At 38.9% G+C, this 72,089-nt stretch overlaps 2 protein-coding genes and 2 non-coding genes across 7 annotated transcripts; 1 reads left to right on the top strand and 3 right to left on the bottom strand.

The window, feature by feature from the left end:
- The first annotated feature begins 20,811 nt into the window (after positions 1-20,811).
- On the top strand, positions 20,812-20,918 carry LOC118488512. Its single transcript, XR_004885054.1, has one exon. It is a non-coding gene; the product is annotated as a small nucleolar RNA R71 (small nucleolar RNA).
- Positions 20,919-51,106: 30,188 nt separating this feature from the next.
- TRNAE-UUC lies at positions 51,107-51,178 on the bottom strand. The gene has a single exon. It is a non-coding gene; the product is annotated as a tRNA-Glu (tRNA).
- An 851-nt stretch (positions 51,179-52,029) lies between these two features.
- Positions 52,030-58,508, bottom strand: LOC110917173 (cyclase-associated protein 1). Of its 4 annotated transcripts, none has more exons than XR_004884275.1 (11): positions 58,159-58,508; positions 57,498-57,666; positions 57,341-57,405; positions 55,152-55,455; positions 54,143-54,293; positions 53,932-54,041; positions 53,034-53,089; positions 52,856-52,912; positions 52,630-52,773; positions 52,364-52,502; positions 52,030-52,300 (listed from the first exon to the last, which is right to left on the bottom strand). XR_004884275.1 is itself a non-coding variant. In XM_022161770.2 (11 exons), the coding sequence occupies exons 1-10, from the start codon at positions 58,435-58,437 to the stop codon at positions 52,416-52,418; spliced, it is 1,422 nt and encodes a 473-aa protein (XP_022017462.1). In that variant the 5' UTR covers positions 58,438-58,508; the 3' UTR covers positions 52,030-52,300; positions 52,378-52,415. The 4 variants fall into 4 exon arrangements, 3 of the variants coding, with proteins under 3 accessions (XP_022017462.1, XP_022017461.1, XP_022017460.1); XM_022161770.2 differs by having other exon boundaries at positions 52,378-52,502; XM_022161769.2 differs by having other exon boundaries at positions 52,030-52,313; positions 52,412-52,502.
- Positions 58,509-61,462: 2,954 nt separating this feature from the next.
- LOC110915261 (probable receptor-like serine/threonine-protein kinase At4g34500) lies at positions 61,463-68,439 on the bottom strand. Its single transcript, XM_022159929.2, has 7 exons — positions 67,638-68,439; positions 65,430-65,534; positions 64,662-64,784; positions 63,926-64,096; positions 63,716-63,845; positions 62,576-62,785; positions 61,463-61,767 (listed from the first exon to the last, which is right to left on the bottom strand). Exons 1-7 carry the CDS (start codon positions 68,228-68,230, stop codon positions 61,699-61,701), a joined length of 1,401 nt encoding a protein of 466 aa, XP_022015621.1. The 5' UTR covers positions 68,231-68,439; the 3' UTR covers positions 61,463-61,698.
- Between the last annotated feature and the right edge of the window lie 3,650 nt (positions 68,440-72,089).

The raw sequence follows: 72,089 nt of genomic DNA, 5'->3' as shown, positions 1-72,089 counted from the left end.
TGCACTTTTAAGAACTTCATGGACTGTCGTCCAAGTACTTTCAGCGGCACAGAGGGGGCAGTGGGACTCCTCCACTGGTTTGAGAAGCTAGAGTCAGTTTTCGAAATGTGTGAATGCCCTGAGGCTCGCAGGGTGAAATACGCCACTGGCACGCTAGAAGGAATAGCACTAACTTGGTGGAACGCCCAAGTTTAGATCTTAGGGTTGGCAGCTGCTAACGCCACCCCCTGGAACGAATTCAAGGAACTTATCAAGCGTGAGTACTGCACAAGGGATGATATCCACAAGCTGGAGAATGAGTTTTATCACTTGAAGATGACGGGGTCAGAGATAGAAGCTTACACGAAGCGATCGAACGAACTAGCTATTTTTTGTCCTACCATGGTAGACCCTCCGATCAAGCGCATCGAGTTGTACCTCAAGGGTCTAGCCTCAGAAATTCAGAGCCATGTTACATCGGCTAACCTCGACAATATCCAAGACATCTAGCGTCTTGCTCACCGCCTCACGGATCAGGCGGTGGAACAGAACAAGTTGCCCAAACGCATCAGTGCTACCACTTCAGCCACTACTCCCACTACACCCAGTGACAACAAAAGAAAGTGGGATGGGGATTCTAGCAAAGGTTCAGCAACAGTTCAATCTCAAGCTCAGCAGCAGAAGACTGACCACTACCAGAGTCCTAGTCAGCAAACCTCTGGTGGTCATAGACAGAGAAGGTATCAAGGGTTTCACCCCAAGTGTCACAACTGCAACAGACATCACAGCGGCCAGTGCAACAAGGGTCGTTGTCAAAGATGTCTCAAGATGGGTCACGAGGCCAAAGACTGTAGAAGCCCACGGCCTGCAAATCAGAACCAGCAACCGCAACAACCAGCTCCACAGAACCCGCAGCAGCAGCAGCCACAACGTGGAAACCGGGGGTGTTTCCAGTGTGGGGCTGAAGGTCATTTCAAACGCGATTGCCCTTAGTTGAACCAGCACCAGAACCGCAACAACAATAACCAGGGCAACGGGAACAACAACAACGGGGGAAACAACAACAACAATGGCAACGAGGCAAGGGGTCGAGCTTTCGTGTTAGGACGAGGAGATGCAATGAACGATCCCAATGTGGTTATGGGTAAGTTTCTCCTTGACGATATTTATGTTACTGTCTTATTTGATTCGGGTGCGGATACAAGTTATATTTCTGTGAAAGCCAGTAAATTGTTAAAACGTACATCAACACCCCTAAACACCAAACACGTCGTAGAACTAGCTAATGGTAAGAGTTTAGAAGCCACGCAGATAGTCAGGGGTTGTAGTATCGTCTTAGCTGGTCAAGTTTTCTCCATCGACCTTATTCCCATAGTTTTGGGAAGTTTCGATATCGTCATAGGGATGGATTGGTTATCCCAACATCAGGCAGAGATCTTATGCAGTGAGACGATCATTCGTATTCCACGTTCTGGTCAAGAACCTCTTGAAGTTCAAGGTGACAAGAGTGGTGCAGTGGTAGGCATCATCTCTTTCTTGAAGGCTCAGAAGTGTCTGCGGAAGGGTCACACCGCGGTCTTGGCACTCGTTTCAGATGCATCAGTGAAGGAAAAGAAACTGGAGGACATTCCAGTTGTACGCGACTACCCTCAGGTGTTTCCTGAAGACTTACCTGGCTTACCGCCTCATCGTCAGGTCGAATTTCAAATCGAGCTCGCTCCAGGAGCAGCACCAATAGCCCGCGCACCGTATCGTTTAGCTCCATCAGAACTGGAAGAACTGTCGAAACAGCTACAAGAACTCTTGGAAAAGGGCTTCATTCGCCCAAGCTCTTCGCGATGGGGAGCTCCAGTACTATTTGTGAAAAAGAAAGACGGTACGTTCAGAATGTGCATCGACTACCGTGAACTCAACAAGGTGACGGTGAAGAACCGTTATCCTCTTCCATGCATAGACGACTTATTCGACCAGTTGCAAGGGTCGTGTTATTACTCCAAGATAGACTTGAGGTCTGGTTATCATCAGCTGAGAGTCCGAGAGGAGGACGTCTCCAAAACCGCATTCAGAACTCGCTACGGCCACTACGAGTTTCTTGTCATGCCGTTCGGGTTAACGAACGCGCCTGCCGTATTTATGGACCTTATGAACAGGGTGTGCAAACCCTATCTTGACAAGTTCGTCATTGTCTTCATCGACGACATTCTGGTCTACTCCAAGAGTCAGGAGGAACACGAGCAGCACCTACGCCTTATTTTGGAACTCCTTCGGAAGGAACAGCTGTACGCTAAGTTTTCGAAATGCGACTTCTGGCTTCGTGAAGTCCACTTCTTAGCCCACGTAGTGAACAAGGATGGGATCCATGTCGATCCATCCAAGGTAGACTCGAACAGAAACTGGCCTGCACCACGTACGCCAACAGAAATACGCCAATTCTTGGGTTTGGCGGGTTACTACAGACGGTTTATTAAAGACTTTTCAAGGATTGCTCAGCCGCTTACACTACTGACACAGAAGGGTGTCACCTATCGCTGGGGAGAGCCCCAGGAGACTGCTTTTCAGCACTTAAAGGATAGACTTTGCAGTGCACCTATCCTCTCCTTGCCAGAGGGCACAGACGACTTCGTGGTTTATTGTGATGCATCCATTCAGGGTCTTGGATGTGTGTTAATGCAGCGCGACAAGGTCATTGCTTACGCTTCGCGTCAACTTAAGATTCACGAACGGAACTACACGACGCACGATTTAGAGCTGGGATGTAGGATCGGTTTTTCGACCGTTCGATTGCGTAACGAACGTTTCACGTGCGGAATCCGTGAACGAACGTGACCGAACACACGATAACGCACTACTAATGTGATTCCATTGCTAAACTTGACGTGTACGGTACAAGAATCACAAATACAATACTTTCTCTCTCTACTTTCTCTCTCTAGAAAGTCTTCTCTCCAAGTCTTCTCCAAATCTTCTATCAAAATCTCTATCAAGAACTTCTAATCTAATGACATAACAAGCCTATTTATAGCCCTTGGAAATTAATGAGGATTCTCATTAATTACCAAAACGCCACCTTGTTATTTCTAATTGATTGGACATTATAATCTTGATTTCTTCCGACTTTTCACTACGACTTTGATTTCTTCCGGCTTTTCACTATGACTTGAATTGACGAAGGCGATAGACAATAAATGCATCAACATGGGAGCTGTTGTTTTCGCGCTTAAGATATGGCGACACTACCTGTACGGTACCAGGTGCACGATTTACACCGATCACAGGAGTCTCGAGCATATTCTTAAGCAAAAGGATTTGAACATGCGTCAACGAAGATGGGTTGAACTACTTAACGATTACGAATGCGCCATCAAGTACCATCCAGGCAAAGCCAATGTTGTGGCTGACGCTCTCAGTCGGAAGGACACCTTACCTCGGCGCGTGCAAGCCCTGCAGCTCACTATTCAGTCTAGCCTTCCTACACAGATACGAGATGCTCAGGCAGAAGCATTGAAACCAGAAAACGTCAGGGCTGAAGCCCTACGCGGCTCAAGGCAACGAATGGAACAAAAGGAAGACGGTGCTTATTATGTAACGGGGCGTATTTTGGTCCCACTTTTTGGCGGTTTACGCGAGCTGGTAATGGACGAAGCTCACAAGTCCCGCTACTCGGTACATCCAGGGTCGGATAAAATGTACCACGACATCAGAACTACTTATTGGTGGCCTAGCATGAAGGCCCACATCGCTACGTACGTTGGAAAATGCTTGACCTGTGCGAGAGTCAAGGTCGAATACCAGAAACCAGCGGGCCTACTTCAACAACCCAAGATACCGCAGTGGAAATGGGAAGAAATTTCCATGGATTTCGTTACAGGCCTACCTAGATCCCAGCGTGGGAATGATACCATATGGGTGATCGTGGATCGACTCACCAAGTCTGCACACTTCCTAGCTATAAAGGAAACGGATAAGTTCTCCACTCTCGCAGACGTCTATCTTAAAGAAGTTGTTTCGAGGCACGGGGTGCCCATCTCCATCATTTCGGATCGCGATGCACGATTCACGTCAGAGCTATGGCAAGCGATGCATAAATCTTTTGGCTCACGGTTAGACATGAGCACAGCATATCATCCTCAGACGGATGGGCAGTCTGAGCGAACGATCCAAACTCTGGAAGACATGCTTCGGGCATGCGTTATTGATTTCGGCAACGGCTGGGAAAAGCACCTCCCTTTGGTGGAGTTCTCGTACAATAACAGTTATCACACCAGCATACAAGCCGCTCCATTCGAGGCATTGTACGGGCGTAAATGCCGGTCACCCCTCTGTTGGGCAGAGGTGGGGGATAGTCAGATTACGGGTCCAGAGATTGTAGTGGATGCCACAGAAAAGATCGCACAAATACGACAACGCATGGCGGCAGCACGCGACCGTCAGAAAGCCTACGCGGATAAGCGTAGAAAGCCATTGGAATTTCAGGTCGGGGACCGGGTTTTACTAAAAGTCTCACCCTGGAAGGGTATGGTTCGTTTTGGCAAACGGGGCAAACTAAATCTGCGGTACGTCGGACCGTTCGAAATTATTGAGAAAATCGGCAAAGTAGCCTACAAGCTAAACCTACCAGCTGAACTCGGTGCAGTTCATAATGTTTTCCATGTGTCGAACCTAAAGAAGTGCTTATCAGATGAAACCCTCATCATTCCTTTTAAGGAACTCACTATCGACGAGCGGTTGCAGTTCGTCGAGGAGCCTGTAGAAATCACGGACCGGGATGTTAAGGTCCTCAAACACAAGAGAATCCTTCTTGTCCGAGTTCGTTGGAACTCCAAACGTGGCCCAGAGTACACCTGGGAACGCGAAGACAAGATGACAGAAAAGTACCCCCAGTTATTCGAAACCAATGCAACCACTACTGAGGCTGAAGCTCCTACTACGGAATTTCGGGACGAAATTCCAGATCAGCGGGGGGAGGATGTGACACCCCAGGAAAATCAGTGAACGAACGATACAACTTACCTAGCTCCCTCAGTGAGTGCGTACCAAATTTCGGGACGAAATTTCTTTTAAGTTGGGGATAATGTGACAACTCGTACCTTACTGTCTTTTATACTACGTGTAACTGTCGAACTAGTTGTGATTGCGTGAACTTTAATAATTGAATGTTATGATTATGTGATATGTGTGTATTAAATGTTAGTGAACGAGCCCAAACCGCACACCATAACCCGATCGCACAAGGCTAACCGGTCGCACAAGCCCATTTGGGCCACACCTTGAAATCGGACATCATAGGCAGCCGAGTTGGGCTCGGCCCACTCCCCTTTTACGCAAACAAACACCCTCTAGGGACTTGTTTTCTCATTTGTTGCAAAACATAACACACACAAGTTACACCAAAACCCTAGAAGCTCTCTCCCTCTCTCTCTCTCGTGACTTTTGGAACCCGACGGCAAGCATCCTTCGAAGCTCGTGAACCCAAATCGATCCCCTACTTTCATCTCGGTTAGTATGATGACACTAATTGTATGCTTATATGTTTTGTTAGTTATCGGATTACATGATCGGTTAGGGTTATGCTAGTAACTCGGTTGATATGTTGTATGTATGTGTATGCATGATAAACGGATTGAAGTTTGCTATCCTTGTTATTGTTCTTGTTGTAAATCGGATTGCATGATTTGAATCGAATGGATATGTTTAATCGGCGGTGTCATATTTGGACTTGGTTAATATGTTTCGATGGTAGGGTTTAATCCGGTTGGATGATGATAAGTTGTTCATGCTATGTTTAGTCTAGGGTTCATACGAATTAAGGTTTGGAAACCCCCGTTTGATCGATATTGCGTTAACTGCTTGGGTGGAATCGTGTTAATTGATTGATGTAAACTTGGAAACCTGAATAAGTGTAACCGATCTACATGAAATCAGGAAAATTGTTACAAATTGATAGACTCAACATGGTTGCGAGTCAAGACCGTGTGATCTCGACCTGAGCATGATAACCCGAGACCGACATTTCGAGTCCTGTTGCGACTCGAGACCTCACACTGACACACAACAACACGACTCGAGACCGAGTTTGCGAGTTCCGGATTGCGACTCGAGACCGTGTAGTCTCGAGTGGACCATGACGAGCGGAGACCAGCCCTCCTGTGACTCGAGACACTCCTGTTGCGACTCGAGATCTCGACTCGAGACCATATGCACGTGCACACACAATTGGACTTATGTACTTGACTGTTTAATCTTACTGGGCCGAGATTGTATAATTGATTTGTTATGACATTGGGCTGGAGGTTATTGGACCGACTCCTAGTTTTACAAGTTGGATATGCTATGACAATTAACTTATGTTACGTGTTTGCCATGATTATTACGTGCACGCTATCTGCTAGCTTACGTGATACATATGTGCATTACTTGAGTCAAAACCTGACTTGTGTGGTAACCCTGTTAGGACGTGGTTGACCACCCTTAGTTCGAGAACCCTTTTATTGTGTATCTGCCGAGCAAACCAAGGTGAGTTCACACAGCCAAGGCATGGGATTCCCGGGTTGGGAATTGGGTTGGAATGTTTGATATGGAAGGATTACTCGTACTTACGCAATCACTAGACTATAGACCATCGTCCTCAGGATAGTCAGGACACTTACGTAAAACCTACGTAAACTAGAATCTACCATTGTCTCCCGGGTCGGGAGGACACTTACGTAAATCCTACGTAAACTAATACCTACTACTGTCTTCCGGGTCGAAAGGACACTTACATAAATCCTACGTAAACCCCACGCGTACCACTGTCCTCGGGGAAGGGCACTCACGTAAGTCCTGCGTGACCTTGTACGTATCCCTGTTCTCGGATTAAGAAGAACACATGGTTGCAAATAGTCTAGTAAGTACCATATTGAGAAGCCCCCATTAGTAAAGATAAACGTGGGAATCCCCCACTAGTAGTATATATATGAGGCATGGGAAACCCCCACCATTAGTACATACCTACATGGGAAGCCCCCAACTAGATAAACATACTCATTACTATTACGAACTTACTTCCTGTGAACTCGCTCAACTAGTTGTTGATTATCTGCTGCATGCCTTGCAGGACCTTAGGTACATTATGGAGCTTGCATAGGGAGGAGCGGGTCGTTGTGGGATACGGATCGTGAACGATATTTGAACTTATAACTTATTTTGGGTTTTCATTATTATGCTTCCGCTACTTAAACAAGTTTGGTTTGAACATCAATTGTATTGATTTGGGTTTTATAAACTACTTTAACTATTATATGCTTGTTCAATATGATTGGTGGCTTGATCCTGGTCATGTCACGCCTCCAAGCGGTGATACTCCGCAGGTGGATTTTGGGGGTGTGACAACGTTCACAACCTCCATGGCACAGTTTGGAGCTATCATAGGGCTATATAGTGAAGAGGAATCGGGAAATGAAGAGAATACTGGGGGATTACGAGACTTGGATGCAACTGAACGCCAAGCCGCATGGGCTCAAATAAGTGAAGGAATCTACAACCCGAGCAGCACCAAAAGCACCAAACTGAGGGACCCGCTTTACCGCTACATTCACAGGCTCCTCACCTACTCGCTGAACCAGCGTCATGACAGTAGTGGCGTTGTAGGGTTGAAAGATTTGGTTGTCCTTCACTGCATCCACAACCAGAAGCCTCTCGATGTTCCTTATCTCTTGCTACGGAACATGCACCTAAATCGCCTTGCTCACGTTCCTACTCCTATCTTCTTCGGGGGATGGGTGTACCGTCTTTTCAAGCATTTCACGAATATCCCAAGGTCCTTTGAAAGGAGTCCATGGTCGGGACGAGTTGACTACCACATTTGCCGAGCCATGAACTTCCTTTATGAAGCGGAAGACGGGACGGTGAGCTTTCAAAGGACGCAAGGCTATGCATGGAACCCGCAGGAGGCTCTAGTTCTTCATGCACCACCTCCCCATTTTCAGTACCCACCCCAAGGCGATCCAGGTCAATCCTCCTCTCAAGGAGGTGGTTTTCCTAACTTTCAAAGTTTACATGATCTTTTGCAGGAAAACCTTATGTGCACTAGGAACACCTACAATCTCGCCAATAACACATACCACCGGGTTGGAGCTATCGAGCGCAACATTAACGATATATAAGACGATATCGGTAGCATCCGGGAGTACATGGCAAGGCATGGGGGTGGAGGTGATGGTAGTGATGAAGACATGGAGTAGGAGGCTTGAAGGAACAAGGGGCTGGTTGGTGATAAGCCTACAGGTTTAAGTGCCCTTCTCTCTATCAAACAATTTATGGCCTGCGTGCCATTTGTCGAACAATTTACTTTCTCTAACTATTTTTATCTTTGTTTTATTTTTACTTTATGCGTGGATGGAAATTGACAATGGTAATTTAGGATGGTTTATGTTTGTTTGGTTTGGTATTGAGTGATTACACAGGTGCAATACAAGGGTTAGAGTGCTAAACATTAGCACTTGCAACCCCGAAATGGAGAAACCGGGAGACAAAAACCTGTTTTTCAGGCTCACAGACTGTCCACACGGGGACGTGTCCAGCCGACACGCCCCCGTGTTCATCTCCCAGACCTGCTGTTTGGTTACTGACCTGCAATTTTTTGCCAGACACGAGGCCGTGTTCACCCAACACGCCCCCGTGTTCATCTTCTGTAAGTTCTCAGTACTGGCAGTTCGCCACGGGGCCGTGTCCAATGGACACGGGGCCGTGTCCAGACTGCCAGTAACAAAAATCTTTGCTTTTTTTAAACCACTTTTACACATTCTAATCAACCAAAAATCTTATTTTTGGACACATTGAGGACAATGTGTAATTTAAGTGTGGGGGGGATGCTAAAACCTTGAATTTTGCAAATCCTAAACACAAGCCTTACACAAAACTCTATTGGAACCGCTTAACACCCCAAATTTTTTTCAAAAACTTTTTCAATTTTTTTATTTACTTGTCTTAGTTTAAGTTGGGAATAACAAGTTCTAAAAAGGTTATATTTTTACAAGTTTACAACCGATAGCGTCGTGATAACAAAGAACCAACATAAGAAAATTATGAAACGGCATAACAAGTCTAGTTAAAAATTCGATTATATATACTTGATCACATTAAAAACCCATTCCCACAAAAGTGAGTTTTGAGCCTTTATTGAGCATAAAAATATACATATTTAGACTAAATGCTCATTTTTCGTTTCTTGTGTGAATAGCCGCTTGGTTCTTACAAATCTAGAACTTGCCACAACAATACATTCCCGGTCCTTACCAACTTAAACCCAAGTAAGTAAATGATGGAGGCATTAGGACTAACCATTTTTCTTTCAAAACCATTATTTTTCATTTTTTTTATCACCTACCCAAAATCCCCCTAGATAGCCCCTTTGAGCCTAAACCTTTCATTTCATTACCCCAAAACCCTTTTCAACCACCAAAAACCATTTTTTATTTTTCACCCTTTATTTTAGTAACAAGCTCAGTTCTTCGTAAACTCGCCTTTTTATGTGATGAAAAAAAAATGATGAAGTCAAAAACAAACAAAAGCTATATAAAAGCTTGTTTGGAAAAATACTTCAAAATAAAAAGTCGCTAAAGACAAGGTATTTTACGAAAACCGACGCTTTTTACGATTTTCGCCCTTTTACTAACCACTAACACAAACCACCCACCTTTAACCCAAGCCTAACCCTTCACCCCAAAAGTCCTCTTGATATTTACAAAGGTAAAAAGTTAAAAAGGAGGAGGATTGATTGCTTGGCAAGCCTATGGAAGGCGTAAGTTCCATGCCGCTCTCGAGTGATTCACTAAAAATATACACCTTCGGCCGAGTGTTGAGTGATCCCTCGTGAGGTATGTGAACTTGTATATAAATGGAATTTTAATAAGGCATGCTATGCCCAAATAAGTAATTTATCTTATGAAACATTCAAAATAAATCATAACGAATAGGATTGTAAATAAATAAAAATAAAACTTACAAAGACCTTGGATTCCCGACACTCTAGGACAAGCTAAAAACTTTCTCTTCTACCTATTCCATTTGGGAGTGTAAGCCACATTTAAAGAGTTTTGCTTGAGGACAAGCAAAAGTTCAAGTGTGGGGGTATTTGATGTGTGTAAAATGCAACATATAAATCACATCAATTAAGGCATAAAACTAACCCTTTTTAAGTACTAATGTTGGAAAAAGAGTGTTTTTGTCTTCCTTTTGTATTTTCAGGATGAAATAAGCTCAAAATCACAAAAGAAGCAAAAAGACAACTAATTCTAGCATAAATACAAGAAAAGGAACAAAAGTAGACTGCCCGGACCCTCAACGGCACCTCCCAAGGCAAAGAAGAGAAAACAGAAGACTGAACACGCCCCGTGTCCAGCGGACACGGGGCCGTGCCCAGGAAGCAGCAGAAAAGACAAACCAGTAGAAGCTTCCATTGCCCACCACGGGGCCGTGTCCAGCGAACACGGGGGCGTGGTGAAAGTACAGCAGGCGCATTAATTGTAATTGCGAATTACAATTAATGAAGAGAGAGAATGTCAGACGGGCACGGGGGCGTGTCCAGCGGACACGGGGCCGTGCCCAGCCTTCTGTTCTGCCTATAAATAGGGGTGCTTGGCTTCATTCCATTTCATCCCTTGGCACACCACCTCTCTCACACTTCATCCACCACCCACCACCACCATAACACCATCATCCACCACCATCATCCATTGTCCATCGTAGAGTGTCTGAGTCGTCTCGGGATCCAAGATTGATAGTAAGAGTTCTTGACAATCAAGGCCATGTTTGCCTAAGTCTCTTACATCACTTGGTGAAGACAAGTGTTTAGTATAATACTTTTTATTTTTAATCTTTTGCACTTTTTATTTGGTTTTGTATTAATGACTTTAATAACTAGTTACTTATGTTGAAGGTGATCTTTCCTTATCGTTTGTCCGTGGTGTCTTGGCATTATTTTACTGTCTATATAAAATAAAAGATTTTCACCATTCATATCTCCACGGTCTATATGGAGGTATGTTGGCTACCTGGTCGGGGGTTAAGGGAACGGTTTGGTAAGGGTCTTGCCCTTGTTCAGCGTTTAGAGGTCCTGCTTGGGGCCTGGGTCAAATTTAGTAGGATCTCCTTCAATACCCATAGGTATTGGATGGCGGGGATCCAAACTCTTTGACCCCCTCATAAGTTAACTACTATTAATACTATAACCCGGCTATTTAGGACTGTATCCCTGCTGACTCAGACTACTTAGCCGAGGGTAACGTCACCGCCGAAAGCGGGGCCTACCACAATTTGCATTAATAACTTAATTCATTATCTTTCAATAATCCGACCCTTTAGGATTGTATCCTTGCTGACTCAAACTACTGGGTTGAGGGTAACGTCGCCTTCAAAAGAGGGGCCTACTACAATAACTAAGATAATCTCTTAAACAAGTGCAAAAGTGCGAAAATAATCAAAGGTTATACTAATACACGTGTCGGATCCAAGTGATTCATCTTGTCTATCTGTTTTTATTTTATTTTATTTTTCAGCATTTAGTTAGTTTTTATTTTTCTTAGTTTAAAACATTTTTCTCACTTTTTGATTTGGTTAGACGTTGAGGATAAACCGGTATTAAAAGCTCTTGTGTCCTTGGACGACCTCGGTATCTTACCAACACTATACTACGTCCACGATGGGTGCACTTGCCCATATGTGTGTTTAGTGTTAGTAAATATCGTGTTTTATAAATTTAAAACTTGGCTAAAAGTGTAAAAAGGGGCTTAAATATATATCAAAATTATAACACACTTCACGCACATCATGTCCCCTAGTGAATTTATCACCCCTTTGATGCTTTATTCAATCTGAAGCAGGTCGTTTTTTTCCTAGTGCACTAATTGCATATAGTGTTGACTATTTCGGTGACGGTGACATCGGCTAAAAGAAGCTTTTTATTTGAAAATTGAAATTGTTGAAGTCCTACCTAGAACCCACAATGTCCTAAGAAAGACTTAACGGATTGGCAATGAGGCTATTGAAAACGATATATTAGAAAGACTCAACGGATTGGCGATGAGAGCTTTGCTTCAAAAAACGCTAGAAGATGTTGTCTGGTATAGAGAATGAGCCGATTTGGGTTTGGAATTGTATTGAATTGTATTGAAGTTGTATTGAAGTTCATCATCTAGGGTTACAAAGAAATGGTGCTTATATAGAACACCAAGTTACATATTAGCCCCCTATACTATTTATTTTCTTCTTTCCGACACTCCCCCACAAGTTGAATAGTGGGGTTACCAATGCTCAACTTGCTCAAACAGCTATTAAACGCGTTTCCGTTGACTGCCTTTGTGAGGATATCTGCAAGTTGATCTTTTGATGCTACATACGGGAGCTCTATGATTCCTCCTTCCAACTTTTCTTTGATGAAATGTCGATCTACCTCCACGTGTTTTGTTCGATCATGTTGAACTGGGTTTTCTGAGATTTGTATTATAGCGGTATTGTCACACATAACTTTACTAGGAGCCTTTTGTGAAAAACCAATGTCTTCTAGCAGCTTCCTGATCCAAAGAACTTCGCTTAACCCTCGAGCTATACCTCTGAACTCTACTTCTGCACTTGACAGGGCAACCACCTTCTGTTTCTTACTTCTCCAGGTAACTAGGTTTCCGCCAACCAAGGAGAAGTACCCTGATGTAGACCTTCGGTTTCCCTTATCTCCTGCCCAGTCTGCGTCAGTGTAGATCTCAACAGTTAAATGCCCATTTGTTTTGAACAGCACACCATGGCCTGCGGTTCCCTTGAGATACCTTAGAATTCTCTGAGCAGCTTCCATATGGGCGACTTGTGGTTGGTGCATAAACTGACTTACCACTCCAACAGCGTAAGCTATATCAGGGCGAGTATGGGAAAGATAAATTAACTTGCCCACTAGCCTTTGGTATCTTTCTCTGTCTGCGAGCTTTCCATCGAGTTCCATGTGAAGATTGTGGTTCACCACCATTGGCGTATCAGCTGGTTTACAATCAATCAACCCAGTTTCTGCCAGGAGATCAAGAACATACTTCTTTTGGCAGATGAAAATCCCCCGTTTAGATCTGAGAACTTCAGTTCCAAGGAAATACTTGAGATTCCCAAGGTCTTTCATTTCAAACTTTGAAAACAAATTCCTTTTCAATTGTGCTATTTCTTCTACATCATCTCCGGTGATAATCATGTCGTCCAAATATATGATCAAGCAAGTTACGAGGCCGTTCCTCCTTTTGAGGAATAAGGTATGATCAGCGTTACTGGAGGTACCCGTATTCTTTCATGGCCAAGGTGAACTTTCCAAACCATGCCCGAGGAGACTGTTTTAGCCCGTATAGAGATTTCTTCAACCTACAAACTTCCCCATCTTTAAAACCCCCTGAAAAACCTGGAGGTGCTTCCATGTAAACTTCTTCAGTTAGGTCTCCATGAAGAAATGCATTTGTAACATCAAATTGATGAAGGGGCCAATCCTTATTAGCTGCAACGGAAAAAAGGACTCTGATGGTATCCATTTTTGCAACAGGAGAAAATGTCTCAGAGTAATCGATCCCATACGTCTGAGTGTACCCTTTGGCTACAAGCCGGGCTTTGTATCTTCCAATGGAACCATCTGGTTTATATTTAATCGAATACACCCACCAACATCCAACAGTTTTCTTTCCTTTGGGAAGAATGCACTTCTCCCATGTATTGTTTTTCATAAGAGCACGCATCTCCACTTCCATTGCTTCTTCCCAGTTCTTCTTACCTTGAGCTTCCTTTACGGAATTAGGTATCTGTTCAGTGTATAGAGAAGCAACAAATGCTTTTGCACTGTTAGATAAGTTCCCGTTGACCATATTAGCTACAGGATATCTTGAATTTCTGGTTTCCCTCTCTGGGGAGTACCGTTTTGGAGGAACTCCTCTATTGGCTCTAGGTGGAAGAGAGTATCTTCCGGTAGTCTCCGCTGCAACTGATTCAACATGTTCAACAACTGGTTCAACCTGTTCAACAACTGGATCAACATGTTCTGTAGTTGTCGGTTCTATATGTTCCCCTGTTGTCTCATAGTTATAAGACGTAGAACATTCAGGGTTCTCAGTATTTCTTACCTCAGGCATCATGTTGGATGGACTTTCTTCAGTGGTACTGTGCTCCGTGGATTGTGTGTCTGTGTTTGAAGGACTCGCAGTACTGTGATAGTTTTCTGTTGTGACTTCTTCAGATGAGGGAATTTGGGTTAACCAGCTCAGAGTGTCTATACTGTCATTCTCCCCCTGACCACTGAGTTGGGTATTATAAAAGTATTTTGTTTCAAGAAAGTCAACATTCTTTGTGGTGAACATTTGACGAGTTATTGGATAATAACACCGGTAACCGATTTGATCGATCCTATAGCCGACAAATACACATTTCTCAGCACATGGGCCAAGTTTGTTTCGGTTGGTTTTGGGTATATGGACAAAAGCGGTACACCCAAAGATTCGAGGTTCAAGTGTAAGAGGATGGGGAATATTGGCAGATTTAGACAGACAATCTAGGGGAGTCTTGAATTTAAGAGCTTTTGTGGGAAGCCGATTCAGCAGATACACGGAGGTTGCAACTGCCTCTGGCCAGAAAGATTTAGGGACTTGAGATTCTATCAAAAGAGCTCGAGTCATTTCAAGGATAATACGGTTTTTCCGTTCAGAAACACCATTTTGTTCTGGGGTATGGGCACAAGAGGTTTGATGAATTAATCCTTTGGTTGTAAAGAATTGTTTCATAGATGTATTGACGAATTCCCCCCCATTGTCGGATCGAAGGATTTGGATTTGAGTTTGAAATTGAGTTTGAATCATAGCATAAAACATGACAAATTTTTTCGTAAACTTCGGCTTTATTTTTTAAAAAATATACCCATGTCATGCGAGTGCAATCATCCACGAATAATATAAAGTACTGAAGACCCTGCCCCCTATCACAGGAGCAGGACCCCACACATCAGAATGGATTAATGAGAAAGGTGAAGCAACATTCGTATTGCTAGGTTTGAAGGGGTGTCGATGGCTTTTGGCGCGAAGACAGGTTTCACAATCTATTTACCCATTTGAAGGGAAGAGTTTTGGAAACAAAAGGTGCGAATAACCATGGGATGGATGTCCCAAACGTCGATGCCATAGCCAGGCCTCCCGGTTATCAGTTCCATGAGCCAACATCACAGTACCCTGGTGAGCCACTTCATCCACATAGTACAATCCTTGGCGCTCAGTACCACGTCCAATAATCACACCCGTCCTGATATCCTGTAGGAGACAGAAAGTAGGGTGCATTAGTACCGTGCAATTCAATTCTTTGGTAATATGACTGATTGACAGTAATTTGTGTGATAAGGACGGACCATAGAGGCAATTTGACAATTTCATAGTTGGTGAAATTTCAATTACTCCTCCTCCTTTCACTTGCATCGTTCCGTTGTTTGCTGTATGTATTTGAGATTTTTGAGGTTGGGTCATTGACCGTATGTCTAATGGTTCAAACGTCATGGTGTCAGTGGCACCAGAATCGAAAATCCAAGCACTGTTCTTACTATGATTGATTTCCATATTTTTTTTAACGTTGTCCCGGCACGGTTATTAAGTAACCAACCAAGCCAGCGAATTTATTAATTTCGCTGGATACTTGAACTCGCGTTCAAGATTTTCGTTTGGAATATCGTCGCTAGGTAGCTGATGTGCGTGAAGTGTGTTATATTTTTGATGTATATTTAAGCCCTTTTTTTTACACTTTTAGCCAAGTTTTAAATTTATAAAACACGATATTTACTAACACTAAACACACATATGGGCAAGTGCACCCATCGTGGACGTAGTATAGTGTTGGTAAGATACCGAGGTCGTCCAAGGACACAAGAGCTTTTAATACCGGTTTATCCTCAACGTCTAATCAAATCAAAAAGTGAGAAAAATGTTTTTTAAGCTAAGAAAATAAAAACTAACTAAATGCTGAAAAATAAAAATAAAATAAAAACAGATAGACAAGATGAATCACTTGGATCCGACACGTGTATTAGTATAACCTTTGATTATTTTCGCACTTTTGCACTTGTTTAAGAGATTATCTTAGTTATTGTAGTAGGCCCCTCTTTTGAAGGCGACGTTACCCTCAACCCAGTAGTTTGAGTCAGCAAGGATACAATCCTAAAGGGTCGGATTATTGAAAGATAATGAATTAAGTTATTAATGCAAATTGTGGTTGGCCCCGCTTTCGGCGGTGACGTTACCCTCGGCTAAGTAGTCTGAGTAAGCAGGGATACAGTCCTAAATAGCCGGGTTATAGTATTAATAGTAGTTAACTTATGAGGGGGTCAAAGAGTTTGGATCCCCGCCATCCAATACCTATGGGCATTGAAGGAGATCCTACTAAATTTGACCCAGGTCCCTTGCAGGACCTCTAAACGCTGAACAAGGGCAAGACCCTTACCAAACCGTTCCCTTAACCCCCGACCAGGTAGCCAACATACCTCCATATAGACTGTGGAGATATGAATGGTGAAAATCTTTTATTTTATATAGACAGTAAAATAATGCCAAGACACCACGGACAAACGATAAGGAAAGATCACCTTCAAGATAAGCAACTAGTTATTAAAGTCATTAATACAAAACCAAATAAAAAGTGCAAAAGACTAAAAATAAAAAGTATTATACTAAACACTTGTCTTCACCAAGTGATGTAAGAGACTTAGGCAAACATGGCCTTGATTGTCAAGAACTCTTACGATCAATCTTGGATCCCGAGACGACTCACACACTCTACGATGGACAATGGATGATGGTGGTGGATGATGGTGTTATGGTGGTGGTGGGTGGTGGATGAAGTTTGAGAGAGGTGGTGTGCCAAGGGATGAGATGGAATGAAACCAAGCACTCCTATTTATAGGCTGACCAGAAGGCTGGGCACGGCCCCGTGTCCGCTAGACACGCCCCCGTGCCCGTCTGACACTCTCTCTCCTCATTAATTGTAATTCGCAATTACAATTAATGCGCCTGCTGTACTTTCACCACGGCCCCCATGCCCGCTGGGCACGGCCCCGTGGTGGGCAATGGAAGCTTCTATAAGTTTGTCTTTTATGCTGCTTCTTGGGCACGGCCCCGTGCTGGCTGAGCACGGGGCGTGTTCAGACTTCTGCTTTCTCTTCTTTGCCTTGGAGGATGCCGTTGAGGGTCCGGGCAGTCTACTTTTATTCCTTTTCTTGTATTTATGCTAGAATTAGTTGTCTTTTTGCTTCTTTTGTGAATTTGAGCTCATTTCATCCTGAAAATACAAAAGAAAGACAAAAACACTCTTTTTCCAACATTAGTACTTAAAAAGGGTTAGTTTTATGCCTTAATTGATGTGATTTATATGTTGTATTTTACACACATCAAATACCCCCACACTTGAATTTTTGTCCTCAAGCAAAACTCTTTAAATGTGGCTTACACTCCCAAATGGAATAGGTAGAAGAGAAAGTTTTTGCCTTGTCATAGAGTGTCGGGAATCCAAGATCTTTGTAAGTTTTATTTTTATTTATTTACAATCCTATTCGTTATGATTTATTTAGAACGTTTCACAAGATAAATTACTTATTCGGGCATAGCATGCCTTATTAAAATTCCATTTATATACAAGTTCACATACCTCACGGGAGATCACTCAACACTCGGCCGAAGGTGTAATTTTTTTAGTGAATCACTCGAGAGCGGCATGGAACTTACGCCTTCCATAGGCTTGCCAAGCAATCAATCCTTCTCCTTTTTAACTTTTTACCTTTGTAAATATCAAGAGGACTTTTTTGGGTGAAGGGTTAGGCTTGGGTTAAAGGTGGGTGGTTGGGTTAGTGGTTAGTAAAAGGGCGAAAATTGTAAAAAGCGTCGGTTTTCGTGACACACCTTGTTTTTAGTGACTCTTTATTTTGAAGTATTTCTCCAAACAAGCTTTTATATAGCTTTTGTTTGTTCTTGACTTCATCAATTATTTTTTTTTTCATAAGTCACATAAAATAGCGAGCTTACGAAAAACCGAGCTTGTTACTAAAATAAAGGGTGAAAAATAAAAAAAGGGTTTTTGGTGGGTAAAAAGGGTTTTAGGGTAATGAAATGAAAGGTTTAGGCTCAAAGGGGCTAACTAGGGGGATTTTGGGTAGGTGGTAAAAAAAATGAAAAATAATGGTGTAGAAAGAAAAATATGGTTAGTCCTAATGCCTCCATCACTTACTTACTTGGGTTTAAGTTGGTAAGGACCGGGAATGTATCATCGTGGCAAGTTCTAGAGTTGTAAGAACCAAGCGGCTATTCACACAAGAAACGAAAAATGAGCATTTAGTCTAAAGATGTATATTTGTATGCTCAATAAAGGCTCAAAACTCACTTTTGTGGGAATGGGTTTTTAATGCGATCAAGTATATATAATCGAATTTTTAACTAGACTTGTTATGCCATTTCGTAATTTTCTTATGTTGGTTCTTTGTTATCACGACGCTATCGGTTGTAAATTTGTAAAAATATAACCTTTTTAGAACTTTTTATTCCCAAATTAAACCAAGACAAGTAAAAAAATGAAAAGTTTTTGAAAAAATTTGGGGTGTTTAGCGGTTCCAATAGAGTTTTGTGTAAGGCTTGTAATTAGGATTTGCAAAATTCAAGGTTTTAGCATCCCCCCCCCCCCACACTTAAATTACACATTGTCCTCAATGTGTCCCAAAAATAAGGTTTTCGGTTGATTAGAATGTGTAAAAGTGGGTTAAAAAGCAAAGATTTATGTTACTGGTATCCTGGACACGGCCCCGTGGTGACCGGGCACGGCCCCGTGGTCAGGTGCCAGTAACAGAAATTAAAGAACTAAGACAAAAGCCTGGACACGGGGGCGTGTCTGCTGAACACGGCCCGTGTCTAGTTACCTGAACTGGGCGTTTTTCTGCAGGTGGCTCAGCACGGGGCCGTGTTGGTTGGGCACGGCCCGTGTTGAGCCTTCTGTGATGGAGATTTGTGTCGGGTTGCTCTGTTCTTTATGCATGGGGCCATTTTTCTCGTTCCCTTTTTCATCCATTACCACCATGAGTGTGTTTTATTCTGCAAATTAAAACTAAAAGATTAAACTAAACTAAGGATAGTTCCGCGGAATGCCTCCGTGGTGCGCCACGTCTATAAGGGTCCTTGGCTAGACCCAATGCGAGGTTATATGTTTTCTGAGTGGGATGCCTGGCGTCCCATGTTACACCGTCGGAGAGCAGCATCCAAGCTCGAATCAATAACCTTCATGTAATTGACCGGGTCGTCGTCCTCTATTCTCTTCCCAACTCCGAACTTCACTTCATCATCCCCATACCTCAAGGTGAGTGTCCCGTCATTCATATTTACCACTGCTTGGGCGGTGGCAAGGAAGGGTCTCCCTAGTATGAGGGGGACCTCGGTGTCTTCCTCCATATCGAGTATGACAAAGTCAGCTGGATAAACGAATCTGCTTACCTTTACCAAGACATTCTCGATGACACCTTGTGGGAATTGGATGGATCGATCAGCGAGTTGTATGCTCATTTTTGTAGGGCTCGTGGTTCCTAAACCGAGTCTTTTGAACATTGATGAGGGCATGAGGTTAATGCTAGCCCCAAGGTCGGCTAAGGCATTACGAACGGGTTCCCCTATTGAGCAGGGAATCATGAAGCTTCCGGGATCGATTTTCTTTTGGGGAAGTTTATTGAGTACGAGGGCGGAGCATTCTTCGCCTAAATTGACTAATTGCAAACTTTCAATTTTCTTTTTATGTGTAAGGAAGTCCCTCATGAATTTAGAGTACTTGGGCATTTGGGTTAGGACTTCGATAAAAGGAATATTGACATGCAATTGTTTTAACAGACTTTCGAACTTTGCGAATTGCTCATTGGTCTTTTGACGAATTAACCTACCGGGGTATGGAACTCGAGGAGCCTTGATAGGCTCTGGTGACGGAGGGGAGTTCTTTTCCTGCAGAGGTGTGGGTACTGTTTCTTCCGTTGGTGGTGGCACTTCTGCAGGCCCTACGGTGCGGTTCCGTAGTGTGATGAGGTGAACTTGCGCTTTTGGGTTTGTTTCGGTATTGCTAGGTAATGCGCCTTGCGGTCTCTCGGCAAAATTTTGAGCTATTTGATTTAATTGTTTTTCTATGTTTTGAATACTAGCTTGTTGATTACTAAAATTTGATTCTAATTGTAGAAATCTTTCCGAGTTTTTCTTATCAGTGTCGGAGACGAGGCGAGATACAGTATCTTTGAGCCTTTCTCGTCCACTTTGTTGTTGAGTGAAATTTTGTGACTCATTTCTTGGTTGCTGAAAGTTTGTTCCTTGGATTTGTTGGTTACTACTATTGTCGGGTTCCCTCCAACCAAGGTTTGGGTGGTTTCGCCATCCTTGGTTGTAAGTTCCCGTTGGGGGACCCGACGGCCTAGGTCTATTATCAATGTAGTTTACCATTTCTTGTTGATCGTCTGTTTCTTTCATGCAACTCCAATTTTCATGTGACCCACCACACCCTTCACAAGCCATAACCGAGACTGTTTTTGTTATTTCCAATTTTTTTATCTTTGAAGAAAGGGCCTCGATTTGGGCTTGTAAAGAAGTGCTTTCATCGACCTTATGGGCGCCCGGGGCGATAGACTTATTTCCCCGGGGGGTGTGCCATTGAAAATTGGTTTGAGCAATTTCCTCAATTTGATTATATATTTCGTGTGGGCGTCGATTACCTAAAAGTCCCCCGGAGCTAGAATCAAGTGTCTGCCTAGTGTGTGGCAACAATCCATTATAGAAAGTGGATACTTGTTGCCATATTGCGAGGCCGTGATGGGGACACTTGCGTAATAACTCCTTGAACCTTTCCCAAGTTTCATATAAGGATTCCCCGTCCTCTTGTGAATATGTATTAATTTCAGTCATTAACTTAGCAGTTTTAGCGGGAGGGAAATACTTATGTAGAAATTTTTGGGCTAGTTCATCCCAGGTGTTTACCGATCCAGCTGGGAGGGCGTTGAGCCAAGCTTTCGCTCGGTCTTTTAGTGAGAAGGGAAACATACGGAGGCGGATGGCGTCGTTTGATGCTCCATTGATCCGAAAGGTATCACATATTTCCAAGAAATTAGTTATATGTAGATGGGGATCCTCGTCCGCAAGCCCATGGAAGGTTGCGGAGTTTTGGAGCATTTGTATCAAATGCGGCCGAAGTTCGAAGTTATTAGCTTCGACATTCGGAGCATTGATAGCGGCGCCTAGATTACCTACGGTGGGTCGTAGGTAATCCATAAGGGTACGTTGGTCCGCCATTGGAGGTGGGTCACCCGAAACCTTCTCTTGGTTTTTGGCTTTTAACCTTTTTCTGAGAAAGCGTTCGGGTTCTTCTAGTGGTTCTTTTATGTCTTTATTGGAACTGGAGCTCATACACTACGTGAGGTTGGCGTCGGGTTCCAAGTCCTGCAATAAAAACATAAAAGAATGTTGGTCAGAAGGTTCCCCACGGCCCCGTGTTTAGCGAACACGGCCCGTGGTCGGAGTTTTAGTGATTGTTTTCCAGATCCCAGTTACTGGAAGTTGGACACGGCCCCGTGTTGCACCGGCACGGCCCCGTGGTCAGCCTTCTGTAACTTGGAAAACAAAAACTGCCAGTAACGATGCTGGGCACGGCCCGTGTCCGACCAGGCACGGCCCGTGCTGAGCCCTGCAGAAGCTGAAAAACTAAGAAAAATCCTAAAAATTAAAAAGAAAAATAAAAATATGATTAGGCCGTTGATTCCTAACTTTCTTAAAATCCTTGTGTCCCCGGCAACGGCGCCAAAAACTTGATGTGCGTGAAGTGTGTTATATTTTTTATGTATATTTAAGCCCTTTTTTTACACTTTTAGCCAAGTTTTAAATTTATAAAACACGATATTTACTAACACTAAACACACATATGGGCAAGTGCACCCATCGTGGACGTAGTATAGTGTTGGTAAGATACCGAGGTCGTCCAAGGACACAAGAGCTTTTAATACCGGTTTATCCTCAATGTCTAATCAAATCAAAAAGTGAGAAAAATGTTTTTTAAGCTAAGAAAATAAAAACTAACTAAATGCTGAAAAATAAAAATAAAATAAAAACAGATAGACAAGATGAATCACTTGGATCTGACACGTGTATTAGTATAACCTTTGATTATTTTCGCACTTTTGCACTTGTTTAAGAGATTATCTTAGTTATTGTAGTAGGCCCCTCTTTTGAAGGCGACGTTACCCTCAACCCAGTAGTTTGAGTCAGCAAGGATACAATCCTAAAGGGTCGGATTATTGAAAGATAATGAATTAAGTTATTAATGCAAATTGTGGTAGGCCCCGCTTTCGGCGGTGACGTTACCCTCGGCTAAGTAGTCTGAGTAAGCAGGGATACAGTCCTAAATAGTCGGGTTATAGTATTAATAGTAGTTAACTTATGAGGGGGTCAAAGAGTTTGGATCCCCGCCATCCAATACCTATGGGCATTGAAGGAGATCCTACTAAATTTGACCCAGGTCCCTTGCAGGACCTCTAAACACTGAACAAGGGCAAGACCCTTACCAAACCGTTCCCTTAACCCCCGACCAGGTAGCCAACATACCTCCATATAGACCGTGGAGATATGAATGGTGAAAATCTTTTATTTTATATAGACAGTAAAATAATGCCAAGACACCATGGACAAACGATAAGGAAAGATCACCTTCAACATAAGCAACTAGTTATTAAAGTCATTAATACAAAACCAAATAAAAAGTGCAAAAGATTAAAAATAAAAAGTATTATACTAAACATTTGTCTTCACCAAGTGATGTAAGAGACTTAGGCAAACATGGCCTTGATTGTCAAGAACTCTTACGATCAATCTTGGATCCCGAGACGACTCACACACTCTACGATAGACAATGGATGATGGTGGTGGATGATGGTGTTATGGTGGTGGTGGGTGGTGGATGAAGTGTGAGAGAGGTGGTGTGCCAAGGGATGAGATGGAATGAAACCAAGCACTCCTATTTATAGGCTGAACAGAAGGCTGGGCATGGCCCCGTGTCCGCTGGACACGCCCCCGTGCCCGTCTGACACTCTCTCTCCTCATTAATTGTAATTCGCAATTACAATTAATGCGCCTGCTGTACTTTCACCACGCCCCCGTGCCCGCTGGACACGGCCCCGTGGTGGGCAATGGAAGCTTCTATAAGTTTGTCTTTTATGCTGCTTCTTGGGCACGGCCCCGTGCTGGCTGAGCACGGGGCGTGTTCAGACTTCTGCTTTCTCTTCTTTGCCTTGGAGGATGCCGTTGAGGGTCCGGGCAGTCTACTTTTATTCCTTTTCTTGTATTTATGCTAGAATTAGTTGTCTTTTTGCTTCTTTTGTGAATTTGAGCTCATTTCATCCTGAAAATACAAAAGAAAGACAAAAACACTCTTTTTCCAACATTAGTACTTAAAAAGGGTTAGTTTTATGCCTTAATTGATGTGATTTATATGTTGTATTTTACACACATCAGTAGCGAAGGTATTTTACCGGCGAATTTATTAAATACACCGGTTACTTGAACTCGCGTTCAAGATTTGAAAGCCCACAAATTCGCTACCGACAGCGAAATTAAACCACCACTTCGCAGCGAAATTATCAAAAAAAAGGCGGAATTGTTCGAGATTGGTCGGCAGCGTATTTACTAAAAGGAAATAACGAAAATCATGGAGCACAAAAGGCAATGATTTGGTCAAAGAAGGAAGCAAAGGGAGGTGGGAAGAAACCTTCGGTGGAATCCTTTCTTCGAAAAAAAAGGAAATAAAATATTTCTTAATTGATTGGAACAATTTCAAAAAAAAAAATAATTGAACGATGTTTTGATTTGGACAATGGTTTTGCTTGTTTCGCCGGAAGTGGATGTATCAATGGAACTGGTTTTGCGGTTGAACACGACAATCAAACGAAGAAACTGATTTTGATTTGATTTGCGGTTTTGCGATTGAACACGACAAATTGAGATTGAGGATGAAATGAGTGAATCGGTTTTACGAATCGGGAACCTGCTCTGATACCATGTTGTCTGGTATAGAGAATGAGCCGATTTGGGTTTGGAATTGTATTGAATTGTATTGAAGTTGTATTGAAGTTCATCATCTAGGGTTACAAAGAAATGGTGCTTATATAGAACACCAAGTTACATATTAGCCCTCTATACTATTTATTTTCTTCTTTCCGACAGAAGAGCCTCATAATTCACTTAAGTAAATTAGATCATTTTACTACAATACTTTTGTTTATTCTTATAACAATTAGTGTAGCTTTTTTATAGATGAGTTATTGAGTTTATATAACACGGGCTCATTTTTTTTTCTATAAGCCCCGTGCCCATGAATTTTTGGGGATTCTCATTGATGGCTCTGGACATTGTGACATTTATAAAAAAAGAAAAAACAGTGAAAATGCACAACCTGGTCGTCACAGGAACCTTGGGTTGCAAGTGGTTGGTCTTCCTTATTTTCTCTTTTTCTTTCTTTTTTTTCTTAATATTTAATTCACATTTAGTTTTTATTTCTTATGACAAAATTTTAATATCTATTTAAGTTTTTTTATATCTAATCACACTCTTGTTTGTTTAGTTTTTTTTATTATAAACGTTTTTAATAAACGTAGTTTTTAAACGTTTTTTTTTAATATCACTTTCAACTTAACAAATGTTTTCTTATTTTTATAGTATTTTATATTTAAAATACTTTAGTTTTAAAATAAAATAATTGCTTCTATTTTTTATAATACATTTTATAAAATAAAATAAAGTCATAAATATGATTTGTTATAATAAAAAAAATGGTTTGGGTTGGGTTGCTAATGGGTTTGAAAGGTTGTGTTGAGTTGGGGTGTGTAGGTGGAAGAGAGAGAAAATAGTATTTTATTAAAGGTTGGGTTGAGTTAAGTTGTGAATGTGGATAGTCTGAAAAGAGGACGTATCAAAGTACAAGAAACAATGTTTGTTTACTGATCTAAATAATAATTTTTAACGCAATCTTTAATTATCTTTTTTTCTTAATCTTAGGCAAACAATGAAATTGGATGGAGTAATGAAGTACAAGAAGCAATTCAATTAAGGTTTGCACTTTGTGCAATTTGCTGATAAGGCAAAACGATAGATTAGCTATGAACATATTAGTTACTAGCTTAACATGGGTACAATGCGTTTGCCTTTAGCTCATTGCGTGTTGAGTAAATTACGTTTTTTGGTCCCTGTGGTTATGTCAGTTTTACTATATTAGCCCAAAATAAGAATTTTAACGTGTCTGCCCCCATGGTCCCTATATCTAACCATTTTGGCCCCTAATTCTAACCAAACCCCAACTCTGGTTAACTTCTTGGTCACATGGGTAGCACATGATGGGTAAAATTGTAATTTCACCTCCCCTTTTAATGACTTTGTAAAAAAATCCCATATCTTCAACCAAACATCATCATCTTCATCTCTTTCCTTCCCCTCCACTTTCTCAAAACACTAACCCCAACTTCCCATTTTTTTTCTACAACATTCACACCTTATCTTCATTTTCACCCCACATAACACACACTTGCGTGTGTAGTTGCCAGAGAGATCAAGAGAGAGAGATGAAACTAGTGGATTTCTAGCCACCCATGGCAGCCGCAAGTGGCGGCGCACGGTGGTGCACCGCGGTGGCCCCACATTAACTCAGGGAATGATGATGATGGTTATGTATTTGAAGATCTGGGTTTGATGATGATATTTTCTTGAAGATCTAGGTAAGAAGACGAAGATGTTCTTGAAGATCTGGGTTTGAAAGTGGTTTGAAGATGTTCTTGAAGATCTGGGTAACAAGATCATCATCTTCAACCATCATCATCATCCCCGGATAAATAACATCCAAACACCCCCCTAAATTCCTAACACAAAATTTGTCACACCCTGGCTTTGCGGAAGCGTGGTTAATTTGGTGTGACTTCTTAATACCATAGCTTAACCATAACAAAGTTATATGAATAAAAACCGAGCCTGTTCTCCCTAGTCTCACTAGCTATCTACCTCGATCTCTTAGATCGAGCCTCGGCCTCCAAGACCGAGCCTCAGCCTCCAAGACTGAGCCTACTCTTCCTAGTCCAACTAGCCATCTACCTCGATCTCCTAGATCGAGCCTCGGCCTCCAAGACCGAGCCTCAGCCTCCAAGACTGAGCCTAAAAATAATAAACATCTACCTCGATCTCTAAGATCGAGCCTCGGCCTCCAAGACCGAGCCTCAGTCTTCAGGACTGAGCCTAATAATGAATAAATGAAATGTGCTCAACATTTGTTTGTAAAAACGTTTTGGATCTGGACTTAAGTGGTATGCAGTAAAAATGTTTTCGTGAGAGCCCTAGTGATCATAGTCTAGACTCGAGAAGGAATCCTAGTTCGCTATGATCAGAGCTCTGATACCAAGCTGTCACACCCTGGCTTTGCGGAAGCGTGGTTAATTTGGTGTGACTTCTTAATACCATAGCTTAACCATAACAAAGCTATATGAATAAAAACCATGCAAGATCATCCATTCATTTAAGTTTTAAAACCAAATACAATAACATTGTATCAACGGAAACACACCCTAACGACATAAACATTGTTCAGCAAACATAAACATATACACAGTTTAAGGACTGTGACTTGTCCAGGAAAGAGTCACATTCCCTAAACCCGGATGACCTCGTACTAGTGCAGCGGGAAAACGTGCCATACCGTGCCAGATCCTTTAATTCCCTGAAATACATGTAAGTCGAAAAATCAACAATAATGTTGAGCGAGTTCATGTGTAGTGAGTAAGTAAAACCTTTGTAAAATGTCTGTATGTATGAAAATTCCTGGTATGTAGCAATAAGGAAAAAGAGATCAATTAATGTGTAGCTAATACATTAATAAGTGAAATGGCCTAGGAAGCACTCAAACCTGTAACGCGAATTTCATACCGGTCCTTCCGGCGGAACGACATAGTCACCACATGCAGCCACACGCTGGCTCATGCGTGGGGCTCGCAACACCCGATAGATCTATCACTCATGCTTCTCGGTCCTTATACAAGGATTAATGGTCTTACGATAATAACCTACCCATTCACATGATCTAGGTAATAACCTTCCTTACGTTATCCATACCATGTAAAAAGTACTTGTAATCATAGTAACATGTATTTCACCCCCGCAGTTTAGAAAACTGAAAACAGTTAAGAGAAAAGGGGGACATGAACTCACAGTCAGTGCGTCGCTATACCAAGTACTCCGAATGTCAAGCAGTTGTGCAACGACCTATATGTGCTAATTCAATTAGACAGATGGCCGTGCCTTAGCTTTATAGTTTAAGTTTTGGGAAACGGTTAGACAACCGTTCCTTGTATATACTTGGTAATTAATTTCCTTCCCAAGGGTGGGGGATTTAATACATGTGTATTTGTATCATCTCATTAAGTCCCACTTAATATATTTTTACTTCTCATTCCAAAATATAAATATTTTTCTCAAAAATATCATATTTTCTCTTCTCATAATACTTTCCAAAATAATACGTTGACAAAATACGCGTTCATGAATATTTCCGTAATAAGCGTAAGTTACGTTTTAACGACTAAGTGGTAATAGTAATTACCGTTGTAACTTATATGTTGGTCGTGTAAGCGTTTGTATTATTTTGGGTTCGTCAACGTTTGTAAATATTATTTTTACTCTAAAAATAATATTTATATATTTTCACAAAATAATCATAAACAGTGTGGTGAAAAATATATTTATCGAATAAATATTTATCACGTTTGGTTTTGTGAAAATCCCACCTCCGATTATTTAGTAAATAAAGTCATGGCGAATTATTTTTGAAAATATGTCAAAAGTAGTCTAACACTTGTAAATAATTCTAAGTGTTAGATTTTAGAAAAATTTCGCCAGAGTTTTCCCTGTAACTGGAGGTGGCCACGCTTTCAAGCGTATCATTTTCTTTTACAAAATCACTTCAACACTTCTTTAAATCAATCAATCAATTTCCAACACATCAACTAGTTTTCAACTAGTCGACAAGTATGTAAAATCGCATTATTACATGAACTTGTAGTTTTTCTGAAAACTATTGTGTAGATCTCCTTATATTTAGTGAATCTATGTATAAAATAGTTTAGTCTTGTAAAACCCCGTTTTTAGAACAAATCATCCTTTACAACTTCCCGTCATCTTTCTCAAAGATTGATATTTTGTCGAATACTTCTTATTTCACAAGTGTTTATACACTTGTGGTTTGTAAAATCACCTTTGTTAGTATGTCACCCGACTTTTATAAAACATGATTTTCTCGTCACTTGGTTCTACGAAAATACCACTTGCAGATACGTAGATCCGCTAGTTTTAAACACCATTTTACTAGTAATAATACTTTTACACAAGTTCATGTTTCTCGTGTGGTGGAGTTTCACCTTTTAACCCTCGTACCGACAGAAACAAGCTTATGTCAAGATCTATGATCTTAACAAAGTCGGGTTAAACGATGATAAGAGCCACCACAACGTAGATCGGGCCTCAACAATCAACATATTCAATTACTACAACTTTTACACATGTTATGAGCTTTTAACCAACAAAATTCAAGTTTTAGTAGACTTTAGAGATTCAAAACGCATGATTCCGACTTTTAATCGCTATAACTCATATTAACCACTTTAGATACGTTCGAGAGTGAGTTTTAAACATTATACCTCTAGCTCGGGGCTAGGGAAGAATCTAGTCGAAAATGTGGTGGATAAAAGCTAAGAAACGAGGTCCTTCCACTTCCGCTTGCTTCAAGGCTCCTAATACGTGACCCGTAAGGCTTGTAGATACTTGGAATGGATGAACAAGAGCTCGACAATGGATGTGTGGGTGGATGAGAGTTCGGCCGAGAGTGGGAGGGGCAAGGGAGAGAGTGGTGTTGGTGATTTGTAATGTGTGTAATCCCTTGTGTTATGCTCTTGTATTTATAGGCAAAAATAAGATTATCGTCCAACGGATCTCGTGTCCCCTAGATATTAAACATATAGCATTATAATAATCAAAGTTGTACTCCCTTGTCTCTTCTAGTTTGGCCGATCCCATTAGGGGGGGTATCCGGTTCGTTTTCAATCGTTCAGTTAGTGTTTAGTTTAGTTAAGTAGGTTAACTTTAGGGATTAACCCCGTTAGTTGCATGATGTGTTATAAAGCGGGTGTTAGGGTAATCAGGGACCTTAACTGGCTCAGAAAAAGACTAATAATATTTCTGGCAATATTTTTATGTTCCGGGTATAGTCCGGTTGTTCGGTTGGATAGTAATCCGTTAAAGTGCTTAAGTAATCTTTTAAGCGTCGTAAGTAATATTTTTAGCGACACAATTTATTTTGCAAAGTGTCAGGAATATTTTCTCATGTTTTGGCACTTTATTAGTTAGCTAGAAGCTAGTATGCTGATAAAAGTGCTGTGTTTCGTGCTTAGAGTACGTTTTAGGCACATCCAATCATTACATCTTATTCCTAGAGACGCAGTTTAACAACCCTTGTATCCCTACACACACTATGGGTGTAGTAAAATATTTCTGGCTCATACAGGCCCTTAGAGGCAGTGTTTGCCTGATGCTGGCTATATCAGCATGTTCCATAGGTTATCCGTTCAAATGCTACTGTGCTTTTGTGCATCATGTTTGTCACTAGAGTTCAGTTGGTAAATAATGTAGTGACGGAAATCAAAGTATGATGCGGATATGTACAAGTATCAACAGTCAAGTAGCAGTTCGTCAGCAATCTCAGTTAAGCACAGTAATTAAGCAAAAATTAATAGTTAATTAAGTCGTACGGATACCTGGTTTAGTGAGGGTTGTCACATTCTCCCCCCGTTAGAAAAATTTCGTCCCGAAATTTTAAGTTCTGCTTGTAGAAGCAGGGTTCTCAGGAAATAAGTGGGGGTATTTCTCTTTCATTCGGTCCTCACGCTCCCAGGTGAATTCAGGACCATGTCTAGCATTCCAACGAACTTTGACGAGCTTGACACTGCTCCGGCGGGTCTTGTTTACTTTCCAATCCATGACCTCAACAGGTTCTTCGACGAAGTGGAGCGTGTCATCAACATGAATTTCGTCGGTAGGAATGGCAATGTTATCTTGAGTTGGACTCCTCTTCAGATTGGATACATGAAATGTATCGTGAACACCATTTAGTTCGGCAGGTAGGTCCAACTTGTATGCTACTAACCCGATTCTCTCCAAGATCTTGAACGGTCCAATGTACCTCGGGTTCAACTTTCCACGTTTCCCAAAGCGTGCCACACCCTTCCAGGGTGGTACCTTCAACAAAACCATCTCACCAACCTCAAACTCTTGAGGTTTCCTGCCTCGATCTGCGTAGGCTTTCTGCCTGTCTCGAGCCGTGCTGATACGGTCTCCGATTTGCGCGATCTTATCTGTGGTTTCCTGTACCATTTCAGGACCAACCAATTGTCTATCACCTGCGTCAGCCCAACAAAGCGGCGATCTGCACTTGCGCCCATATAAGGCTTCAAACGGCGCGGCACCAATACTGGTGTGGTAGCTGTTGTTGTATGAAAACTCAACCAAAGGCAAATGCTTATCCCAGCTACCGCCCAAATCCACCACACATGCTCTCAGCATGTCTTCTAACGTCTGAATCGTCCGCTCGCTTTAACCGTCGGTCTGCGGGTGAAAAGCTGTGCTCAGATTCAACTTGGAGCCAAAAGCTTCTTGGAAGGATTGCCATATCCTTGACACGAACCTTCCGTCTCTATCAGAGATAATCGAGAGAGGTACTCCATGGCGTGTAACAATCTCTCTCATGTAAATTTCGGCCAGTTTGCTCGTATTATCCTTCTCTCGGATAGGTAGGAAGTGTGCTGACTTCGTTAAACGGTCCACTATTACCCAAATAGTGTCATGGCCTCTTGGCGTTCTTGGCAACTTTGTAATAAAATCCATAGAGATTTGTTCCCACTTCCACTTGGGAATCTCTGGTTGTTGCAGAAGTCCCGAAGGCTTCTGGTATTCCGCCTTAACCTTGGCGCATGTTAAACATTTGCTCACATAAACAGCAACATCGCCTTTCATCCTAGGCCACCCATAGTAATCTTTAAGATCCTGGTACATCTTATCCGCTCCCGGGTGGATAGAGTACCGCGATTTGTGAGCTTCTTCGAAAATAACCTTTCTTAAACCACCAAACAAAGGAACCCAAATCCTGTTCTCAAAACACAACGTTCCTTCCCTGTTTGGTACCAATAACTTCTCCATCCCACGGAGATACTCTTCTTCAAGGTTTCTTTCCTTGAGAGCTTCTTTCTGCGCGGCACGAATGCGCAAAGAAAGATCGGTCTGAATAATCATCTCCAAAGCTCTAACCCTTATGGGTTTGATCCTCTCTTTTCGACTTAGGGCATCGGCGACCACATTCGCCTTCCCTTGGTGATACTTTATCTCACAGTCGTAGTCATTCAACAGTTCTACCCATCGTCTTTGCCTCATGTTCAACTCCTTCTGGTTGAATATGTGCTGGAGGCTCTTGTGATCGGTGAAGATCGTACACCTCGTACCATAAAGGTAGTGTCTCCAGATCTTCAAAGCGAAAACCACTGCGCCAAGCTCCAAATCGTGTGTGGTATAGTTCTTTTCATGCACCTTCAGTTGGCGTGATGCGTAGGCAATAACCTTTTGTCGTTGCATCAACACACAACCCAATCCTTGACGCGAGGCGTCGCAGTATACCTACAAAATCATCAGTACCTTCTGGTAGAGCTAAGATTGGCTCGTTACAAAGCTTATCTTTCAATATCTGAAATGCTTCCTCCTGTTTGATTCCCCAATCAAACTTCTTGTCCTTCTGCGTGAGGAGTGTCAATGGTTGAGCGATATTTGAAAAGTTCTCAATGAACCTTCGATAATAGCCAGCCAAACCCAAGAATTGCCGAATCTCGGTTGGCGTCTTTGGCGTTTCCCAATCTTTGATTGCCTCGATCTTGGTGGGATCCACGTGGATTCCATCTCCGTTCACCACGTGCCCAAGGAATTGCACTTCCCTTAGCCAAAACTCGCACTTAGAGAATTTGGCGTACAACTGTTCTTTCTTTAGCAGCTCCAGAATGGCTCTAAGATGCTGCTCGTGCTCAGCCTTCGTCTTTGAATAAATCAAAATATCATCGATGAATACGATCACGAACTTATCCAAGTACGGCTTGCAAACCCGATTCATCAAATCCATGAACACTGCAGGTGCGTTTGTCAGACCAAACGGCATAACGAGAAACTCGTAGTGTCCATATCGAGTTCTGAAGGCTGTCTTTGGGATACTCTCCTCTTGTATCCGTAGCTGGTGGTATCCAGATCGAAGATCGATCTTTGAGTAAAAGCTTGAACCTTGAAGCTGGTCGAATAGATCATCGATCCTTGGCAGGGGATACCTATTCTTGATCGTTAGCTTGTTCAACTCTCTGTAGTCAATGCACATACGGAAACTACCGTCCTTCTTCTTCACAAACAAAACTGGAGCTCCCCAAGGCGAGAAGCTCGGTCGGATGAATCCCTTGTCTAACAACTCTTGAAGTTGTGTCGACAGTTCATGCATCTCAGACGGAGCTAGTCTGTACGGTGCCTTAGCCACAGGCGCGGCGCCTGGAACTAAATCGATGCGAAACTCCACTTGCCTTTGTGGCGGCAAGCCAGGCAAATCTTCTGGGAAGACTTCTGGGTACTCCCTCACGACAGGGATGTCTTCGATCTTCGGTTCTTCAGCTTTCTTATCCACAATGTGTGCCAGGAAAGCAACACATCCTTTCTGCAAACACTTTCTTGCTTTCAGGCAGCTAATAATCCTCAACGGCGTCTCACGCTTCTCTCCGTGAACAACAATGGTCTCACCATCTTCGGTCGGGATACGAACGACCTTCTCATGACAAGCTATCTCGGCCTTGTTACTCGATAACCAATCCATCCCTACTACCACGTCGAAGCTTCCCAACTGGACTGGTAGTAGATCTAGAGCGAACTCGCGCTCTCCCAATTCGATTACGCAACCTCGAATCACCTCACTAGCTTCTACTAACTTCCCATTCGCTAATTCAATCGAGTACGGAGTATCTAACTTACTAGCAGCTAAACCAAGCATATTCTTAAATTCTAGTAACACGAAGCTATGATCGGCACCAGTATCAAACAAAATAGATGCAAAAGTTTTGGTTGTTAAAGAACGTACCAGTAATCACGCCTGGATCCTGGCATGCTTCACAAACTCCGATGCTGGGTGTTCTTTCACGGTCTTGTTTCAACTTCGGGCATTCTCTCTTAAGATGTCCAATGTCCCCACAATGGAAGCATCCTAGCACTCGGCCATTTCCTTTCCTGCTTCCATCTTGAGCGTTGTTACGGTTTTCTCCTTGTCTGGGACTCTTCATCCCATAACCATCCTTGTTGTGCCCTTTTCTCCCGCACCTAGGCTTCCGACATCCACATTCATGGTGATACTTGCACCCAGCACGTCTTGATTTAGGTTCTAAGTAAATCTTATCATTGGCCTGTCTGTTGTTAGGGCAATCTTTCTTGAAATGCCCTTTGTCTCCGCAGTCAAAACAACCTCGAATAGATCTTTGTTCATCATTATTCGTTCGGGTATCTTCGGTAAGCTTCCTTTTATTCTTTCCAGACGACTCTACCTGAGTCTCCCTATCAGGGTTTGCAAGTTTTTCTAGTCTAATGGCTTCCGTAACGAGTGCCAAGCCCATCTTACTTGCAGCCATAGTTGTTGGTGGCGTAGATGCTGTCATTAAGCTCAGGACTTGAGGTGCCAATTCCCAAATGAAATGTCCTAGTTTCCTCAATTCTGGTTCCACCAAGTACGGAACTACTCGTGCCAAATCATGAAGTCTTTGCATGTATTCCAACATTTTCGGACCTTCCATTATCAGGCTCTGGAATTCACCTTCCAACCACTGTGTTTCTGTTTGGGTGCAATACTTCTTACGCATTATTCCTTTCAACTCATCCCAAGTTAACGCGTATGCTGTAGTTAGGCCCATTATTCGAACTTGAAGATTCCACCATAATCGAGCTCCATCGTGAAACAACTCAGAAACGTATGGGACTTGTTGTTCTGGCGTACAACCACTCATTCGAAAGATGGATTCCAGACTTTCAATCCATTTCACAAAAGCTATGGCACCCCCAGTGCCATCGAACTTCGGAGGCTTGTAATTGAGGAAGTGCCAGTAGGAACAACCGTTATTTTCTGAGGTGCCTCTGCTAGGTTCGGAGCGTAGGGACTCGTGCTGTGATATAGCTGCAGCAATTATCTCTTGAAGTTCCGCCTCTGAGGTGGGCATGCGCATTTCGCGTCTTGGTGGCATCTTCTAAAAGATGTTTCACGTAGGTTAGGTCGTGGCAGGTAAAATGTACGTATGTATTCAACAATATCAGCACATAACATCTCATGCTATCAATAAATTAGTCACATAACATCTCATGTCATAGAACATAAACCATAGATCAAACATCACAAGTGATGAGAATACTGCGATTGCATTGCCATAAATCGAGACTAGAATGTAAGGTTTACAGGGACCCAACTGTATCGTACAACATTAATGACTTATTAGGGGACGACCCTAGGCAAGTCGTGCAATCGCTGGACATGTTCAGGAATCTTTGGTTCGTCCATTTTCAAATTCCAGGACTCTATCTCAAGCTTCTGAATTCCAGTCTTAGAACCACATTTCTCCTCCATCATTTCCTTTAGCTCATCCCAGCTTAGTGCATAAGCAGCATCTGTGTCAAGGGCCTGAACCTGATGGTCCCACCATGAGAGTGTGCCGTCTAGAAATGACCCCGAGGTAAAGGTATCACTCTGTTGGGGCGAACAGTTAGTCTTTCTTAGAATGGAGTCATTCTCTTCGGACCAACGAACAATTTGCAAAGGCGCTTCTTGTTTCGTCGAAGTTCAAAGGCTTGCAGTTCAGGAACTGCTTATAGGTGCGGTCAGCTGGGGGGGGGGGGGTTATTTCCAGTAGTGTCGTTGTTGTGCTAAAAGCGGAGGGCTTCATGTCGTGCAATTGCCTGTGAGTTGCGTTTTTGCAGCTCGGCTTCTATCCTTGGCAACATACTGGTGTTTGTGTCATGCCTGGGTGGCATTCTCTTCTGCCGAAATGGCATGAAGTGGGTTAGACAAATTTCCAATTGTCTATGAGATACATAGCACCATAAGCCATCATGTACTCACCCAATTTTACACATAAATATACTCATTGTATGGGTGGGGAAATAAATTTTCTGAGCCTCCACATAGGCTTGCCAATTTGGCTTGTTGCTTGAAATAGAATGAACTCGAGGCTTCATCGCCTTGGTCATTCATGTTCGAGTTATTTCCTGCTACATTGGTTTTCATTAGCTTGACCCGCAGAGTCCACCAGGATTTCTGTGCACTACAAGTCGTTATTACGTGGGCCCCCGTAATAATAAATTGTCTTGCCCAGTTACCCCAAATTTCCTCTCGTCCAAGCAGATGATCAATCAAGGAGCAACAGCAGGTGTATCGGCATGAACAGGGTCATGCTCCAATGCGGTGTTAGGAGCAACACCTGGCTTAGGAGCCATGGCTGGCTCCGGATCAACAAACTCCATCTCAAAATCAGCTGGATCAACCATCACAGAGGGTTACAGGATCCTCCAAGGGCTGGCCTAAGCGTATGAACTCAAGGTCATGGTCTGGTTCAAAACCAGATGGAAGAACATGATCACCCTCAATACTGTGATCAAACTCAAAGCTATGTGCGGGAACCGGTGCAGTCGATGATGCCGTATCAGGGTCGGCGTTGTGTGAATGGTGCTGCACTCCCTGTATATGCGAAAATGCGGATGTTAGCAACTCAAATGAGTCTGGGACAGGGGAATGGGCATGAGTTTCCCCTGCAAGAGCGTCCGCAAGCAGTAGGCTAATACCAGCAGCAATAGGGCCTCGCCCTCGAATGGGTCCTCCTCTAGTAGATCGTTATCGTCGTTAGAGGCCACGTCGGGGGCATATCAAAAATAGGATAAGCGGCAAGGGGGCACAGGAACAGGGATCACCGCGAATGGCAAATTCCCAACAAGATGGCCATCAGTAGGCTCTGCTACGACATCAGGCAGCGCAAAAGGGGCTGAAAGTCGTCATCGTCTGTGCCGGTAGTATCGGAAATGTACACCTCGTGCTCCGATGGAACTATGCCGTCTGATACTATGGCCATGGGATTCGTAGTGTCCATCTTTCTAGTACATGATGAAAGCATGACGTTTGTAACACAAACACATATACGTATAATAATCAATCATATATTCATATGAACATGTAAGTCAACAATAAATAATCAAATAATTCTCCTAGTCCCACTAGCCTCCCAGTCTCTAAGACTGCTCTATCATCCACCTCGACCTCCTAGATCGAGCCTCGGCCTCCAAGACCGAGCCTGTTCTCCCTAGTCTCACTAGCTATCTACCTCGATCTCTTTGATCGAGCCTCGGCCTCCAAGACCGAGCCTCAGCCTCCAAGACTGAGCCTACTCTTCCTAGTCCAACTAGCCATCTACCTCGATCTCCTAGATCGAGCCTCGGCCTCCAAGACCGAGCCTCAGCCTCCAAGACTGAGCCTAAAAATAATAAACATCTACCTCGATCTCTAAGATCGAGCCTCGGCCTCCAAGACCGAGCCTCAGTCTTCAGGACTGAGCCTAATAATGAATAAATGAAATGTGCTCAACATTTGTTTGTAAAAACGTTTTGGATCTGGAGTTAAGTGGTATGCAGTAAAAATGTTTTCGTGAGAGCCCTAGTGATCATAGTCTAGACTCGAGAAGGAATCCTAGTTCGCTATGATCAGAGCTCTGATACCAAGCTGTCACACCCTGGCTTTGCGGAAGCGTGGTTAATTTGGTGTGACTTCTTAATACCATAGCTTAACCATAACAAAGCTATAAGAATAAAAACCAAGCAAGATCATCCATTCATTTAAGTTTTAAAACCAAATACAATAACATTGTATCAACGGAAACACACCCTAACGACATAAACATTGTTCAGCAAACATAAACATATACACAGTTTAAGGACTGTGACTTGTCCAGGAAAGAGTCACATTCCCTAAACCCGGATGACCTCGTACTAGTGCAGCGGGAAAACGTGCCATACCGTGCCAGATCCTTTAATTCCCTGAAATACATGTAAGTCGAAAAATCAACAATAATGTTGAGCGAGTTCATGTGTAGTGAGTAAGTAAAACCTTTGTAAAATGTCTGTATGTATGAAAATTCCTGGTATGTAGCAATAAGGAAAAAGAGATCAATTAATGTGTAGCTAATACATTAATAAGTGAAATGGCCTAGGAAGCACTCAAACCTGTAACGCGAATTTCATACCGGTCCTTCCGGCGGAACGACATAGTCACCACATGCAGCCACACGCTGGCTCATGCGTGGGGCTCGCAACACCCGATAGATCTATCACTCATGCCTCTCGGTCCTTATACAAGGATTAATGGTCTTACGATAATAGCCTACCCATTCACATGATCTAGGTAATAACCTTCCTTACGTTATCCATACCATGTAAATAGTACTTGTAATCATAGTAACATGTATTTCACCCCCGCAGTTTAGAAAACTGAAAACAGTTAAGAGAAAAGGGGGACATGAACTCACAGTCAGTGCGTTGCTATACCAAGTACTCCGAATGTCAAGCAGCTGTGCAACGACCTACATGTGCTAATTCTATTAGACAGATGGCCGTGCCTTAGCTTTATAGTTTAAGTTTTGGGAAACGGTTAGACAACCGTTCCTTGTATATACTTGGTAATTAATTTCCTTCCCAAGGGTGGGGGATTTAATACATGTGTATTTGTATCATCTCATTAAGTCCCACTTAATATATTTTTACTTCTCATTCCAAAACATAAATATTTTTCTCAAAAATATCATATTTTCTCTTCTCATAATACTTTCCAAAATAATACGTTGACAAAATACGCGTTCATGAATATTTCCGTAATAAGCGTAAGTTACGTTTTAACGACTAAGTGGTAATAGTAATTACCGTTGTAACTTATATGTTGGTCGTGTAAGCGTTTGTATTATTTTGGGTTCGTCAACGTTTGTTAATATTATTTTTACTCTAAAAATAATATTTATATATTTTCACAAAATAATCATAAACAGTGTGGTGAAAAATATATTTATCGAATAAATATTTATCACGTTTGGTTTTGTGAAAATCCCACCTTCGATTATTTAGTAAATAAAGTCATGGCGAATTATTTTTGAAAATATGTCAAAAGTAGTCTAACACTTGTAAATAATTCTAAGTGTTAGATTTTAGAAAAATTTCGCCAGAGTTTTCCCTGTAACTGGAGGTGGCCACGCTTTCAAGCGTATCATTTTCTTTTACAAAATCACTTCAACACTTCTTTAAATCAATCAATCAATTTCCAACACATCAACTAGTTTTCAACTAGTCGACAAGTATGTAAAATCGCATTATTACATGAACTTGTAGTTTTTCTGAAAACTATTGTGTAGATCTCCTTATATTTAGTAAATCTATGTATAAAATAGTTTAGTCTTGTAAAAACCCCGTTTTTAGAACAAATCATCCTTTACAACTTCCCGTCATCTTTCTCAAAGATTGATATTTTGTCGAATACTTCTTATTTCACAAGTGTTTATACACTTGTGGTTTGTAAAATCACCTTTGTTAGTATGTCACCCGACTTTTATAAAACATGATTTTCTCGTCACTTGGTTCTACGAAAATACCACTTGCAGATACGTAGATCCGCTAGTTTTAAACACCATTTTACCAGTAATAATACTTTTACACAAGTTCATGTTTCTCGTGTGGTGGAGTTTCACCTTTTAACCCTCGTACCGACAGAAACAAGCTTATGTCAAGATCTATGATCTTAACAAAGTCGGGTTAAACGATGATAAGAGCCACCACAACGTAGATCGGGCCTCAACAATCAACATATTCAATTACTACAACTTTTACACATGTTATGAGCTTTTAACCAACAAAATTCAAGTTTTAGTAGACTTTAGAGATTCAAAACGCATGATTCCGACTTTTAATCGCTATAACTCATATTAACCACTTTAGATACGTTCGAGAGTGAGTTTTAAACATTATACCTCTAGCTCGGGGCTAGGGAAGAATCTAGTCGAAAATGTGGTGGATAAAAGCTAAGAAACGAGGTCCTTCCACTTCCGCTTGCTTCAAGGCTCCTAATACGTGACCCGTAAGGCTTGTAGATACTTGGAATGGATGAACAAGAGCTCGACAATGGATGTGTGGGTGGATGAGAGTTCGGCCGAGAGTGGGAGGGGCAAGGGAGAGAGTGGTGTTGGTGATTTGTAATGTGTGTAATCCCTTGTGTTATGCTCTTGTATTTATAGGCAAAAATAAGATTATCGTCCAACGGATCTCGTGTCCCCTAGATATTAAACATATAGCATTATAATAATCAAAGTTGTACTCCCTTGTCTCTTCTAGTTTGGCCGATCCCATTAGGGGGGGGGGTATCCGGTTCGTTTTCAATCGTTCAGTTAGTGTTTAGTTTAGTTAAGTAGGTTAACTTTAGGGATTAACCCCGTTAGTTGCATGATGTGTTATAAAGCGGGTGTTAGGGTAATCAGGGACCCTAACTGGCTCAGAAAAAGACTAATAATATTTCTGGCAATATTTTTATGTTCCGGGTATAGTCCGGTTGTTCGGTTGGATAGTAATCCGTTAAAGTGCTTAAGTAATCTTTTAAGCGTCGTAAGTAATATTTTTAGCGACACAATTTATTTTGCAAAGTGTCAGGAATATTTTCTCATGTTTTGGCACTTTATTAGTTAGCTAGAAGCTAGTATGCTGATAAAAGTGCTGTGTTTCATGCTTAGAGTACGTTTTAGGCACATCCAATCATTACATCTTATTCCTAGAGACGCAGTTTAACAACCCTTGTATCCCTACACACACTATGGGTGTAGTAAAATATTTCTGGCTCATACAGGCCCTTAGAGGCAGTGTTTGCCTGATGTTGGGTATATCAGCATGTTCCATAGGTTATCCGTTCAAATGCTACTGTGCTTTTGTGCATCATGTTTGTCACTAGAGTTCAGTAGGTAAATAATGTAGTGACGGAAATCAAAGTATGATGCGGATATGTACAAGTATCAACAGTCAAGTAGCAGTTCGTCAGCAATCTCAGTTAAGCACAGTAATTAAGCAAAAATTAATAGTTAATTAAGTCGTACGGATACCTGGTTTAGTGAGGGTTGTCACAAAATTGTCTTAGGAACCTGTACAAGTTCATCATTAACTGATACAAACTGTGGAAGATTATCTCTGGGCAGACTCTGAATATCTGCACCCGTCATTTTCTTGGTTTCCGCTAAGAACCCATCTCTTGCATCCAAACACGCGATTTCACCAGCAGACAGTAAAAGACGAGTAGTGATAAAATTTTCTTTTTCAGGAACAAGATCCAGAATTTGAGTCTGAATATGCAAAAGAGCTTCTTGAGCAGGAAACAGATCGTCATCAGGTCCCAAACATTACATTTCCCACAATTATGGTAAGCACCTTAAGAGACAAAATTGGGGAAATCAACAGTAAACATATTCTTGGCAGAATGGGTAACATTTAGTGTGGGTCAAAATGGGGTGGGGTGTTTTATGTTTAAAAAAATTAGACACCATCTCACTTGAGATTGATTGATTGCTTGTTCTGATTGAAGATGATGATGGTTGAAGGTGATGGGTTAGAAGATGATGATGATTGAAGAGGGTAGATGATGGAGAAGTGATGAAGAAATCTGCAAATGTGGGTTAAAAAGAAATCAGGATGAAGGGGGAGGTGAAATTACCATATTACCCATCATGTGCAACCCATGTGACCAAGAAGTTAACCAGAGTTGGGGTTTGGTTAGAATTAGGGGCCAAAATGGTTAGATATAGGGACCATGGGGGTAGATATGTTAAAAATTCTTATTTTGGGCTAATATAGTAAAACTGACATAACCACAGGGGCCAAAACGTAATTTACTCTTGCGTGTTTATACATTATGCAAGTAAGTATATTTTTGAGTAAGATGCCATTTTGGTCCCTGTGGTTTGGCCAGTTTTGCCACTTTAGTCCAACTCTCAAAGTTTTTATATCTTGGTCCCTGTGGTTTCATTTTTATTGCCATTTTGGTCCAAAAGTGAAATCATGTCATATTTCTCAAATTAAACCCTCAAGTTTTGTCCTTTTGCACAGGGGTAATTTCGTCATTTACAACCACCCTATAAAAGCTCATTTCCTTCCCTAAATCTACCCTAACTCAAACCCTAATTCACTGATCACTCTCTCCTATTCCCACTACCTCCGCTATGGACTCACACACCACCACCACCACCTCCGCCGCCGTCACCGGAGATCACACTCCGACCATCACCCGCACCCTTCACCCAACCGGCCACCGCTACTCGACCACCCCCATCACCCAGCCACTGCCTCTCATCACCTGAAACGAAAACTCTGCACACACGCACTCTCTCTCTCTCTCTCTCTCTCTCTCTCTCTCTCTCCCTCTCTAACACCCCTCTGTCTCTCTTTTCTCTCTCTCTCTAACACCTGTTTGAACCATCAGTAAAACCACCACAGCTTCACCAGTTTGTCACCCATTTCTTTCTCTCTTAAAAACTCACACCTACCAACCACCACATGACCACCGTGCCTACCGTAATCGATCATTCCACTCTCCTTGACACCATCTTCTTCCTTCTCCGCGAAGCAATCGGAACCCTCATCGTAATTGGTTCAGAGAACCTTGGAAATCGAAGCAAATGAAAAGCTTGTAGACAATGTTTATCGATATTTGTTTAATGATCGAGTTGAGAACATGGAGGCTGCTAATGGAATTGTGATTGTGATAAAATTTCTAACTCCAAACTTCTTTAATTCGATGCCAGGTTCTTTTTTATGATTTTGAATTGGCTCTGTTATGCATTTTGGGGTTTATTTATTCAATTAGTTGTATATTTTGAATTGGCTCTGTTTATGATTTTGGGGGCTCGGTTATGAATTGGCTCTTTTTGTGATTTATGTAGTGACTTTGGTTGTGGGGTTTGGCTTTTGAAGGTGGCGGTGGTGGTTTGACGGTGGTCGTGAGTTTTGAAGGTGGTGGTTTGACAATGGTCGTTTTGATGGTGGGTGGTGTTAGAGAGAGAGAGAGAAGAGAGAGAGAGAAAGAGAGAGAGGTGTTTAGAGAGAGGGGGTATGCAGATTTTTGAGTTTATTTTATTTTATTTTATAAATATATATATATATATATATAGGGGAAGATTCATCTGATATATATATATATATATATATATATATATATATATATATATATATATATATATATATAGGGGAAGATTCATTTGAGAAGAAATTTAATGTGAGAAGAAAAATAAGAAATGGCATAATGGTAAAATATTAAATAGTTTATAACTCCTCCCATTAATTATGTTATCTCTCATTAATAAAGCAAAAAAAAAAAATATTTTATCCTACACATTTCAAAATTTGTTCTACATATATCTTACACTTATCGAAATTTACCCTACGCATATCTAAATTTATTATACACATTTAAGAATTTGTCCTACACATACTAAAATATATCCTACACATACTAAAATTTATCCTACACATGTTGAAAATTGTCCCTTCACCCTAAATTATTTTATTTTGAAAGAGTATATTTAAAATGGGAGTTACAAGTTTAATAAGTTAGCTAATTAATTATAATTAGAAATTTACATATATGCCCTTATTAATAACATTAAATACAGATATTAAATGAACTAAAATGGAACATTTCTATTGGTTTAAAACTTATTCTTTTTATTCTTACAAAATTTTTCTTCTCATTTGAACCTTCCATTATATATATATATATATATATATATATATATATATATATATATATATATATATATATATATATATATATATTAATGACAAAATAACCATTTTGCCCCTGAAGAAAAGGACAAAATAGCAGGATTTAATTTGAAAAATATGACATGATTTCACTTTGAACCAAAATGACAATAAAAATGAAATCACAAGGACCCAGATACAAAAACTTTGAGATTTGGACTAAAGTGGCAAAACTGGCCAAACCACAGGGACCAAAATGGCAGTTTACTCTATACTTTTTTAAGAGTTAAATGCATGGTTGGTCCCTATGGTTTGCAAATATTTCAGACTTGGTCTTAATGGTTTAATAATTATACATTTGATTCTGATGGTTGTAATTTTTGCACTCGAGTGATTCTTATCAGTAACCTATGTTAAGTTTCTCTGTTAAGTGTGTGCGAAATGACTAGAATGCCCCTGACCAATTAAAAAAAAGTGAAAAAAAATATAAAGATGAGTTAGGCCCACCCTCATCTTCTTCATCCTTGATATCTCTCTCTCTTAAAAACTTTACAAAATCAACAAAATTCAGACCTCCACCACAATTTCAAAATATTCAACTAGCAAGTAACAATCAAACACCAAAAGAAACATATATAAACATCCGTAATGGAAGATGAAGCTGAAGCTTTCATCTTGAACCCTAAAGACGACTCACTACAAGCTGAAGCTTTTTCCTCCCATTATATATATATAATAGGGGAAGATTCATTTGAGAAGAAATTTAATGTGAGAAGAAAAAGAAGAAAGGGCATAATGGTAAAATATTAAATAGTTTATAACTCCTCCCATTAATTATGTTATCTCTCATTAATAAAGCAAAAAAAAAATATTTTATCCTACACATTTCAAAATTTGTTCTACATATATCTTACACTTACCGAAATTTACCCTAAGCATATCTAAATTTATTATACACATTTAAGAATTTATCCTACACATACTAAAATATATCCTACACATACTAAAATTTATCCTACACATGTTGAAAATTGTCCCCTCACCCTAAATTATTTTATTTTGAAAGAGTATATTTAAAATGGGAGTTACAAGTTTAATAAGTTAGCTAATTAATTATAATTAGAAATTTACATATATGCCCTTATTAATAACATTAAATACACATATTAAATGAACTAAAATGGAGCATTTCTATTGGTTTAAAACTTATTCTTTTTATTCTTACAAAATTTTTCTTCTCATTTGAACCTTCCATATATATATATATATATATATATATATATTAATGACAAAATGACCATTTTGCCCCTGAAGAAAAGGACAAAATAGCAGGATTTAATTTGAGAAATATGACATGATTTCACTTTGAACCAAAATGGCAATAAAAATGAAATCACAAGGACCCAGATACAAAAACTTTGAGATTTGAACTAAAGTGGCAAAACTGGCCAAACCACAGGGACCAAAATGGCAGGTTTACTATATACTTTTTTAAGAGTTAAATGCATGGTTGGTCCCTATGGTTTGCAAATATTTCAGACTTGGTCTTAATGGTTTAATAATTATACATTTGATTCTGATGGTTGTAATTTTTGCACTCGAGTGATTCTTATCAGTAACCTATGTTAAGTTTCTCTGTTAAGTGTATGCGAAATGACTAGAATGCTCCTGACCAATTAAAAAAAAAGTGAAAAAAAATATAAAGATGAGTGAGGCCCACCCTCATCTTCTTCATGCTTCATATCTCTCTCTCTTAAAAACTTTACAAAATCAACAAAATTCAGACCTCCACCACAATTTCAAAATATTCAACTAGCAAGTAACAATCAAACACCAAAAGAAACATATATAAACATCCGTCATGGAAGATGAAGCTGAAGCTTTCATCTTGAACCCTAAAGACGACTCACTACAAGCTGAACTTTTTCCTACCTTATTTCGTTTTTCCGGCAGGTTCGAGTGGTGGTGGTTGGGGTGGTGTTGGCGGTAGATGTTGGGGTGGTGGGCTGAAGGTGATGGTGGGAGTCGTGGTGGTGGAGGTTGTGGTGGTGGGTTGAAGGTGACGGTGGAGGTGGTGGTTGTGGGTTGGAACCGGATGTGGAGGTGGGTTTAAAGTGCAGGTGGCGGTAGAGGTGTACAAAAAAACCGGTTTTAGAACCGAAACCGGTTTTTTTTAACCGGTTTTTTATAACTGGTTTTTTTAGAACCGAACTAAACCGCCGCTTGTAGACAGGTTAGGGATATTTATCTTCGAAACCGGTTATAAAAAAACGGTTTAAACCGGTAAAAACCGGTTCTTTTGGAATAAACTGGTTAAAAACCGGTCGTAACCGGTTATTGTTTTGAGTAAAAAAACCGGTTAGTAACCGAAATAGGTTTTCCTTTTTGATGAAAAAATCGGTTCGGTTAATAACCGGAACCAGTTTTTGAAAAAAAAAACCGATTTGTACACCTCTAGGGGTGTTTTGTGTTGTGTTTTCAAAATAGATTATGCGTTTTCAAAATAAATTTTACGTTAAAAGCTTGTAGGTACATGCTTATCCAAAACTGCGTTTTGGAAGCAGATAATCACTTTTCCATCCAAACACTTTTTAGATTATTTATGTTTTACAAACGCAATAATCAAATAATCACTTCAAAACGTAATCCCAAACACCCTCTAGGTGGCGGTGGATTAGAGAGAGAGGGAGAAAGGAAGAAGATAAGGAGGGGCACTCATCTTTATATCTTTTTTTTATTTTTTTTAAACTGGTTAGGGGTAATTTAGTCATTTCACACACACATTTAACTAAGAAATTTAACACAGGTTACTGATAAGGATCACCCAAGTGCAAAAATTACAACCACTGGGATCAAGTGTGTAATTATTAAACTACTAGGGCTAATTCTGCAATATTTGCAAACCACAGGTTCCACCAAAAATTTAACCCTTTTTTTAAAGGTAGGGTACTAGTTGGTTAAGTTCTGACTCGTTTAATCTAAGATAGGTAGATTCGGGTTACATTTGTCAAATGGGTTCAAACTTCAAAGTGTTGGGTGTCGAATCCAGCAAATAAAATAATAAGAAAACTACTAGTATGAGTGGAAGTAGAGTTTGTGTCCACAGGGATACAGGATTAACTAATTATGCCAAAATGTTTTGAACACAGATACGATTGTTTGAAAGGGGGGTTTTAAGTTTAAACTAGAATGTAAATAAAAACCATTTTTAATTTTTGGTTTAAAAAGAGAAGCTAATTAAAGTGATTGAAAATTTCAGATGTTAAAAAACTAATTTCAACACCAGGGCAATTTCTTGATTCGGTTCAACTTACGATCATTAACGGTCATGGTGCAATGATCCTTTTTAAATAATAGTTTGTATCGACACTAGACATCACGCGGTTCGGGCATCCACTCTATCTAATGTCTAACCAAACGTCGTTCGTTGATTAGAGCCAACCCGCTACTCTAAACTCATGCCGTTCGGATTTTAGCGTGCGGGTTGCGGGATAGAAGTATCAATTACAATCAAACACTCACGCCGTTCGGAATGTTTAGTTATATTATATAATTCTATAATAATTTGGGTTCATAGACAAACTCAAATTATTATTTTGTTCCTAGTATCAAAAAGAGAAAAATGCCCGGATAGTCCTTGTAGTTTCGCATTTTTTCACCTATAGTCTCCAACTTTCTAAAATTACCTGAATAGTCCCCAACTTTTCATTTTTTGTTCCCGAATAGTCCCTGGGTCTAACTTCAGTTTGTTTTCTCTGTTAAGTGGGTGTGAAATGACCAATTTACCCTTTCCTTTAAAAGGCCAAACCACAGGGACTATCCGGGCATCTTCTACATTTTCAGAGAAAAACGCCACCACCACACTTCATCTTCAACCTCCACCCACCATCACCCTCCTCCACCTTCCACCATCACCTTCTTCTCCGGATTCATGCTAATCTACAGATTCATGCCAAATATTATTTACAGATTACACCATCCAAAGATCTGCGTCCAGATTTGACTCCCAATTCACATAATACCATGAGGTGATCGACGTTTTCCGACACTACTCCACGGCTCTTGCATAACTCCAACCTTGCATTCACTTCTCTTTTTTTTGAAAGTGCTTTCATAGTTGGCAACCTGTTAATTAACGCTCACCACATAAAACAGTTTACCTTCAATGATATTCATTTATTCTATACCTGCACTTTATTGCTTTGAGTTGTGCTTATACTACCCATCTTCTTCCTTATTTGTTAAAGCTTTAGAGGTAATGACTTTTCCTCCTGTTTGAATGGTGAATAGCTGAAATTGCCCGTGCCCATAATTGTGAGCTGTTTAATTTATACCTCCACTACCATTTGGTCAATGAGTTACATTAGCCGATTGGTACTGCCCAAGCCTAGATCGTTCAAGAATCAAGATGTAGTTTTTTTCCTTTTTCTGAAAGGAAGCAGTATTGAATGGTTTAATTGGAAGAGTATGAGGGTGTGTGTTTTCTGTGTGTGAAATTAGAGGTTTGTGGTATAGTAAATATTGTATCTTTGATCAACATCTTGTGAAGACTGAAGAGCAAAGAGAACAAAATAGCTTTTGTGATTAAGCAGCGAAGGCATTTAATAGATTTCATGAAAGAAACACAGGGTTTTATGCCACAGATTAGAATAAAAAGTGGTGAAAGGCAACCAGATTACAAGAAAGAAACCAAAGGTTTAAGTAGTTATCATTTTCTCTTCATAATGGTCAAAGTCCGTAATTGTTTTAGACTTTAAAAGTTCACATTTGGTTTCTTCCTGTAGATTAGCATGAATCCGGAGAAGAAGGTGATGGTGGAGGGTGGAGGAGGGTGATGGGGGTGGAGGTTGAAGATGAAGTATGGTGGTGGGGTTTTTCTCTGAAAATGTAGAAGATGCCCGGATAGTCCCTGTGGTTTGGCCTTTTAAAGGAAAGGGTAAATTGGTCATTTCACACCCACTTAACAGAGAAAACAAACTGAAGTTAGACCCAGGGACTATCCGGGAACAAAAAATGAAAAGTTGGGGACTATTCAGGTAATTTTAGAAAGTTGGGGACTATAGGTGAAAAATGCGAAACCACAGGGACTATCCAGGCATTTTTCTCTATCAAAAATTAAAACTTTATTAGGGTTCTAAAAGTTTATTGAACTTTATTAGAAAAATTAATAAGTTGATCAGATTTATTAACAATCTAACATTTTCCGGATCGAATCCGTATAAAAACAAGAATCATATAAACAAACCACGAAAATAATCGGATCTAACGTGATCGTTTCACATAAGTTTATGAACCAAATAAAAAAAAATAAACCCTAATATTAAAACTATAAAAATCTAGTCGGACATGGTGGCTAGAACAATCAAGTTAAATATGAAACTAATCATTCAAAAACTCAAACTTACGAAAATAAAGACTGCAGAATGTTCTAGAAAAAAAAAAACAAAAAACCCAAAAAATGCCTTCTTTTCGATCTCCTCCTGAACTGAAGTCGTCCACCAATGTTCCCTCAAAAGCCAATCCCCTTTTTTTCTTCGTGATGGTTGTTTTACATGTTATCTTGTTCCCCCCTTTTTTTCTTTTGCTTGTTGGCAGCCCATATTTTTTAGCCTAACAAATTCACTCCAAATAAAAAGATTATCCCATAACAATTAGGTAGCGTTCGTTTCATGGAATGGAATGGAATGGAATTAGGAAGTTTTTCTTTGTAAAATTGATCTTGGTTGGGGGAGGGAGGAATTTGAAATCCCATGAATTTCTTTAATCAATGAAATTTGTGACTATTTCAACATTTCTTAGAAATCCTTCACTCTAATGAAGGAATGGAATGGAATGTTGAAATAGTCACAAATTTCATTGATTAAAGAAATTCATGGGATTTCAAATTCCTCCCTCCCCCAACCAAGATCAATTTTACAAAGAAAAACTTCCTAATTCCATTCCATTCCATTTCATGAAACGAACGCTACCTTAGTATTTTGGCTCAACTTCACTTCTTGTGATGTCACGTCTTTATGAACTTTAGCTTAGTCACACATTCAGCTCACTTTGTTCACTAGCTCATGAATTTGTATTTCGACTTACTCCAACTCTTTCCAATGCTTTCGTCCTTCGCAATCGCTCCTCACCTACAATATCAACCAAAAACAACCAACGTAGATTCCATTCCACAAAAACAAGCGTTTCGCAAAATAACGAGGTATGACTATGAAATAAGCATGATATGTGGTGAATTTTTAACGTTAATACGCTATAAAAATGTGCCAAAAAATGCAACTAACACAAAGTGTATTTTTAATGTTTTCAAATTGTTTAATTAAAAGATTAAGCTATTATTGAGATAATCTATACGTTATAATCGTATTGAGTATTGTACTTTTATAACATAACCGACCTGTAAAACTATGTAAAAATATTTGTTTTGGCCTCAACCCATTTTTTCTTAACCAACCTGCCTCGGGTGGTAGGGGCGTCGAGCGGGGTAACGCCGCCGGCTCTTGTTCGGTGTACGGTGATATGCATTCACGGTGCTACTCACTGATGAGAGAGGGGGGGGGGGGGGTTAATGGTGGGCCTCACTCTCTTCCAACCAATCATACATTTATTTATTTATTTTAAAGAAAAAAAAATATTTGGGTGAAGCACTCCTAGTGATTGAGTGCAAAATAAAGAGTAAAGACCATGAGGAGTAAAAACATGAATTGACATGGCATAAGATTATTAGCTAAGTAAAGAAGTTTACTGCTCCCCATAAGCACCCTTTCCAACCTAACTTTCCATTCTTCCACTTCTAATTAAATCATTTCATGACTTGCATCACTCCCATCTCTCAATGTTTTTTAGACAGATTAAGGTATTACGGGAGTAATATTATAAGCATTGGACTTTGTTTTTTTAGACGGATTAAGGTATTATTGGAGTAATATTATAAGCGTTGGACTTTAATTGTTACATGAGTATTTACAACTAAAAATCCTCAAAGAGTCAAGATTTCTTCTTTTTGTTTTAACAAATATATTATAATCAATCAATCATACCCAGTAAAATCCTACAAATAACAAAGCTATTTGTAGGGTCTAGGGAGGATGGAATGTAACACACCTAACACCTTACCTCTACTCCTAGGGATAGAGAGGTTGCTTCCATAGAGATCCTCGGCTCCAAATATATCATAATCAAGTTCCTAAATTTATAAAAACTCTACAAAGCCTATTTTGCATTTTTTTTGTCCCTAAACTTGTGTAAAAAGAATTAAATATAATATCCACTTGATAATCCTCAACATATACAAGATAGAAAACCTATAAAAAAAACTATATTGGGCCATGGAGTATGTACAACTAAATGCGATGAATGGGATAAACAAGAATTTGAGGCGGACTATATTTCCCATCCTTCATGGGATCACAAGAATAAACGATGTGAGATTTACCTAAGTGTCTTATGTTGGTTTAAGTTTGTGGTATAGCACATTAGCACTTTAGTAATTTAAATCCTTGTTTATGATTGAATTTTTCCTAAACAAACTGGTATGTGTTAAAAGTCGATGTCATTAAGATTCTTTTTTTCAATTTATTAGAGGTGCTAATTATAATTCTTTTGTTGGTATATATTCATTGTTATGATATTAACTTTTTTATGTGTGTTTGTTTGTTAAATAGCATAGTTATTATAATTTTGTATTTCATTCAAATTCATTTGTAATTGATATACAAATGGATATCACATAATGTCTACAACTTATGTGTTTACCCAATTATTTTTCTGGTTTGTAATCAATATTATTACTCTTGGGGACATTATGTGTTTAACCACATGGTATATCCACTTTAGTTATATCATGATCCACTTTAATGTCTTACTTTAGACCATAATTATAGATCACATCATAGAACATTATGTGTATTACTTATTTGTTAGTTATGTGGTTCAACCATAGCCATCTAGTTGAAAAACCAACACTAGTTGAAAATTTCTGGTTGTTGAAGGATTTTGGTAAAAAGTCATTTTAAATAAATGGGAGCAAAATAAAAGCATGTAGGATATTTTGGCTAATCTCAAACGTTGACAAAATCTAGGGGGTAAAATGAAAGCTTCCAAAAGATAAGGGATTGTTTATGTGCAAACTGATAGGTGTACTTTAAGGGAAAAAAATATAAAAAAGGTTCCATTGCCGGGAATCGAACCCGGGTCTCCTGGGTGAAAGCCAGATATCCTAACCGCTGGACGACAATGGAATGCATGTTGTGTCGTCCCACTAATTAAATAATATTACGGTCGGCCTTAGGGAGAGAAAACCGAACCAAATGAAAATGCTTTTGTTAAGCAGGTTAAGAGCCCATTATTGCATGAAATATTATGCAATTTGCATACTGTTAAGAACCAAACATGTGCCTACTATATCTAACATTGAGATGTAGCTTTGAAAAAAGAAGTTGAAGTCTCAAGCTGAAACTTTAATAGTAATCGAAGACTTCTTTGAGAGAGGATTAAAGCGGATATCCTTGTATCTTTCTGAAAATTCAAAAGCCCTCAAGATGAAGACATCAGTAAAGTAAGTTCAAAATCTGAATAGTTAGATGAATAATACGTTTTAAGACTTCATGTTTTCAAATCCAATGATATAGACTTGTCTCAAAACATATAATATATTTGAGGATCAACATGGTCAACTCAATTCCTTTTACCATTCATGTTCATTATTTTTGAATTAATGTTCATCTCAAACTATACATCTTCCGATTCATATACACAACATTTATCTTCAGTCGACTAAAAATCTTTTTATAAAACTATTCTTTAGAGAACAAATAAAGCATTGGTGACAAGGAACATCTTACACATCTCTTCATTCTTGGGATTCAATGCCTCCATATTTACAATATGTTTTACATTCCCAAATAGTTCACACATCTATCCAAAAGATGTGTGATTTAAGTTGCCTTTTTATCCTCCCATATTAGATGATACTCGAGTCTACTGGTACACACGTATATTAGATGATACACAAGCAAAAATCGTATGCGATCTTGTTATCGTATAAATAATAGCTACGTGTAAAATTGTTTTAACATTTACACCTTAAAACACGGATGAAACTCTAGGCTATACTCAGACCCTTTATTACAACAAAATATAGTTGGGTTACAAGTCTTTTGAGTCTTTGTGGTCCAACAATAATATTTTGGAACCAAATACCTCAATCAGCACTTATTAGTTATTACAACTCACTCAAGATGATAGCATAAAGGTCACTATCACAGCAAAAATGATGCATAATAAGGAAACCATGTAGTACAACCTTAATATTAACTGTCAAACAGCTGCCTTTACTCTCCATATCCAAATCTACAGAAAACCTGTGATCATAAACTAAAATAATAAACCCTCAATATTCTTATTATTGAATTAAAAAAAAGTACATTATCGTAATCACATTTTAAGAGATGGTTGAAACTTGGTGTGCGTACCCAATTACGCTCCAGAGTGGGATACAGGGGTTGTAACAAAGTGGCCATCCTGGTAAGTGTGAATGTACTGATGTGGCATAGGATGTTCCGCCTGCAACGACACCAATACACAATTCTTAAGAATAATCGACAAATATGACATGTGTACGGGTGAAACTAAACAATTTAGCAAAACTAAAAACGGATCAAAAGTCATCCAAAGTCGGAGAAAACTATACCATATCAGCATTAGGATCTTTGGGAGGTACCATCACATTAACTTCACTTGCCTTGGAAGTTGTGATGGAAGCTTCTAGAGAATCTTTGCTCAAGTACAGCTGGACACCTGCTGTGTTGTCTATTGAAATGGTAGGTGCTGCACCCTGTAAATATATGATTTGCTATATAATGGTCTTGTGGTTGACCATTTATTGCTTTATGCAAGTGAACAAGTAAAACAGATACCTGGCATTGCACCTCAAGACTGCTGCAATTAACAATCTCAAAAGCGGCAACAACATCCTGTTTTTCGGAGTTTTAGAGAGTCAGTGATCGTATAATACCAGCACTCATGTCTCATATTTACATAAATCTTTTAGCCAAAATATTATATATTTATGTAGATCACAAATTCACCACTAACCGTAAATAGGACACCCATTTTTGTGCATTTGTCAACAGTTATGTTGTTAACTTTCCCTGCATAAAGTAATTACATCTCTTAATGGACACATAATAACTAACAAACAACAGGTCAAAAGTTGCCTGAAGTACATTCACATACTTATAGTGTCCTAAATCATTTTATTTTTAAAACAAAAATATACACTCTCATGAGTAATATAGTTTATAATCATACTTAATACATTAATAATTAACAAATTTCAATTAATGGGCAAAAATTGTTTGCGGTCGGCACAGCCCTTATTGACTAGCACATAAAGGTATCCGTTTGAGTAAAGTACACGGATGGATGGTCCTTGTGGTTTACCAAAATTTTAAATTGGTCCCTAACTTTCCAAAGTACACGGATGGTCCCTCTGGTTTGCACTTTGTAACGCATTTCGTCCCTAGCTTTTTCTAAAAGTACATGGACGGTCCTTGTTGTTTGCATTTTATAACACATTTATTTCCTGACTTGGACCTCCTAAAACCTTTAGGTTTGATGGCTAGGGACTAAATGTGTTACAAAGTGCAAACCACAGGGATCATTTGTGTACTTTTGAAAAGCAAGGGACCAAATCCAAAATTTTGATAAACCACAGGAACCATCCATGTACTTTTGAAAAGCTAGGGATTAAATCCAATTTTTTTGTAAACCACAGGAACCACCCGTGTACTTACTCTAACAAGTAAAAATATACAAAAATTGTTAAAGATGAGACAGGTCAAATGTTGCTTGAAGTATATTCACATGTTTATAATGTCCTAAATCATTTTACTTAAAAAACTATACACTCTCTTGAGTAATATAGTTTTATAATCATACTTCATACATTAATAACTAACAAATATCAATAAATAGGGAAAAATTGTGTTACCTTTTATCTGAAGAACTGAATCTTTGCATCCGAAAATATAAACTGTTTGTCTTGGATCACAATCATCGATAGACAAATCCTTCACGCCGATTTGATTCTCAACGACCCATCTGCACAATGTGTGAAAGGGTAGACAATCAACATTTTATATTAATAATCTGATGTCAACTTCTATAACAAAATAGTAAGAAATATTTAAAATTATACTGACTTGCGACCCATAACAAGCTCAAATTTTGGAGGACCAACTTTAGCAGCTGCTGCTGGCGCACTCTTGCGCGGTTCTTTTTCACCAGAACTCACAAATCCTGCTCTATCTGTGCGGTTTTTCGTCTTCATGTCATCTGTAACTTTTTTTAATCCTAAAGGCATGAAACTGAGTTAATAATTATACAATGGATCTACAACTTTCTGATTCAATTTATTTAAATAATTTGGTTAACTTTTTTACCACTGTCAACTCATTAACTAGTTCATTTAGAGAAATGGACAAAAAAAGTTTCGCGAGTGAACCCAACCCTAGGCCTACAAACGAACCGAACGGACACGAACATATAAATGAACACATTTTTTTTGTTTATGTTTGTTTATAATGAAGATGAGAATGTTCGTGTTCTTTTATGTTCATTCGTTTAACTGAAACGAACAGTTCATGAACATATACAAACAAACTTAAACGAACATAATTTACCAAACATAAAGCAACACAAATAAACATGATTGAACAAACATAAAGGAACAAAAATGAACACAATTGACCAAACATAAACGAACACTAATGAACATAAAGTAGAATTTTTATATAAATTAGTGACTAAATTCGATAAGTTTCATTGGAAAAGCCATCTTTTATTACTAGAAAACTCAATTACCAATTAGTTATATTTGTGTAAGTAGTTAGAAAGCTGGTTTTATGTTCTTATGTATTTATTAAAATTTAAAGGAACACAAATGGACAAAGATAAATGAACTTAAATGAATGAACAAAACATGTGTTCATGTTTGTTCATTTAATTAAATGAACAAAATTTTTGCTCATGTCCGTTCGTTTATTAAATAAACGAACCGAACGTTTATTCATTTTTGCTCAGTTCATGAACGTTCGGTTCATTTACAAAAGAATGACTTATTTCAACCTGAACATATTTTGAGCTGTTATCCAACCAACCCACCCATCTTGCCACCTCATAAACAAGCAAAACGATATAAACGAAAGCTACCAGCAGTAACAGGCTTTGAACTAATTTCTTGAAAAACCGCAGACATTCCTTGTTGTGGACGGGACGAAGAAGATGAAGAAGACGATGAGCTGGCGAGTGAAGCTGGTGGAGGATTTGGAGCAGCAGGAGCACCTGGTCCAGAAGACTTTGATGGAGCAGATACAGTTGCCCCTGTTGCACTCCATACGGGTCCCAAAGGATAGTGACTCTTTACATAATCCCGTAACCCTGGTACATAAAGCTCCTTGAGAGCTTTTGCCCATTCTACGTGACTTGGATCTTTATTTTTGAATTCTACAAGGACCTACAATCAACAATATCAATATACATTCAATGACAAGATGGGATGACGCCGCATTTTATAACTAGAGACAATCTGCCGGTTATTTGCTATGCAAGTTTTTGTGTTTGTGAAAAAAAAAGTGAAGGTTTGTCGAGCCGGGGGTTCTCATTGGAGATTACTGGGTTTGTCGAATGTGTCTCTCTTAAGAGATAGTAAGGTTACCTAAACCTTACTGAATAGAGCAAACTACAAGAATATGCAATGTGTTATTCACCTTTCAGATGAATGCAACATATTTTCCTCAACCATGTAAGGTTACCCAAGACACCATTTTCTAAGGACCTCATTACGAGCGCTCAACATTACTACGACTCCAATAAAAAATCACCACCCTCACATAGGGCCTCAATATACTCTGATTATAACACTCACTGAAATCCCACCAAAACACATGTTGAAATTGAAAGAATGGATTCTACGGGTATCTTCTTGGTTAAAACATATTGCGATTTTTTTATCAAGATACGCGACTCCGTTTTATCCATATGAATGGTAAAAAGGCTTCCAAAAAAGATAATTTGTTTGGGTGGAGAGCGGAACAGGATAGGTTGGCAACTCTGGTTGGTTTGAAAAAAAAAAGGAATATTCATCGGGGTGATACGGTATGTGGGCTTTGTAAGGAAGGGGAGGAGAACGCGGATCACTTGTTTACATCCTGTTATGTTGCAGCGGTTTATATAGAATAAAGTTAGCCGTTGGCACAATATTCCGGATGTTTATGCGTTCACAACAAGGGATTTATTTGGGGTGTACAAGAGATCAGGGATTTATTTGTGCATCTTTTGTGAGATCAGGCTTAAGATGCTGTTATATTTTCTTTTGGGTTTGAATAAAATATCAGCAGTTCAAAAAAAAATGTTGCATTAAGGTAAAAATAATAGCAAGTAGGTTGCTTTAAATGGCTAGAAAAGGCTATGCATGTCACCATAATCGGTTACAAATTGCATATTTTGGCAATAAGGCTAGGGGGTATGGGGTTCGTCCCCACCCCGTCGAGGAACGGCGACGGCCGTCAAACCATGCCGCTCCCCAACGTCCCGTCCTCAACGTCGATATCTTGCCGTTTGCGACGAACCAATTATGGTGGGCCCCCAGTCAAATGTAGCCGTTTAAATGTGTATAAACGAAGGTGTGACAGGAGACCGGAGATTGAAGTTCAGTTGCAGGTCGTCGGTGATACGGTGGTCGGCGATGGAGAAGACGACTGAGCACGGTGGTGTTGTGAAGATGGAGGTCACGGTGGTGTTATGGAGGCTAGTTGCAGGTTGTGTTTGATAATCAAAGTTGCAGGTGTTTGCTAAATCGAAGAAGTGGTGCAAATGGTTGTTTTTAGAAAAGTAAAAAACTTTAATACTGTGTTTGCTAGTTGCAGGTTGTAGGTTGGTTTTAGAAAAGTAAAACTTTAATAATGTGTGCTTCAAATGGTTTTGGTTTAGTTTTTTTTTAAATTAAAAATAAAAAATATTTTGTTACTTTATTTTTTTTAAGTTTAATTTTTTTTTTTAAGTTTATGTAATGTTTTTTAATATTAATGAAAATATTTTGTTACTTTATTTGTTAAATGTTAAAAAAAAGTTGAAGATTAAAAAAAATAAAAAAACATAAAAGTGGTGGAGGACTATGACTAGGACCATCCTCCCATGCCCTCTAGTTTTAGAGGATGATCCATTCTTAGGAGGACTATGACGTGTCGCCTACGTGGCGGATCATCCTCCAAGAATGGTCCATCACCATACGTTGTAGTCTAAATGGTGAATCTGTAAGTATGTTACATTGTATAGAGAAAATCAATTTGCACAGTATGCATGGACGTCTATGAAAAAAGTCCAGAAAAAGTTGCAAGTACCTTGTTACTATAAAACTCAGCTGACTGCCAACATTCTTCAACATGTGCAATAGGCATGCTCATTCCTGGAAGATAAAGAGTTAATAATACATACCTTGATGCACAAGTCTATATTTTCCATATACAAAACAAGGCTCGGAGAATAATTTTTCCTAACCGCAATTTTTCCCTGTATATGCAATCCATGCTAAAGCGGTCAGGCTTTCAGCAACAGACCTCACGTGGTTGAAGAAATCGGAACGGGGTCCTTCTGTCATTTTAACTGCTTCACCTATTTTTTCATTTAATGGCCTCAGAAATTCCGCCATTCCTGCAGCATCAGGTTTCTGCACAATTGGTATGTTAAATCGTTAAATAAATAAGGCGTGTACATTTATTTCTTTCTGGATAATCTTTGTGAATCATGTGATCACTCTCAAATGGAAGTATTTCGATAGATTGCTCGAATTTTCAATCGGATAATTCAGAAATACAAGAACTAGTATGAATCAGAAACAACAAATAAAACGACACCGTTCAGATGCTCAAATAATCACAATAAACACCATAACAAGTAAAACGACATCGTTCCGATGCTCAAATATTCACAATCAACAACATAACAAACAAAAACGACATCGTTCCGATGCTCAAATATTCACATTCACAATCAATAACAAAACAAACAAAAACGACATCGTTCCGATGCTGAAATATTCACAATCAACACCATAACAAACAAAACGACATCGTTCCGATGCTCAAACATTCACAATGAACAACATAACACTATCAACATGCAGAACGCAATTGCAAATTACGAAATTATGAAAACGAACCTGAGTTTGTTTAATCTTAACGAGAAGCTCCTTCTGAGCGGAAAACGCCTGTTTAAGAACATTCGAAATATCCTTAATCTGTCCGCCGATCTTCTGGGACGCATCGGTGACCTTATCGACGTATTGCGTGATGAGATCGTCAAATGCGACGATGGACGGTTCCGATGAGGCTGATGCGGCGTCGAGTGGGGCAGCTTGCGGCTGAGAAAGAGAGCCGCGGGAGAATGATTCCAGCCGTGTTACGGCGGCTTCTAGCCTCTGGATCAAGTTTTCAGCCATTTAGTTTGTTGTGAAAATGGATCTGGTGTATGAAGAAGGTGACGAGTTTTTTGCTTTAGAAACGAAGGTAGTTTTAGGGGAATAATATCCGGTGTTTGAGTGACACGTGTCGTTTAGAGTTAGTTTCCATTGAATAAAATAATTTTACTTTTGTTTAAGGTGATAAATAAACTTTTTTTAACGGCAAACTTGTAAAACTTGAACCGGTGACATCCAAATCTTATTATACAACTCCATAGTCGATAGATAGAGATATTTTAATGCCTTAACAATAGAGTTTGAAATTATTTGTAAATTGTAAATTATAATAAATCAAAACCATCTTATGCCAATAATTCCATGATCGATAGATAGAGATATTTTAATGCCTTAACAATAGAGTTTGAAATTATTTGTAAATTGTAAATTATAATAAATCAAAACCATCTTATGCCAAATCATTTTTTTAAGTCTCACGTGTCATTATTATACTCTTTATTGTTTTGATTTAGGACGGAAAACACAATACTTTTGTTGCTCTTCTTTTCTCATAAATTTTAAAGTAACTAGACTTTCCTTTTTATTCAAATCATTTGCTTTTGAATGTGATTACAAATCACAAATCTTAATAAATATACTTAATAAATACAATGACCTTTTAAAATATAATTGTAACTAATATAAACAAACTTGTAAAATTATAATATATATTTTATGCAATAAATATAGTTTAAATTGCCTTTTTTGGTTAAAAAAATTAATATAATAATTATTACCTTTTGTGTATTGTTATTATTATTTTTTAATGAAATCTTGAATGATAACTAGACATCATTTTCATATTTAAAATGTTTGCGTATCTTATAAATAAACAACAATTTGATGTTTAGCAAATGGTTATTAATAAAAGTCACACTATCAAAGGTTTGATTGTACTTCAAATAATCGGGTTTTCCTCATGACAGTTGTAAGTGACATATCAAGAATAAAAAGAAGACACGGAGTCAAGTTACTAATATTACACAAAGATGAAAACTGCTAAGACGAAAAATGTGGTATACAAAGAAATATTAGAGATTTATAGATTGCTTATATGTTTGTTACTTACCAATGAGGTTGGTAATCCATTAACAAATGCAAAAGCTTTTAGGTACACTTAGATTTGAAGGTCTTAGATTAAAGACTTCAAGTCCTACATACAACAGAAATAATAAAGAACAAAAAGAACTTTTATATTATAATTTAACTTTTTTCGTTTTATTACATTATTATATAATGCATCATATATATATATATATATATATATATATATATATATATATATATATATATATATATATATTGAACGGCAAATTTGAATCACTGACGGACCACTGGAGTATCATCGTGCCACCTGCGGAACAACCCGATCATATGCATCTCCACTAGGCATAGAGCCTATACACTAATTCAGGAGAAAACCCAATAAATATGGGAAAACCCCCCTTGTGAGAATCGAACCCAAAACCTATTGGTCTTAAAGTCTTATCCCACCACTAAAATGCCACTAGGAATTATATTATATATTATATAAAGTAAATATATTATATAAAACGACCTGTGATTTTTTCATATTTATTTGTTAACGAGAAGCAACTTCGTATTAAAGAGTAGGGGGTGTTAAAATCTGTTAATAATCGTAACACGGGAACCAATTGTGAGTATAGTAGCATCTATATTTATGTGTAATTTATCAAGTCAATAGATTTATAAGAAGTATTTTCTTTATACAGCCCGTGTAACATACGAGATCTTAAACTAGTATGTTATAATTGAAAACGTATAGATAATGTTATAATAGAGCACTAATTAACAAAAAATTAATGTTATAATTAAGAACTTTTAGAGTGGTTTTAAGAGGAAGAAGTAAATGCATAACTTGTGAAAGTGTATATAAGATGTGCATTTTCTCATCTATATTGAGGTAGTATTTATACTACAACAAGAACTTTTAGAGCGAAGAGGAAGTATTGGAGAAATGTATAACTTGTGAAACTGTATATAAGAGGTGCATTTTCTCATTATTGAGGTAGTATTTACTACAAAAATGTAACACTATGAACGACAAGTTTAATTATTTGGTAGACATAAATATGATACAATTATCTATAAGTTTGCCAAAGGTAATAGATATACAGTAATATCTCATAGACTCATAACATAAATATTTTTTTTTTAATTTGAGGCTACATCACAAAGGTGGTTAAGGGGAGTACCAGGTCAATGGCGGATCCAGAAATTATTTCTAATGGGTTTCTTTTGACAGATTATCACTAATTTTTTCCAAATCATACAAGGTTTTCACTAATTCTCACTACTTTTCTACAAACTGATTGGGTTCCTAGGAACCCACAAAATGTGGCTAAATCCGCCAATGTACCAGGTTGCACGTGGAAGCAATAGATTGCCAATGACAATGTCTCTTGTACTTTTGAGAGATCAACAATGACAACAATCTCTCCATTATTTTGCATTGAAAAGCAAGAGATCAACGATAATAATGACAATTTATATTTATGTAAGTGTTTGTGTGTTGGGCCGTCCTGTTTTGTGGGTTGATTTTTGTTAATGAAGTTCATGTTTAAAAAAAAATGGTTAATTCATAGCTTTCTAATGAACCTAGTGAATGGCAAAAGGTTGTCATTCCTACCGGCAATGATCGAACCCCTTGTCCCAGACACATTGACAACTTTCTACCACCCCTTGTGACAAAGGTTTTTGTGGGGTACCCCAAATAATAAAATTCCATATAAACTTGATTATTGACGTGGATATATAGTAAATGTAAACAAATATACAAAGATAAGAGAGAGATATATACTCTACAATTAAACGATTTTCTTTCATAATCTAAAGGTGTCATTTATGATTTTTCTATAAAGCTATCGCGTCTCTAAAGGTTAATGGCCGTCCACGCCAACCCGCATGAGTCACGTTCTTGGGCATTGTCGGAGATTGAACCCATATCACTTTTATTAAATCTTCATATCTAGAACCAACTCAAATACACACTAGAGACAAAAAGAACTACTATTATCCTTCAATATATGAGCGTTTTGTTTACATGTAGCAAATAGTTTCGAGTACGAATTACATATATTACACCCTATTTACAAAGTTTACGACTTCCTCTATAGGAACATTTTAATTATAAAGCATCAGAGTATGAATTATATATCATCATATTAGCTAGAAAGAACAAACAAATTGCGATAGCTAGACTCACATACACACTCGAGAAACCTAGTTTTTCGAAGGCACTTTATTTGCAGCATCCACACCCGTAGCAGTGTCTCTTTGCGGACGAGATTCCTGCAAGATGTAATGTAAAATCACTTAATTGTGACGGATTTTTCGCGTTTTCATAATGGGAATCTATGACAAAATTACTATGTGTAATTCTTTGCAAATTCCCTCTTAAAAACCTTCCACATCTCATCCATAATTTTTATAATTTGAAAGATTGCTACAGTAGCTTTTTATATATGAAAAACTACTACACATTCTCCATCAAATTATTTTGAGTGTATAAAAACGAGGAATATAATAAAATAAGTGTTTTTAAATAAGATAAAGATAAAAATTATGGATGAGATGTGGAAGGTTTTTTTTTAAAATGGGAGATAAATTTTGAGAAGTATTTACATATGTAAAAGTAGGGTGTTCATAAACCGTTAAAAATGGTTGACCCTCCAAACCGAAGCAGATCGAGCGGTTTGGCCGGTTTGAGATTTATAAGGTTTGGTTTACAGCTTGAGGAAACTGGGTTCAACGGTTAGGTTCATGGTTTGAAACTTGGAATCGGTCAACCATCTACCTTTGTTATTTAACTTTTTTTCGATATTGCATTAGAGTACGAGTTATGCATATGTTTTTACTCATGAACCATCGATCGTTTTAAAAAATTTAATACTATTTAATGATTTTTTTATTTTCTTTAAACTGTCAAACCGAACCGTTTTGACAGGTCCAGCAGTCCAGCCTACCAACCCAGCCGGTTTGGTTTGCCTTTTTCTTCTAAACCGTAGTTTAGTTGTTCAACCCAGAATTTTCATCAAAACCAGCTGAGCCGAACCGTGTCTAAAACGTAGTGACGAAAAGTAGTTTTGAGAAGACTCACTGTGCGGAAAGGGAAATCATCTGCTTCGAGCATGTGTACAATTTGGCCCATTTTCGGACGTTTATTTGCATCCATATCTATACACCGAAGGCACACCAACAATACACGCTTCAAAGATCTAGAAGGTGGTGGTACACTAATCTTCGGGTCTAGTAACTCTTCCCCTCGACGACTTGCCACCATTCCTCTAAACCAGTCAACCAAATTCATCTACAATAAATCCAACAAAAAGGGGTATATTACATATATACAAAAGGCGGAAAGTAGTATACTAAAATCTAGAGGGGTTGGTTCCGACCCATTATCGAAGAATAGGTGGATTCGGGTTGTTTTTAGATCCGGCGGGCGAGTTAAATAATTGCACGTGTCAATGTGTCATTTTAGGTTACACAGGTTACAAGTAGGCCTGTAAACAAACTAAACGTTCATGAACTGTTCATGAGCTTGTTCAGCGGGAAGTTTGTTTATGTTCATTAAACGAACAGACATGAACACATGTTTTGTTCGTTCATTTGTGTTCATGAACGTCCGTTTATGTTCGTTTAGTTACATTTGTTTATGTTCGTTTCAATTTAAATACGTAAGTAATTATATTTATATAAGTATTAAACATAAAAGGAACTTTCTAACAACTTATATAAATATAACTAATTGGTAATTGGGCTTTCTAGTAATAAAAATGGGATTTCAAATTAAATTTATCATAATTAATCACAAGTTAATATGTTTAGTCAATTATGTTCATTTGTGTTCATTTATGTTTGTTCAATCATGTTCATTTGTGTTATTATTGTTTGTTAAATTATGTTCGTTTAAGTTTGTTTATGCTCGTGAAATGTTCGTTTAAGTTTTGAACGAACGAACATGAACATGTCCATTTTCTTAATAAACGAACATGAACAAAAAAATGTGTTCGATTATATGTTCGTGTTCGATTGAAGTTAAATGAACAAACACGAACATGCTTATGTTCGTGTTTGTTCGGTTCATTTACAGGCCTAGTTACAAGTGTCAGGTTGTAAGACAAAAGGTTTTAGTAGGTCCATACTAGAAAATGACATGTTTCAACCCAAACCCATTTTGACCCGTTACTAAACCTGCACATCTTGCGGATCTATTTCAATGTTATACTTATAGTACCTCTCCAGGTGCTCGAGAATAATCGACAGGGCTTCTTCCTGTAACTATTTCCATGAGTAAAACACCAAAACTGTAGACATCACTGCACTCGTTTAGCATTCCTGTGCTCGCATAGTCAGGTGACACATATCTGAAAATTAATCATACGTGTTTTATTATAAGATGAAAATGTTTCAGAAAGGTAAAAAGAAGATCGGTGAGGATGCTAACCCGAATGTGCCCATAACTCGTGTGGTCACATAGCTTTTCTCAGAGCCTAACAACTTAGCAAGCCCAAAATCAGATACTTTCGCGTTCCATTTTCTATCTAGAAGAATATTGCTTGATTTAACATCACGGTGTACGACTTTTGGTTCCAATCCTTCATGTAAATATGCCAGCCTAATGCAATTAAACCGTGTTAGGATCACAAATTATATACATTAATCATTGGTTGAACAAGCATCCTGCATCTGCAGTTATTGGTAACGACATAATATATGATGATGAGTAAAATGTCAGTACCGTCCCTAGGTTTGGCCACTATCGTCCAAAGGTTTATTTTTCCATATCTGGATCCAAAAGGCTTGAAATCTTGCCATTTTCATCCGGCTTGTTAACTCTATCCATGTTTCTCTGTTAAGTCAGGGTACTTTTATCTTTTTTGTTAACTTAAAGGGAAATTCGGTCCTTTTCACTTTATGTACAAGCATTCAAAATACCCTTACTAAATGAAAAAGACGAAAATACCCCTGACTTAACGGAGAAAATGGATGGAGTTAGCGAGCTGGATGAAAATGGCAGCATTTCAAACCTTTTGGATCCAGATGCGGAAAAACAAACCTTTGGACGAAAGTCACAAAACTGACTAAACCACAGGGACGAAATGGCATTTTACTCTATAAAGAATAATGATGAAGTTAATTTCTTGTTATAAGAATTAAAAAGAAGACATATATGAGCATACCCTTTTGCAGTCCCAATTGCAATCTTCATTCGGATGTCCCAAGTTAACGGGCTGATCGGTCCAACATCCCCATGTAACCATTGTTCCAAATTTCCGTTGTCAATATACTCATACACAAGCAACCTGCATGAGAACGTGTCGATTGAGTTATTTAATATTTAATTGATCAAATGGGTTAAAGCTTAAATATTAAACAACAGAGCAAACAGTCATCTGAAATATATATGCAAATGCATAAACCTTCGAAAATCAATTTATAAAAGAGAAGTTAGAATTAATCATAGGGTAAATTGCATTTTACGTCCGTTAAGTTTCAGCAAAATTTTAAACGTTGTCCTTTAACTAACAAAATTACAACGGATGTCCTTTATGCTTCAAATTCTTTAAAGCAGATGTCCTTTATGTTTTAATTTCTTTACAGCGGCTGTAATCTTTTCAGGGAGAAAGGACACCGCCTATAAAGAAATTAGAAACATAAAGGACATCCGCTATAATTTCGTTAGCTAAAGGACATCGTCTGAAATTTATTTTGCTGAAACTTAAAGGACGTAAAATGTAATTCATCCCTAATCATATTTAATCATCAATTTAAATATATATATATATATATATATATATAAATGTGTTTCCAAATTCCAAGTTGACACGACCGGGGTATAACTTGTGCCTAACAACTTGCCTGTTTTTGACATGCTACCCAACCCGTTTGACCCGTTCTAATTGCCACCATTTCAATGAGAATCAAATCAATATACAAGCCATCACTACCTTTTAGCACCATCGGCACAAAATCCAATAAGACCCACAAGGTTTTTATGTCTTACTTTTCCAATTGCTTCTACCTCTACCTTGAATTCCTTCTCTGCTTGGCCCCTACAAAATATGAAATCATTCAAGTCAAATAGCAGTACATGCTGATTATGCCAAGGTATGGGACATATACTTAAAGCAAAAAATAATAATATTTAACTAATATCTATGCACTTAATATCAGTTTCAAATATAGGTCAGAATATCGGTACCAATATTATCGGCGATATTGACCGATATTTTCACGATATTCCCGATATCAATGCCTTTCTTCTTAGCTCTACCATTCGTCTTTCTTGTTATTGCTGCTATTATTGTTTTAAGTCTTAGTTGGTAATTGTTAGTGTTAAATGTTGGTGTTTTAAGTCTTAATCAGTTCCTACTTTCTACACTGGCGATAACCTATATCTCAAATATCGGTCGGATATCCGATATTTTACCGCATTAACTGCTTAGAATAATATAAAACCAATAGGAGCAAATGGTTGGCACCAAGAGTAACGGGTCATCAACTTATAAAGTCTCCTCGAGCCCCATAACTAAACAACTAAATTATAAAATATTGGTCTTTGCTGTAAAACGAGGTTATAAAACATGACCAAACCTTTTTATAATAGGATAATTAAAGTACTAAACATATGCAACACTCTGTATCCTAACTATGGGAAATGTTATATAATATTCTTTGCACCAATGGCCATGTGATCCAATTTCTAATTTATTCAATTAAGATTTTGTTCAGATCCCATTTTCCAAAGATGAACATTATAATTTATTTATTTTTAACTTTTATGTTTGGATTTCTATATAAAAAATATAATATCTCTCTTTACAACAAATAAAGACATTCAGCTAGGTCAAATGCCTCTTTAGCATAAAGAAGTTGGAGGTGTAAAATTAAAGGAGATATGAGGGGAATAAAGATAATGTAATCATTCAATATAAAGAAACTAAAATTGAAAGTAATTAATCCCAAAATTAAAGTTCTTCCTTTCCTTTTCAAAAAGATTTGGATGATAAAAAGCGTCCATTTGCTTTATTTCATTTTAATTGTAAGAGCCTATTACCGAAAAACTTACAAGACTTCACCAATACTCTAAAATGTTAAATTCGATCTAAGACCTCTACTAAAGCGACTCAAGCAATTATTACCGAGTTTTTCTATAAATAACATGTAAAATGTATGTTCATGAAGATTAGTATGTGCAAAACAAACACATCGTACAACAAAGATAAAAATATATTCTTATTACACGTCATTGTCATTTATTAAATTCGATCCGAGACCTTTGCTAGAGCAACTCAAGCACTTAGACAGTTAGACCGCCCGTAATGGGGCGTTTGTTTTAAAAAAAATTCAAAAAAAACGCCGGAACACGCCCCTATACCATTACACCCGGGCGTTTTGGGGCGATATTCGACAAAAAAAGGCCCAAGGCGTTTTTTGAAACACGCTGAAGGGGCTTGTGGCAATGGTTGACTGACCAATGGGGCTTGTGGCAATGGTTGACTGACCAATGGGGCATCGTGGCAATATTTAATTTTAAAAAAATAATTGTGTAATTAATGGAATGGGCGTTATTGGGCATTATTCCCACTACGCCACTTTTGCAAAAACGCCCAATAATCCCCCATGCTGACTGGACTGTCACATGGCAGAAAACTCCCTAGGGTGGGGACATTATTCGACAAACGACTACGCATGGTCTTATCGCTTGTTTCTTTATACATAACATGTAAAAATATACGTACAAGAAAATTAATAACTTAAATCTGTATAAAACACACACATTGTACAATAAACTAAAAAATAGGTTATCATCACACGTCATTATCATTTACTAAAATTATGAATTTAGTTCTGTACCAAACTATCAATGCAAACACAGGAACAATAATTTTTTTAAATAATTAGTCTGTTTTTGGATCAAACATCTAACCACTATATTTACACAATATTGTCTAAATCTGTACAATCTGTTTTAAATCACATTCAATCACACAATTTATGGTTAATATTCAGCATTTTAATTTTAACAACAATAGATCATGTGTAATCATAGATCTAAAATTCTCATATCATCTTCTGCAACCAAATTCATCTAAAACTTAAGACTCCAAACAAAAATATCACAAAATTAAAACCTAATTTAAACAAAAACTTACTTATTATTCAGAAGATTCTTCACAGCGACAACACAACCGTCACGTAAAACACCTCTATACACAATCCCGTACCCTCCTTCACCGATCACATTCTCCGTCGCAAAATAACTCGTCGCTATTTCAAGCTCGTTCAAACCGTACCACTTCCCCCACCCTAAACCGCTCAAATTCTCCACCGACGACGCTCCCTCACTCTTACTCGTTCCAGATTCGTTACTACCAGAATTCACACTCTCAATTTTACTCTCAACAACTTTAATCATCGCTTTAACCTCATCCTTCCGATCATCATCATCATTCTTCTCAAACACGCTACCTTTCGATGTAATTTTCTCAATCGATTCGTTGTTGATTGTTTCGGAAACTAACGGAAACGGAAACAGTCCGGAGCTGTGCTTTACGCGCATCGTACGGCGTCGTTTTGTGTTTAAGCTGCGACGGATGCAGAGGAAGATCGTTATGAGTATTGCCGTCATGATTATGACGGTGAAAGCGATGATGACGTAGAGTTTTTGACCGAAGATCGGTGTTTTGGAGGTGAGAGTGACGCCGGCGGCGGTGGACGGTGTGTTGTTGTTGCCGGAACCCGCCATTGTTTCCGGCGAATGAGAAAATCTAGAGAGAGAGTATGTTTGTTTAGAGAGAGAAAGTAAGGGTTTTAAACGGACATAATAATGGCGGAGTGAGTGTAGTGGTGACAATGGGGGTTTTTAGTATTTTTTTCAGATTTCATTCAATAAAATTGATTTTATATTACCGTTGAGAAACTGGATTTTCTCTATCGGTGAAATGACGGAAATGCCACCCGCGTCGGTGTGTGAGAAATGAAATTAAATCTAGTAACATGTATCTATAGTTATCTCAACGTTCTGCTTGTGGTATGCGCATATAATGTATATGTGTATAGGCGTTTGGGGGGTAAAAGTGAAAGTGCACTAATTTTAACGTTATTTTACTGATTTTGTAAAAATAACGTTAAAATAGGGAATGGTTAATCATGCATCATGTGGAAAAGAAAAGGGGGTACATGTACTAATCGGCAGTTGTCTCAATTGTTGAGTGTTATGCGTCTTATGTCCAAGGCTTGATGCAAAACTACTATCGAGTCGGGGGTCTCACTAGAAGCAGCCTCTCTATTCCTACAGGGTAGAAGTAAGGCTGTCTACGTCTTACCCTCCTCAGACCCATCTTAACTTTGATTTTGATGGAATTTACTGAGTATAATGATGATGAATTATCTATAGTTATGTGATAGGATGTAGTTTAGACAACATTTGACAAATGGCAAAGTGAATCACACGTAAATCTATGGGTATTTATTGTTTGCTTTTAATAATAAACCAGAGTCGTAGTAAGTCTTTGCTTCGCGGAGGTAGTGATTTTTAAGCATTTCTTTGGGCGATGCGATCATAATTCACGTCGATGTGTGGAAAATATGTAAGGCTCGGTTTTAAGGACCTGTACATTTGTATTCACCCCGTAAAAGATATTAACGTCGAAAAAATGATAAATGTTAAGCAAGTTCCCGTCAAAACGATTATAAAAAAATTAAGCATGAAAAAAATCAGGGATAAACATGTTAATTAGTTAAAGAAAAAAGATAAGTTGAGTAAAGTGTCGAGGTAAAATGAAAAGCGATTTGAAAACAACTGGTGCACGTTAGCAGGGAGACACTATTGAAATCTCCCTTCTTTTGTATATAGTATAGTATAGTATAATATGATAAATCGTGAGGCAAATTTTTAGTAACAATTTTCTTAACGTTGTAACTTGAAAATGAACTAAACTAAAACGTTACTGGCGATTTGGCTTCAATTGGGTTTCACTATTTGTCCGGTTTTCTAGTTATTGTTTGAAAATTTTACTTGCATGATGGATTTAATGGTAGTTATAATCTTCTAATATCCTTTTAGATTGTTGTTCTAAATATTTATGTGCCTAGAGGCTTAAATCAAGTGGTGGTGCTTAAATATTAGATTGTTGTTCTAAATATTTATGTGCCTAGAGGCTTAAATCAAGTGGTGGTGCTTAAATAAGGCTCACACCACTGCTCCAAGATACTCAATTGGTTATAAAAGAGAGCATTATTAGTTTTGTTACATACATAAATGAATATTCTCTTATGTCCAGTATTTGGTGTAAGAATAAGTATTAATAGTATGTGTAAGAGAGAGAATTAGAAACATAACGTATAATATTTGCGTTGTTAGGATGTATTATGAGTTAATTACTGTTTTCGTCCCTGAGGTTTGTCAAAAATAACGGTTTCAGTCCATTAGTTTAAAAATTGCGATTTCAGTCCATTAGTTTCATTTTCGTAACCATTTCAGTCCACTAACTTAACTCCATCCATTTATTTTGTTAACTTTGGGTGAAATGACCAAATTGCCCCTGCTAACTTAACAAATTGTAATAAAAAAATGCAGTTCACAGGATTCGAACCCATAACCTTTGATTTTGAAAACAACCACTCAACCATTGAGCCATGTATTAAGTTTGTGATTTACATCATATTGTTTTCGTTTTGATAATTGCAGGCTAATTGCCATTTCACCACCTTCAACCTCTACAACTTACACAAACCCTAACCTAAATCACAATGTAACAATAATACGAACGGTGAACGTTGTTGTGATGGTGAACTGCAGGTGCGGTGGATGAACGACGGTTGCGCAGGTGATGATGGTGCGGCGGAGGTTGGTGACGGTGGCTGAGAGGTGGTCGGAGGTTGAAGACGATGGACCGAAGGTGCGGGTTACGTCGGAGATGGAGAGATTATGGAGATGACAAGGTGGTGATCGTGATGATTGACGACGATGTTAAGGTGAGTGGTGATGCAGCGGTGTAAACTCGACCTCAAACTCGAATGGAGAAGACGATGGAGGTGGGTGGTGTGCGGGTTTAAACAGTGGTGTTGATCGATGACGTGACAGTGAGGATGATGGCAGTTATGGTGGTCGGCGAGGATGCGAGGTCGAACAACGAAGATGATGATGATGGCTGCTACCGTTTTCAGATTCAAAATGGAGATGATGATTGATAACGTTGATGTTATGATGAAGACGGTTACCGGAGAATGAGATGAACTCGAAACCGACAACTCGAAAACTGAGAATTTTTCGAATGGAATTCGACTGATGATGATATCTGAGATGATTACAATGATCGATGATGATGGACTGTATGATGGTCGTGGTGTGATGATGATAATGTATTAATGAAGATGTAGTTGTCTGTTGATGATAATGAATCTGTGATGGTTTTCAGAGCGAACACAGTCGTTGCGGATTATTGGAGCGATTGTGGCGGAGGCGGAGGTGTGGTGGTGTGTGATGGGGATGGTGGTGGTGTTATGCGGAGGTGGTTGTGGTGTGGTGGTGTGTGACGAGGATGGTGGTGGTGTGTGGCGGAGGTGGTTGTGGTGTGGTGGCTGTGTGTGGCAGAAGTTGTTGTTGTGTGGCAGAGGTGGTTGTGGTGTGTCGGTTGTTGTGTGGTGGGTTGTTAATGGTGGTGAATGAAAGGTTTGTGGAAGATGATGAATAGGTTTAGGGAAGAAGATGATGAGTAAGCTATGTTATAAGAAAAACAAATTGAATTCATTCACAATCTTAATACATGGCATATTGGTTTAACAGTTACCTTTCAAAGCAAAGGTCATAGGTTCGAAACCTGTGACTAGCCTTTTTTTAAATTTAACCATAGAGGTAATTTGGTAATTTCACCCAAAGTTAACAAAATAAATGGATGGGAGTTAAGTTGGTGGACTGAAATGGTTACGAAAATGAAACTAATGGACTGAAATCGCAATTTTTAAACTAATGGACTGAAACCGTTATTTTTGACAAACCTCAGGGACGAAAACAGTAATTAACTCATGTATTATTACTAACTTCTATTTGAGTGTCTAAAAACTTTGAAATGTAGCCCAACATAATCTTGTCATGTTGTCCACTTTTTTACATTCAGCTTTCGGTATCAAGTTTAAACTAAACTTCTCTGAATTTTGAAATTAAGAAGCAAACCAACAAAAAAATTTAAAAACAACACGGTTTTAAGTTTTAACTTTTAAACCTAACCATCAACCATGAACACCCCTGCATAAACTCATGTGTTATATTCTTAACATGTAAATTTATTCATGTTTTTTTTGAGGTGTTTGCATAATTGCGTAGCAATGCACTAGTGAGATTGGAAACGGGATCAGGAGAGAACGGTGAAAAGTGTGAGAACGGTGAGAACGGATCCTGGCCCAACACGTGGTAGGAAGCGCTGATTGTTATGTGGGGGTACGATTGTCATTGTCCACTTCCCGCTAAACAATGGCGTTATGATTCCTTTGTCCAAAAAAAAATATAAATGGCGTTTTCATCTTTATGCTAGTTTTACGTGGCGTTTTTTTAAAAGTATATTTTTTACGAATGACGTTTATGTTTTAATCGCGTTTTCATCTTT

The sequence above is a fragment of the Helianthus annuus genome, chromosome 16, assembly GCF_002127325.2.
Source record: "Helianthus annuus cultivar XRQ/B chromosome 16, HanXRQr2.0-SUNRISE, whole genome shotgun sequence".
NCBI classification, from domain to species: Eukaryota; Viridiplantae; Streptophyta; class Magnoliopsida; order Asterales; family Asteraceae; genus Helianthus; species Helianthus annuus.
Note: the sequence above shows the minus strand (reverse complement) of the source record. Positions and strands in the feature narration are given on the sequence as shown.

What these genes read in the sequence shown, in the direction of transcription:
- LOC110915261 (XM_022159929.2), bottom strand. Translation starts at nt 68,230, where the DNA reads ATGGCGGGTTCCGGCAACAACAACACACCGTCCACCGCCGCCGGCGTC. An exon ending in TGTGCCGATGGTGCTAAAAG is followed by an intron (nt 64,785 to 65,429) that starts GTAGTGATGGCT and finishes GTTCTCATGCAG; the next exon opens with GTTGCTTGTGTATGAGTATA. An exon ending in GCAATTGGGACTGCAAAAGG is followed by an intron (nt 64,097 to 64,661) that starts GTATGCTCATAT and finishes TAATTGCATTAG; the next exon opens with GCTGGCATATTTACATGAAG.
- LOC110917173 (XM_022161770.2), bottom strand. Translation starts at nt 58,437, where the DNA reads ATGGCTGAAAACTTGATCCAGAGGCTAGAAGCCGCCGTAACACGGCTG. An exon ending in TTAAGATTAAACAAACTCAG is followed by an intron (nt 57,667 to 58,158) that starts GTTCGTTTTCAT and finishes CCAATTGTGCAG; the next exon opens with AAACCTGATGCTGCAGGAAT. An exon ending in GTCTTGAGGTGCAATGCCAG is followed by an intron (nt 52,774 to 52,855) that starts GTATCTGTTTTA and finishes ATATATTTACAG; the next exon opens with GGTGCAGCACCTACCATTTC.